Source organism: Natrix helvetica (assembly GCF_964273705.1).
Source record: "Natrix helvetica genome assembly, chromosome: 2".
Taxonomy (NCBI): Eukaryota; Metazoa; Chordata; class Lepidosauria; order Squamata; family Natricidae; genus Natrix; species Natrix helvetica.
Window position 1 is genome coordinate 193,242,916 of NC_138552.1, and position 63,421 is coordinate 193,306,336.

At 39.3% G+C, this 63,421-nt stretch overlaps 2 protein-coding genes across 4 annotated transcripts; one reads left to right on the forward strand and one right to left on the reverse strand.

Annotated features, from left to right (window-relative positions):
- The first annotated feature begins 20,347 nt into the window (after positions 1 to 20,347).
- HSF2 (heat shock transcription factor 2) lies at positions 20,348 to 39,067 on the forward strand. 3 transcript variants are annotated; one of them, XM_081943415.1, is made up of 13 exons: positions 20,348 to 21,535; positions 27,265 to 27,373; positions 29,374 to 29,501; positions 29,700 to 29,824; positions 30,071 to 30,146; positions 31,362 to 31,423; positions 31,507 to 31,591; positions 33,738 to 33,898; positions 35,224 to 35,487; positions 36,071 to 36,176; positions 36,420 to 36,473; positions 38,318 to 38,402; positions 38,621 to 39,067. In XM_081943415.1, exons 1-13 carry the CDS (start codon positions 21,383 to 21,385, stop codon positions 38,899 to 38,901), a joined length of 1,689 nt encoding a protein of 562 aa, XP_081799541.1. In that variant the 5' UTR covers positions 20,348 to 21,382; the 3' UTR covers positions 38,902 to 39,067. The 3 variants fall into 3 exon arrangements, with proteins under 3 accessions (XP_081799541.1, XP_081799542.1, XP_081799543.1); XM_081943416.1 differs by having other exon boundaries at positions 31,507 to 31,588; XM_081943417.1 differs by lacking the exon at positions 20,348 to 21,535 and adding an exon at positions 21,683 to 21,705.
- Positions 39,068 to 41,241: 2,174 nt separating this feature from the next.
- Positions 41,242 to 52,809, reverse strand: SERINC1 (serine incorporator 1). Its single transcript, XM_081943418.1, has 10 exons — positions 52,620 to 52,809; positions 49,438 to 49,599; positions 48,747 to 48,907; positions 47,014 to 47,093; positions 46,458 to 46,595; positions 45,169 to 45,338; positions 44,974 to 45,064; positions 44,242 to 44,383; positions 43,917 to 44,147; positions 41,242 to 43,474 (listed from the first exon to the last, which is right to left on the reverse strand). Exons 1-10 carry the CDS (start codon positions 52,656 to 52,658, stop codon positions 43,336 to 43,338), a joined length of 1,353 nt encoding a protein of 450 aa, XP_081799544.1. The 5' UTR covers positions 52,659 to 52,809; the 3' UTR covers positions 41,242 to 43,335.
- Between the last annotated feature and the right edge of the window lie 10,612 nt (positions 52,810 to 63,421).

Genomic DNA, 63,421 nt, shown 5'->3' on the forward strand with positions numbered 1-63,421 from the left:
AAATCATACCAAAATAAATGACTGGATTTTTTTCCCTCAGAAATTGTTTCTTCAGCGCCTCCTTACAGTCTGATAGTATAACAACATTTGAGATTTATATAATGTATTCTGTGCAATATAAATCCCAAAATAGTTTCCAGGTAAGAATTGTTTCAGAACTGAGTGCTATCTGGTCAACATGGAGAAAAACAATAACCAACAATAAAAGCAATATTATAGGACTCTAAAGCAAAGAGATTGGTTGGAATCTAACATCTAACTACCTATGCTAAGAAAAAGAAATCTCCCTAACTTCATCCAATAGTGTGTGAAAATATCATGTTAAAACTTAAAACAAAGAAATATGGATTTTTGTTGTTGTTGAAATTACATATGGAGCTACCACAGTGATTTTGGGTGTTCTTATAGAGAGCCCATTTTTCATTTTTAAAATAAAACTGTCAATTTCCAGTAATCAAATGTAACACAAACTAAACAATGTTTTTGACTCTCTGTGTTTGACTAACTTTTCTTTTGTACAAAAATACACGTCACAGTGTTTTTCAGATTCAATTTCATGGTACACATGTTGTACATTGGCAATAAATGTTTGATTTGAGAAAAAATTGGGTTCCTAAAGATATGTAAAGATAACAAATTAATTGGTAATTCCAGCTAGTGCCAAAACAAATATATATATACAACAGGAAGGATATAAAAGTAGGATTTTGTCCTGACAAGGTCCAAGGTCTCATCCATTTGGAGCTGCAGCAGAAAGCATGAATCTATGTAGCTGGAAGATACCATATATAGCCACATTCTTGTTGATATTTACATACACATTAAGAAACAGCTTGGAATTCTAGAAGTCTAAAACATTTTGGGGTCAATGGGTTGCGCAGATTTTAGTTTTTGTTGGTATACAAACACAAAAGGCAATAGCAGAAACCATGGTGGTGGCATAAAGTGCATAGTTCATTGCCACTTTCAAATTTTATATTCTTTATATTACAGGCAAGTCTTAAGTTCAAATGGACTGAATTAAAAAATTAAAATACAGAAATATTGTGAGAAGACAGCAATGATTCATTACGCAATCTCTTTCATACTATAAATGAAGGCATTTGCAGAGAACGTAGAAATCCCTAATGCAGTGATGACGAACCTATGGCATGCGTGCCACAGGTGGCACGTGGAGCCATTTGTCAGGGCACACAAGGCGCTGCCCTGTCGGCTGACCAGCACACATGTGCGCGCTGGCCAGCTGAGTTCACCCTTTTTTAATGCCATTTTTCTCCCTCCCCAGGCTCCAGAGGCTTTATAGGAGCCTGGGGAGGGAGAAAAGAGCCTCCCCTCCCCCAGAGGCCCTCCGGAGGCTTCATGAGCTTCCCTGATACCTTCGGAGCACTCGAAACGACCTCCCGAGCAAACCGGAAGTCACTTCCTGTTTGCTCGGAGGATCGTTTTGAGCGCTCCGAAAGCTTCAGGGACCGTCCGGAGGCTTCCCTGAAGCCTTCGGAATGCTTAAAACGACCCTCTGAGCAAACCAGAAGTGACTCCGGTTTGCTCGGAGGGTCGTTTTGAGCGCTCCGAAGGCGTCAGGGAAGCCTCCGGATGGTCCCTGAAGCCTTCAGAGTGCTCGCCTCCAAAGGGCGTCCGGGGGGGGCGGAGGAGGCTGTTTTCTCCCTCCCCGGGCTCCTATAAAGCCTCTGGAACCTGGGGAGGGCGAAAAAAGCATGTAAAAATGGGGGGTTCGCACCTGTAGTGCGCGCATGCGCACTGGGGGGGTCGCACATTGCATTATGGGTGCGGCACGCCTGCACATGACCCCCCTGCGCTCCCTCCACTTATGGCACGGAGCCAAAAAAGGTTCGCCATCGCTGCCCTAATGGATGCAACTCATGGGAACAGTTTCTTTCCTCAGCAGGGCCAAAAATACTAAGAATACAAATACTAAAGCAAGCCGATCAACTACATTTCCCTTTATCCATTCCTTTATACAGGTAGTCCTCGACTTACAACCACAATTGAGCCCGAAATTTCTGTTGTTAAGTAAGACATTTGTTAAGTGAATTTTGCCCCATTTTATGACCTATCTTGCCACAATTGTTAAGTGAATCTCTGCAGTTGATAAGTTAGTTACCCAGTTGCTAAGTGAAACTGGTTTCCTCATTGACTTTGCTTGTCAGAAGGTCACAAAAGGTGATCCCATGACCTTGGAACACAACAATGGTCATAAATATGAACTGGTGGCCAAGCGTCTGAATTTTCATCACATGATCATGGGGAAGCTGCAGAGGTCATAACTGTGAAAAACTTTCATAAGTCACACTTTTCAGTGCTATTGTAACTTTGAAGGGTCACTAAATGAACCATTGTAAGTCGAGGACTACCTGTACTTTACACTTTTATTTATTATTGGAACCAAATGGATAATCGTTTTCTCCAAGTATCAAGCACTTTTATCACATGCTATTGCACTCATCCCTTTCTGGAAATAAAATAATTTGAATAGCATGGAATATCTCCTTAAGCTGAAAATGGAGCTCTACTCATGAGACTTCATAGTTATTTTATAACGTGCTAAAGTTTGGTCTTAAAATGATTGACATCTATGCCACAGCAAACAGCAATCCTTCATTGTATTCTAAATTAATCCAAGCACAAAATGCAGGCAGTGTCATTTCTCAATTTTGTTTATATTTATATTACATCTATAAATATAATAATGCCTTTTTTCTTTGAAGGCTAAGGGGGGGAAAACCCATTCCCATTAGTTGCATCCCTTAGGGATTTCTTTTCCACAAATGCCTTCATTTATAGATTGAAAGAGAGCAAAATCAAAGTTCTGCTATCTCGTGCATCCTACAGTTTGGGGTGGGGGGTGGGAGGTGTTGAAATTCCTTTTCCACAAATTGACAGCCAGACCTCTATGAGTAGAGATGTTTTCAAAAAGGCCTGTCTTGGATATTATAATATCCAGGCAGATTTGGAACAAGACAGAAAGTCTCCCCAACATCCAGGAAAGCCAGTAAGGCTTTAAATGGCTTAAGACCAACACCATGAATTCATCTGGAAAATAAGTGCAGAACTTTCAGTAGCTGAAATGATAGGATGCAAAGGTTAGTGGCCCTTTGCTTTCACTAAAGCTCCCAGGGCGCTTGACCTTTTCTGTGGGCTCTACAACATCTGATTTGTGTTTTTCCAAAACCATGATTTATGGTTTTCCAAACAGAGGAAACATGAAAACTATAATGCAAGCCTAGGATAGGTGTAACATAGTCAAACAATGTACAATTATGCCCAACATCTGTTCACCAGCTTTTCATTCCATTTCTTCGGTGTACAAGGCGGATATTATATTACTGTAATATTTTGAGAAAATGCTATAGGGAAGACCTGTTTTTTTCTATGCAGGTAGTTCTCAACTTACTACAGTTCACTTAGTGATGGCTGAAAGCAACAATGACACTGAACAAAGTGACTTATGATCATTTTTCAAAGTTACAACCTTTGCAGCATCCCCATGATCATGGGATCAAAAGTCAGATGCTTGGCAACTGGTTCATATTTATGACCATTTGCTGTGTCCTCAAAAACATGTGATCATCTTTTGCGATGTTCTGCCAAGCAAAGTCGATGGAGAAGCCAGTTTCACTTAACGACTGGGTTTCTAACTTATCAACTCCAGTAATTCACTTAACGACTGTGGCAAGAAAGGTTGTAAAATGGGGAGAAATTCACTTAACAAATGTCTCACTTAGTAACAGAAATTTTCGGCTCAATTGTAATCATAAGTCAAGTGTATAGTTAAACTTATTATAATTATATATACAACTATATAACTATAACTAAAAAATTATATACATACAGCATGCCAAACTGGGAAGGTAAACCTCACTTGCTAGGCCAAACCATATAATAAATACCTATTCAAACCTTATAAGTGGCAGATCATTGCTCATCTTTGAAATAATTTTTATTAGACATTTTTACCTTTAAAAACAGAAAAAAAAACCAAATGCAGAAAAAGCAAGACAAACATCACAATATAAAATAATTTTACAGCCTTCTGTATTGGCATACATGTTTAGCTTTTGTAGTTCTCTATTCTACATTGCCTTCTTATCAGTTTTAACATGTATAATAGTGTAATAACAGTTGTACTAACAATTGTAATAATATTAATTGTTCATATCATTATCATATTTACATTATGGTCAATACTTTGTTCAGATGGCAGCATTTTTGCTTGTGATAAGTACACTTAAAATATGGGTGTCTTTTTTTTGTGTGTGCCTTAAGGTAGTGCTGGCCCTCAGTGTCTGGCTAGACTAGTTCCTGTATTTTCTTTGGCAAGATTTTTCAAAGTGGCTTGCAATTGTCCACTTCTTCCTAGGGCTGAGAGTGAGTGACTGACCCAAGGTCACCCAACTAGCTTTGTGTCAAAGGGTAAGTGTTTGCATAGGTTTTTGTATTAAGTTTAGTGGATATTTGTTGATTTTAGAAGTCAATCAAAATATTCAAAATCTAAACAAAATGTGCATCCCTCTATGCAAGGTGGTTAGTTGTGGTCTTTAGCTTTGCAGCCATTCTAATTATGCAAAATCCTATTAACACATAAATACATTGTCACAAAAATACATTGAAAATTTGACTATTTCTAAAGATGAATTTGCAATAATGGATATATGCCTGCTGAAACGCATGGTTTACTGATGCAATCTGCATTAGTTGAAGAAAAAAATTCTCACTGAGTCTTTCCCTCGGCAAGGATTGGTATTTTTCAGACATAAAATCCCTACCAGGAACATTCCAAACTCAGAGAGGAAGGAGATGAATTAAAGTAGTTTCCATTTTATAGAGCCAGTGCTGAATATTTATAGGATGAGAATTTGGATAGAACAAATGATGATTAAGCTAAGAAGGCCAAAAAAAAAAAATCTTTACTTGCAATCGTGAAAAAAACAAAGGGGATCCATTGAAATGCCTTGGTAGCTTCAGCTTTTTTCAGATTCAAACAGTAGATTTCTGTGGAAATTTTTTAGCTCAAATCAAAATACAGTCAGCTCACTAGGCAATTTGTTTATTATTGCTTGGGGAATGCTGTATTTATTTTGCTTACAATTGTAATGCTTCATTATTGGTTCTTTGTTATAAAACTTTCTGTATAATCACACAGAGAATGATAGTTTGAAACAAATATTTATTACCTAGGAAGACAAATATTCATAGCTTGAATATTTTTTGGGTTTGAATTACTAGCAGTTAACTTGCTGTACATTAAGAGAATACTGTAAAGAAGTTAATCTTTAGAATTTAATAATCTTCAAAAACATATTTGCATCTCTTTTAAAGTTATATAATAACAACAAATTTCCATAGATTTTATGACATTTAAATAAAGTGACTCTGCTATTCTCTACCTTCCTTACCTTCCATCAAGTCATGTTTCCAGATCAGGAAAATATTTGGTGGTAGCAGTTATCAATTCCTTGGAGATGTCTCAGTGGTGGGTTGCAGGCAGAACGCCCCGGTACGGGCGTACCGGAGCCTGCCCAGAGCACCAGGTACCGTTCCGGTACGGTGCTCCGGAGGGCCCACCTGCCCGCCCGAGCTCCTTACCTGTCTTTTAAAGCCTTCAGTGCTTCTGCGCATGCGCATTGAGCATACAGCCCCTGTGCGACGCTCTGCCGAGCAGCTGGAGCTGGAGGCATGCAGCATTACAAAGTAATTTAGTACTGAATTGAAAATAACATTATTAGATGAAAATATTTTCTGCTGTGATCATGAAAAAAGTTTCAGGATGGGCCTTAACAAAAAGGAGCCACACAGATTTTGATAGGGCTATCTATATATTTGAAACAAAATTCTCTTTCAGTTCAGCAGACTATGTACCTTAATTTAATACAGATAAAAAGGAATCAGGGTTATTACACCACTGTGGATGCCATTTAAAAAAAAATCATATCCTGCAGACACTGCTGGAAAAAGATGATACGTAAAACAGATTATATTATATTAACTTATGGCAATGTCAAAAATAATTAGTCTCTACGATATTTACCATCTGTATATACAAGTTAGATTTCATTGCAAGATTAATTTATATTCAGCTTCACTTCACCCATATAAACCTGCACTGCCACTAGGTGGAGCTCATTTACAAATGACTTCCTCTCCCTGTTTTTCAAAGATGGAAATGAGAGAAATAGCAAAAAGAGAATGAAATCAAGGTTGCAATATATTTTGTTTCCCTTGTGCTAGGACTTATGGGGAAAGATTATGAGCATCATGTCTATCATTTTAAGCAAAGAAAATTTTCACACAGAGAAAAAAGAAAATGTAGTCAAGAAAAGATGAAAAATAGAATAAGCGAGAAAAGATGAGTGTGCAGTTTGTTCCATGAGCTAAAAACGATTCCAAATATCACTGATTAAGTCTGTATCCAACCCAATAAGAGTCTATGAAAATGTGAGGTAACTTCAAACGTTAAGGTTGTTATTTATGATCAACATCAAATAGCCCTCTGTAGCAGGGGTGATTCCAGCAGTCACTACTGCCAGTTTGTTCATGGGCGCTGCGCGTGCTGTGGGTGCTGCATATGCGCTGTGCAATAACAATTGTTCTGCGCATGCACAGAAGCAAAATACAAAATGGCGCTACCATAGGCACCGCCCAGAGAACCAGTGTGGGGGCGTGGCAGGCCTGAGTCGCTGCCAGTTCCAGTGACCCAGGCCGCCAAACGACTAGCAATTCAGCTGAACCGGTCCGAACCAGTAGGAACCATTACCGATCTGTAGCCTTAAATAATTCACTGGTAGCTGGTACACGATTTCTGGCTTGAGCAGGGGGTGTGACTAGAAGACCTCCAAAGTCCCCTCCAACTCTGAAGTTATTCTGAAGCACCTCCCAGAGTCCTTCAAATGCTCACTGTTTTACAGAGAGGAAAGATAAAGGATGCTAAATGCAGCAGCACAGAAACTGCATACAGTACTTAGTTTAAGAATGAGACAAATTGGATAAAACTGCTTGAATTGCTTCCTTCTTATATAAATGCATTTTTACAGGTTTTTCTAATATATGGCCTTTCATAGATCAATGTTTGAAAAAAAAATTCCCAAATGTATAGCTATCTCTATACAGTGATGGAAAACAGTGACTGAAAAGACATAATTTCATTCCAGATAAACTCATACATTTGTTTAGAATGTTTGGGAGCTGGGAGTAAAAGCTTCCTACCTCAGATAAGGTAAAAATGGTGAAAGAATAAAACTTTGAAGATGCTTGTTTTTTTTTTTTAAAGCAGTGTGTGGGGGACACAACTTATCCCAGAAAAATTCTAATTAAAAAGACAAACCAAAATAAATGTTTCAAACTAGATATGTGCAGATATTCACTGCCACACTGTTTTCTTAGTGCTGCTAAGGGCCAGTATAGAAGCCATTAAACTGCATGATAAGAACTGGCTCAGTTGAAGGGGCATTTTCTCCTCCACAACATAGTCAATAAATTTCAAGAAATTAGCCTGCAGCAAACTGAAGTGCTCCGGTCAAATAGACAGAAACACTTGAATCGACATAAAGAGAAAAATTGCATTTTTGGAGCAGAAAAACATATGTAGAAATTGCTTTGAGAGTGACTGGAAGGTCAAAAGAGAGCAAGATTGTTGTTTCCATCTAGTTCTGACAATGGGCAAAAAAAAAGTGTCTCAATTTGACCTCAGTAAATTAAGTATAAAAGAGTCAGGGATTGTAATGGAATGTGTGGATGACCCTGGGAGACAAGAGGAAGAGATGCTGCCTAGCAGTGGTAGGATCCGGATCACGTTGCAACCGGTACGCTGCAATGGGGTCCAGCATCCACCCCGTGAACGCACACAGCACATGTGCAGCACGTGCATGCGACTTATCACCTACAATGCTCCACCTGCTCGGCGGAGCGTCACGCAGGCACCATACGCGCATGCACGAAAGCCCCGATCAGCTATTAGCAGTAAGGAGAGCGAGTGGGCAGGTGGGTCCTCCAGAGCACCATACCAGAACAGTACCTGGTGCTCCCAGCAGGCACCGGTACTCCCTACCGGGGCGTACCTGTGGTATCCCACCACTGCTACCTAGGAAACAACCAGACAAGAGACAGGAGCCCCCAATGGATTAATGATCAGAGAAAGAAACTTAGGAAAGACCCATCCTAATTGGGCAATTAAAAGTAAAAAGGGGTGGGAAGAAATATCTAGTATTTTTTTTCCTTGCAGCATTGATTACAGAGAACAATACTTTGAGAAAATTAGAAAAAGATTTCAGCCCAAACCTTATGATTCATAGGATGGGAATATTTCTGATAAGAATACATGTATTTATCTCTGCATTCTTGCAAATCATGTTACTACCGTATTTTTTGGAGTATAAGACGCATCTTAATTTTGGGGGAGGAAATCAGGAAAAAAACCTTTCTGCCTCTTTCCTAGCAGCATCCATCAGTATTCATCTGGCTAACATCTTTGCTGCCTCGGTCAGAGCCTGATTCCCGAAGCTGCCCCAGGAACTGCGATTGAAAGCCTTTGCAATGAAAGCATTTTTGGGCTGTAGGGTCCCCTCCCTGATTCCAAAAAGGGTGAAAAGGCCAAACAAGTGCATCGTGTTTCAGGTGGCAGGTGTTTCCAGCACGTGCTGCCACCTGAAAATGCTTTCCTTCCCAGTTCCCCGGTGCACATCGTAGAGCCACACGCCCTCCTCCTCCTCTACAGACTTGCTGCCTGTTTTCTCCTGGCCAGCACCATCGGCTGGGGGAGGCAAGGAGAAAAGCAAGAGGGCAGCGCAGTCAGGTGAAGGTGCAGGAGCCGGGCGTGGACACAGGCTGCCGGCCGATTGGAAACCCATGTCATGGCTCTATTAATATGCACATTTCGTGGTGGGGCAAAATTTGGGGGTGGCAGGTGGGGCAGGGAATGGGGTGCCCTGGCAGCTGGTTCTTGGAGCCCACTGCCCACGCCCTTAAGTGTCGCTGCCAGTGACCACGGTTTCGTGCCCCCTCTCCTGGATAGCAGCTGAGAGGAGAGGCAGCGTGCCGGGTGAAGTTTCACCACCCACCCCAAAGGGGACGCGAGAGTCCAGCAGCACCCGGGGGTACTTCTTCGCCACTGGCAGGGATGCCGAGCACCCCATCCCCTGCCCCACCTGCCACCCCCAAATTGTGCCCCACCACGAAATGTGAGAACTTCATGAGAAGCTGACAGACTTGAATAAGATGCGTGCTCCACCTCGCTTCATCCCCTGCCCCACCTGCCACCCCCAAATTGTGCCTGAACATCTTTCTTGAGTCTGGCAGCTCCACCACTTCTTTCTCTTAGCTATTCTGTGCAGGAAAACATATGCTGCTGCTGCTCGGCCTCTTTGAGGCACATAGGCAGAAGGCAGCAGCGGCCACGATGTGCGTTTCCTTTGCTGCCTTCACACTCTGGGTGACCAACAGCCAAGTCAGCAAGCCGGCAATCGATCGGATGCCGGTAATCTGTCTACCCTGTGTCCATGCCCGGCTCCTGCGCCCTCGCCTGACTGCATTGCCCTCTCACTTTTCTCCCTGCCTCCCCCAGCCGATGGTGTAGGCCAGGAGAAAACAGGTGGCAGGTCTGTAGAGGAGGAGGAGGGCGCATGGCTCTGCGATGTGCACCGGGGAACTGGGAAGGAAAGCATTTTCAGGTAGCAGCGCATGCTGGAACTGCCTGCCACCTGAAACACGATGCACTTGTTTGGCCTCTTCACTCACCCTTTTTGGAATCAGAGAGGGGACCCTACAGCCCAAAAACACTTTCATTGAAAAGGCTTTCATCGCAGTTCCCTAGGCAGCTTCGGGAATCAGGCGCCATGTGAAAGTGAGAATCCCCGCCGCAGGGGACCCCCTGAACATGTGACACACGGAATGGGTATAAGAGTATAAGTTGCACCCAGACTTTCACCCTCTTTGGGGGGGTAAAAATGTGTGTCTTATACTCCGAAAAATATAGTATGTGTTAGAAAAATGGAACCTACCTTGCTTGGAACTTGCGTCCTAGTGACCACAAGTTCCCAGTGTTTTCATTGCAGCTTTACGGAAGTGATTTTTCATTGCCAACATCATACTTTTTAACACCTTCAAATCTAGGTTCCAAAATATTTACCCCTCACCCGTGCAAAAAAGTAAAATGGCTATCTATATAAATTGTGAGTGTGAGAGAGTACATTACTCAGCAAAGATGACTAATATGCAGTATTTATATCCACAAATCAGAATTATTAGCTATATAGTACATAATTTATTCCAAAAATGATATATTTCTGTCATGATTTTTAAGTGATATATATATATATTGGAATGGCACTGGTGCCATCTAGAGGTTACAATTAAGAGTACAGTAAGATTGTACATTTATTCCATTACTTTTCAAAATTATAAAATAATACTTTTCTCAGATTTGCTTTTCTTTGATACCCTCTGAATTACAGAATTTTAGCGCTCCCACTTGGACAGTTGTTTCTAGGCAAGATTTAATATTATAGTAGCATAACAGAAACACTTCAGACTTTAATTAAAACAATAATTGTGGGTATTAGAGGGGTAATCATGTAAAAACAGGATACAAGTCCAACTAAGAGAACAGAAAAGGTAAAACTATACGTTCCTCCGTTCACAAATACAGATTTTGCTCTATAGAGTAACTTTATGGTACAGATGGAATAAAACAAACTGGGATTATTACCCTTCCCGCCCCTCCCCTCCAAGATTCTGTCTTTCTCTGTTCCGGCATCCTCAATTTGTGTAGTGATTACAGCTCCCCAAATTTCCGAGCATTATTATCTCTATATACCTGGAGGGCATTTATAAGGAAATGCTGATGTTCTTTCAATCACACTGTCAGGGATGAGCCAGTGTGAACATCCTTTTTCTATACATGGCTATGTCAGAGGAAAGTCACGCCAAGCAACTTTGCCTTCTGAAACAATAGTCCTACTCTAATGCTTCAAAATAGGCTGCATCTACTGCAGTGCACTGTAATAATTACAGTCCTCTATTCAGTGGTGGGATTCCACTAATTTAACAACCGGTTTTTCCTAATGACCGGATGGGAGGGTCCTGTGACTGAGTGGGCGTGGCCAACTCAGTTTCACTCACAGTAAGGTGGGGCGGCGCAGGTGAGCCAAAGTGGCAGTGGCGATAGCTGGAGCTTTAGACTTACCTTTATGCAACAACAGCAATTGTGATTCTCTGACGCCTCCTATCTTACTAGGTCTCACTGCCGGACAGTCAGGGTTTTTCATGCATCTTTGCCAGCATGAACGGCCTTCAGCTGCTGCCTCTTTGCGGGCACAAAAGGTGTTGTGTTTGTGCCATGTCAGTACACAATGACAAAAAGGTTAGCTATTACTGGTAGAGGGGAATTCAAATGATATACAAGACAAACAAATATGAGCATAAAACTATGTATAAGGTAAGGAAAGTACCATTTATAATAACCAGTATAAGCAATTATCACAACTTTTGCATAAATCTATGGTATATGAAAGAGAGGGTTTCTCCAGCTTCATAAAGACCTTGCAGAAAGAAGCAATATTGATGTCTATAAGTAGCAATTTTAACATGAGAAAAGGCTGTATGTTTTAACTGAACTTTTGAGCTAAGCACAAAGGAACATAAATTGTGAAAATGATTGTCAAATAATAGAGCTTCTGGTACAAACACTTCAAAAGCTTAATATCAACAATTTGAAGATGTAACATCCCCAATGACGCAACCTTGATGAAAAAAGGAGATAAGGGTATTGAGAGAGAAATCCAGAATTGTTTTGATTCATCAATAAACCTTCAGTAGTTTTTATTAATCTAACCCTAATGCTAAACTACAAAAAAAAAAAAAACCAGAATGCCAAAGCCTAACCTTACCTTCAACCTACTGGTAGCAGAAATTTTCTACTGTACAGTTACATTTCATCATAAATGTTCATACTTCATATTAGATTAACCCTAACCAAACGGTATACTAATGTGAACAGAAAAAAGTACCCCACAGGTTATTCAAGCAAATAACCCTTACTTAACATTAAGTTTCAGCAGGAAAGTAGTGTTTTCCCAAGTATCATAACAGATTATCTCTCATAATGACATCCCATGTCACATGAAAGAGGAATCTTTGCAGGTTAGTGACCTGCTAGGTTACAATAGTCCTACTCTAGGACATACTCTTCCTTCCAGCTGCTGAGCATTGTGCCTCTATGACAGCAGTCCCCAACCTTTATGGCACCAGGGACCAGTTCTGTGAAAAACAATTTTTCCACAGACTGGGAATGGGGGTTGTTTTGCTCACTACCTAGATCTCACACATGTGCAGATGAAGCTTTGTTGGCTTGTACGGCCTGGTCCTTCTAGGACACAGGCCAGAACCAGTCCTCAGGCTGAGGGTCGGAAACCCCTATTCTTCAGATAAGTTTTGTTGTAGCTTCCAGAGGAACTGTATACTTCCCCGGAGAAACCTGTTTCATCTTTTTTGTTTTGGTCCTGGGAATATTGACATTAAAGAAGACCAAGTGCAAGTCTTCCATGAGGGTGCTATTCCCATAGGTCTACAAATAAGTTATGGGGATTGTGGTGAGATCATTGGTATCCTCCCATGCTCTTAATTGATCCTCGTTTCCCCCCTTTTTTCAAAACTTTGAAAAGAACAGGCTGGCCCAAGAATTTCAGGTGATCCCAATCTGTGCCATGGCATCCGTGGAGGGAGGAGCATCAGTAGGGAGGTGAGAGATTGGGACAGCATCAGCAGGGGGCAGAGTAGCGTCAGTGGCCCTCTATAACAGACCCATTTTCTCATGGGTCCTCTTGGGAAAATCAATTGACCACCCCTGTTCTAGGATGCTCACAATTCCCAGTTGAAAATGTGGTTGAGTCTGTACATATATTGTGAGATTATGAAGTTTTCACCATTATCTTTGACTGATAGTTGGTCTAGATTAACTGTGCCCCCACCCTGACCTTCATTTCCCCCTCCAAAACATTGGCCAGACTGCCAGAATTATTTTTACAATAATTATTTTCTGTCCCATAGATGTGACATGTGTGGCTGCAAAGGTTTGCTCATTAGTGACAACAGTTTACCTAGTGATGGCATTTTTAGGTTAGGGCTGAAATAAATTACAGTACACTAATTTAATTATACTTTTATTGATCCATTCACTTTTATTTATATCCTGGTCTATGATCTTAATAAGCCACTTGGCCATTTCTATAATTAAATAAGTACTAGAATGCCACATTCCTCCTCTGAGAGTTTCTTCAATGAAACAATTTAGAAAGTAACTTCTTTTTATCAAACTGAATGAAACATGATAAAAAAAACACATTGGGCAAAGTTCTATGCTATGCATTAAAAATAATTTTTGTTAAGCCATGGTGATTCTCATAAAACAGAATAACAGACTTGGAAGGGACCTTGGAGGTCATCTAGTCCAACTCTCTGCTCAAGCAGGAAAGTCTATACTGGATGTCGGCAACCTGGGGTTCCCGAGCCACATGTGGCCACTCTCCTGAGGCTCCGTCGCACTGCCAGTAATTACGTTTTTCAGAAATTCCAGCTGAGCTCACCACTGGCTGGCCCCGCTCATTGTACCTCCCCTCCCAGTCAGTACTCACTTGACTTGAGAAGAGACTCGCCCTGGGCCCGCCACGCTCATCTTATTGCTAGGAGCAAGTGGGGTAGGGTCGCATTGTGGCTCCGCATCGTAATGTGTCCTGGAAGGAGAGAACCTGTCTCCCCCATTGTGAAGCGTGATAAATGTTGCTATGCTGTGCAAGACACTGCGAGAACACCTCATGGCCTACCCGATGCCTCATGGCCTCCGCCTCATGGCCTTCCTGCTGCTCTCGCAGCGCCTTGTGCAGCAGTTAAATTTAATGCATTTCCCTGAGTGTCTAAATAGTGACTAGCACCAACAAAGGCTGGAAGTAGCCTCCCACCATTTCCTGCTTCAGTCTGTTGGGCAGTGAGACCCCTAGATGAGACACTGGAGAATCAGAATCAGAGAGGAAGAGGGAGGGAGAGAGGTGAGGTAGGGAGAGAGAAATACAGAGAGAGGGAGCAGGAACAGGAGATACAGAGAGAGGGGAGAGAGAGAGAGAGAGAGAAACAGAAAGAGGAGAGGAGAGGGGGGAGGAGGGGGAGAGAGATAAATGGAGAGAGGGAAGGAGAGAGGGGGATACAGAGATATGGAGAGATAGATAGAGGGAGATACATAGAGAGAGGGAGAGAGATACAGAGAGAGAGGGAAAAGGAGAGAGATACATAGAGAGAGGGGGAGAGAGATACAGAGAGAGGAAGAGAGAGACAGACAAAGAGAGAGATACAATGAGAGGGGAGAGAGAGATACGTGGAGAGAGGGGGACAGAAGGAGAAAGGAGAAGATACAGAAAGAGGAGGGAGAGAGTGGGAGACAACGATAGAGAGGGGAAGAGATACATGGAGAGGGGGAGGAAGAGAGAGAACGGGAGAGAGATACAGAGAGGGGGGAAAGACAGAGAGAGATACAGGGAGAGGGGAGATAGATATATAGAGAAAGGGAGGGAGAGATAGAGAGTAGAGAGAGTGGGGAAAGACAGACAGGCAGGGGCTGTCATTTTAGATGTCAAAAGGATTTTGTGGCTCCCGGTGTTTAAGAACTGGTTCTCTCCCCAATGACCAGCTGGGTAGGCATGGCTAGGGGGCAGTGGTGGGTTTCTGCTGGTTCACACCGGCTCGGGAGAACCGGTTGGTGAAATTTACCGATCCGGTGAGAGGAGGTTCACCCGGTGGACGCGGAAGTAACTTCCGGAACCCCTGCCCCAGCCCTGTAGCTCGCTCGCCCTGGACATCCCGTGATAGCTCGCTCACTCCCTGGCCCGTCTGCACTAAACTAGCCCAGCCCGCCGCTCACTGATTGGCCAGAGTCCAGCCAATCAGTTAGTGAGCTGGAGGCGATCCATTTAAAAGTGTGGTGCCAGAATCTTTCTTGTTCCCAAGGAGCTGTCGCATTGCGCTTGCTGATCAGACCTCCCTTCGCTTCGATTTGCCTTCCAGCAGTTTGCTGCTTCCCTCAGGTAAGCAACTAAGCCCAAGGGGGGGGGTGGGAGGCTAGCTTACGCCAGCTCACAGCTTTCATGAGGAAAGGCCTTCCAGGCCTTGCTTTGTGAAAACCACGAGCTGGCGTATGCTGCATGGCCAAAAGGCGCTGGTCGGTGATGGTGCTGCCGGCGGCTTTCACATGCGGCCGAAAGCGGGTGGCTTTCACACGCGGCCGAAAGCGGGTGGCTTTCGCACGCGGCCGAAAGCGGGTGGCTTTCGCACGCGGCCGAAAGCGGGTGGCTTTCACACGCGGCCGAAAGCGGGTGGGCAGCGGCGGCGGCGGGCTAGCATTCATGAGGGAAGGCCTTGCCTTACGAAATCCGCGAACTGGCGTATTCCACGTGGCCGAAAGGCGCTAGTTGGCGATGGTAGTGGCGGTGGCTTTCGCACGTGGCCGAAAGCGGGTGGGCGGCAGCAGCAGACTAGCTTTTGCAAAGGAAGGCCTTCAGGCCTTGCCTCGTGAAAGCTGCAAGCTGATATATGCCACGTGGCCGAAAGCGGGTGGGCTGCAGCGGCAGGCTAGCTTTCACGAGGGAAGACCTTCAGGCCTTGCCTCGCAAAAACCGCAAGCTGGTGTACGCCACATAGCCGAAAGCGGGTGGGTGGCGGCGGCAGTGGTGGTAAATGACCCATTTTTTTCTTTTATTCTTTTAATGTTTTTTAAAAGAATATTTTATTTATTGTGCATATATTTTTTTAATCATTTTACTTAAAAGTATTGAGTATAGAATATTTAAAATTGTTTACTTCAATTTACTGTGCGTGGATTCTTTTTTTAAATTGTCTTAAACTATTTAAAAAAGATTCTATCCAAAATAAATTAAAATAAACCATTTTAAAAAAATTCTATACTCAATACTTTAAAACGTATTGTGTATAGAATTTTTTAAAATCGTTTTACTTAAAAGTATTGAGTATAGAATATTTTAAAATGGTTTACTTCAATTTATTGTGTGTAGAATACCTTGAAATGGTTACAGTATAAATTATTGTGTGTAGAATACCTTGAAATGGTTACAGTATAAATTATTGTGTGCGGAATACTTAATAATGGTTTTTAATGATTTTTTTTATTTATAAAATATCTTTTTTTAATTATTTTTTTTTAATTTTTAGGGAATTTTTGTTTTTTTAATTGTTTATAAAATATATTTACTACAAGAAATGTTACTCCTTTTTGCAAATGTTTTCTTTGTGATGGAATATGTTGCTTTTAAGTGTTCAGACCAGGATTATGTGTCTCAAAGTGGCTGCTTTTCTATGAGCAGGCCAGGTTGGTGCAAGGCAGCTTTGCCAGATTTAATGTGTTTCACCCTGGTTGATTAGGTAATTCTGAGGTGGTTGCTGGTTCTGTGAGCTTCCTGGCACTGTCCTTTATAATTTCCCACAATGCCTTGATTGTTTTTATTCCAGTGGGTTTGTCTTTCCTGTCCTTAGGGTTAGGGGAAAAAACTGGTTTCATTTGCAGTCTTTTTTGGGGGGGGTTCTTATTTTTTGGTGTTTTCCTGGCACTGTCATAGTTTGTGTGGGTATGGGTGTGTAATGTCCCACAGTTATCTACACATTAATAATGATCAAGAAGTAATAATATTTCCTTATACATTTTAGTGACCTTTCCTTACATAATTGGTGTTTTCTTCCATACTTTTGGATTTCTAATTTCTGTTTCTGTTAGTTAGCAATTGCCATGTGAAAAAGTTAGTTTCTGTTAGTTAGCAATTTAGAAATTAGAAATTTAGAAGTTAGAAATTTCTGTTTCTGTTAGTTAGCAAATCCCATGTGAAAAAGTATTCAAAGCCTTCTTGATTTTAATTGTCAATTTATTTATTCCTGCACATTTTAATATTTATTCATTTTCATATCTCTGTTTTTCCACTGTTGTGCAAACACAATTCCAGCAGCTGCTAACATGTGTAAAATTAAATATATATTGTACTCCCTTTCAAATAGCCAACAAAATATTTCTGGTTTTAATTCCATATCTTGCTTTACCATTGCTTCTAACCACTAACTTCTGAATAGCTACTTGGACCGACCTAAGTACTGAACCTAATTCATATATTCCTGTTTTTTGGGACTGAGAACTAAATTTCAGAAAAAGGAAATCTGTATTGCTCTGGGAATCTACCTATGACATTCATTCTTGAACTAACTTCTTGGGTGAAAGACTATATCTTTCCTGTTTGTTTATATCTTTCCTGTTTCTCATCCTTCCTGAAAAGACTGTACATTGTTGGTTGAAAACAGAAGTCCCTTCTGTTACCTGTAGTCCTCAGCTTACAACCACAATTGAGTCCAATATTGTTTTATTTCTTTTGCAGTTAGTATTATTTATTTTTGTACTTATTTTAATCTTATTGTAGTTCATCCATTGGGGCAAATAATTCAGTGACATTGTCTTGGCCACTCCCAACAGTCACATGACTGCCAAGCCACTCCCACCTGGTCACATAGCCACTCCCACCCGATCACATGGCCAGCAAGCCACTCCCACCTAGTCACATAGCCACTCCCACCCGATCACATGGCTGGCAAGCCACTCCCACAAAGCAGGCCACACCCACAGACTAGGTGAGTGACATCAATATGGTCATGCCCACCCAGGTTTTGTGGCTCCCAATGGTTTCTTTTCTATGGGAAATGGGGCCAAATGGCTCGTTGAGTGTTTAAGGTTGCAGACCCGCAGTCTGTACCATTGCAGAAAAATGGCTATCCAGTCTCTTCTTGAAAGCCTACAGCCATAACATCTAAAGGCAAGCTACTCCACTGGTTGATTGTTGTCATAGTTAGGAAATTCATCCTTAGTTCTAGGTTGCTCCTTGATTAGCTTCCATCCATTGGTTCTTCTCTTGCCTTCTGGCGTTTTGGAAAATAGTTTGCTTCCCTCATCCTCAAATACTGGAATACTGCTATCATATCCCCCACTGGGGGGGGGGGTATACCCATCTCCTATTCATATTTTTAGACGATACTTCCAACTATTACCTAACTATGAAGGCTCACGGGATAAATTATTTGGTATCTAACCTAAGCTATTAATAAGCAATGTCCTTAACAAAAGAAGGCAGTTAGTCATAAATAAATTATCAGTTTTTAAAACAACGAATAGTCATTTGGACAAGAGGAAGCATGACTGAAAGGGACAAAGAGATAAAAATAGGATGATTAATTTATTAATCATATACTATCCATACACACATACACACAGACAGACACACACATATAATATTCATGATATAACATATAATATATATGTATATTTAAACTAAACTGTTGATTGAACTGACTTTTCAGCTAACAAGATGCAACTTTAGTAAAGATCTATGCTTAGTTTTTCTATTCACATTATATATTAACATCTTTTATTATTCTTTATCAGCTAGGAGAAGTTTGTTTTTGTCTCTAGAACTGCCTGCATAGCCACTTGAGAAAAATATATTGAAGAGTTTTGAAACATTATTTGGAAATAGAAAATGTAAGAAATTAAAGCATACTCACAGCTGATAACAAATTATTCTAGCATTCCCCCTAGTGATACATTTCTTATCGTAGAATTTAATCTTTGGAATAAATCAAACCTTGACTGAATACCTGATAAAAAGGAAGTTTGAGTTCTATACCTCTATCAAGCAAGTCATTGGACTTCTCATTCCAGTAAAGTACCCACAAGCACTTGATAGAAACAAAACACGTACAAGTCTTTTAGGGTAACCCCAGAAAAGAATGATGAAGATGACATTGCTTGAAAATGTCCCTGAGTTCCTAGTGTCACTCCCTTCCATTACAGTAATTGCTAGATCTACAAATCACAGACTAATATTTAAACATACCCTGAAGCTTAAGAACATCCACATAATAAACATGAAGGTTAAGAATCAACCTAACGTGCCTAGAAATATTTTCAGATTTAAATGCATCCCAAAGATCAACACCAAGGCATAGAAGCAAAGCTAACAAAAATCAAACAAAAACCAAAACAAAAGGAAAAATCTTTTGAAAAGGTTTTGTATGAGTTTGATTAGTTTTTTTAATGTTTTTTTTAGGGGAAAGGGGGAGAACATGCATATGCTGTAGTTGTAGCATCGTGCTGATATTAAGCTTCAGAGTGTATCTCTGCATTTTATATTTCTCATTATGGATATTAGTATATCTCACAAAATCCTGCACATATAAATTGAAGAAGATTATGACATATGAGATCTTATGTCATAATAAAATGTTGTTTAACATACTTCAAACTTGCTTTGGTTATAATAAATTAGGAAAAAATAACAGAAGCCAAGAAGTGTTTCTTCCTTTCACACAGGCACCAAGCATATGATAGTCAATTAAGATCATGATAGATTAAAAATACAATTCAAGAATGGCTTCCAAGTTGGTGGAATTCTGTTTGTTCTGCCTCAAGCGTTGTATGCTTGCTTGGGGCATGCAGTTAACTCCATGCTTAGGAATCTCTTTCAGATCAAGTTTATTATCAGGCATTCTTAATAGAAAAACTTACAGTTCAGTGTTAAGATACTTCTGACTTTCCATGATCTGTCCCATCACGTAGTGTAAAAAGATGATGATTTCATTCCCATGTTGAGCGGAGATACAGATAATACTACTCAGGTTCACAAAAGCATTTAAACTGCCCGGCTATAAACTTTGCATGTGGGCAGATGCCCGTGGCCAATCATAAACAGAGATGTGATCACATGTCATGGAACTACATTTCCCATAAGGCAGTCTCAGCCTACATTTCCCATAAGGCAGTCTCAGCCTACATTTCCCATGAGGTAGTTTCTTAAAGGAGACAGTTCTTAATTCCTACACTAGCTATATACTGCTGGGGCAGCACAGTGTTTCATGGTAAACTGAATGTTAGCAGCAGTGAACAGCTGTAATTTGATTGCTTGCCTTTTATCTTGTTAGGGTTAACTGTTAGGGCTCTCTCCAGCTTCTTAAGTTCCTAACCATAGGTATCATAGAAGTAACAAAACTTTCATTGTGACATTTGGAAGAAAGCTCCACCTGCCCACCCACATTGTATTCACATGCAATGTCATGACACAAGAAGTACAAGAGAGGAACTTGTACTACAACATCATGAGTCATACTTTGTCAGTTTGGCATCGAGGTTAAAAGCTCCGAGCAGCAATAAAAATGACTAAACATAAAAATAGAAGGCACGACAAAGAAAAAAATCAATGCATAATTTAAATCTTTTAATTAAGATTATTGACCAGCTCTTAATTGATTAATCATTCTTTCTGGCAGTGAATTCTTTCTAGTGGGATTACACAATGGCCCAGAATGCAATAAAAATCCAAGTTAAATAAATTGGATGAGTATTATTACAATTCCTACAGCAGGCCCTAGCAAACTGTAGCCACTGATCTAATATGAGCAACTTTTAGGTTCGTTTCCAAAACTTATCTGGAAACAATTAGTTGTGTGCCTGCCAGATCCAAATAACGTTCCATCCTAACTTCAGATCTGGGTATCTTATTTTTGTCGTCCTCAGTTCTTTTCTGCTGGTCTTCATAACAACGAATTAAGATTTATTCAGGAACATACTTCATAAAAGGTTCTGCAGCACGAATACAACTACTGTACCAGATAAGGAAACAGGTCTTATAATATACATTAGTTCCCTGGGAATAAACTTAAAATATTTCACTGCTGACATTTCATTCCTAATTGACTTTTACAGACAAAAGGCTGAGTCGCTCCAATTTAATTGCGAGGATTAGAGGAGTATAGCACTGGACGTGTAAACAGAGAAACAGCGGAGTGAAAGTTAATCTTCAGTTAAGCGCCGATGTGTTTATCCAAAGTTGTTGTGGTTGTGCCTCTGTTGCTATGGTAACTTTCCCATCGCAACTCCAGCATTAGTCGTCGTCGTCGTCGTCCCCGTTCTTTTCACCTGACGCGCGCGCGACTCCTTCATTCTTATTAGGCGAACGCTTCTCTCATTGGCTGCCTCGAGTCGCTCTTTTGCATTCCAGTCGGTGGAAATTTCCGTCTCCCGCCGCGCCAAGCCAATGGCGAGCCCGCGAGCCCCTCATCCAATGGTAGCCGAGGCTTCTGGCTGTTGTGGTTCGCGAGGGCCGCGCACGTGGTCCCGTTATGTAAAAGGTAGCGTGAAGAAGCGGCTCCCGGGCTCGCGCGTGTCGCGAGCCTGCGCAGGCGCGCCAGTTCAAGGAACGATCGGCGCCGCCGCCGCCGCGCTGTGAGGAAGAAGTGCAGCGGTCCGGATTGCCTCCCGCTCTCGCCCCCTCTTCTCCGAGCCGTCATGAAGCAGCAGCAGCAGCCGGTCATGTCGGCGGCCAGTACGGGCGCCGCTGCCTCCGCCGCCGCCGCCGCCACGGCAGTCCCGGCCTTTCTAAGTAAACTTTGGGCTCTGGTGGGCGACGCGCCCAGTAACCAGCTCATCACCTGGAGCCAGGTAGGCGTTCTTGAGAGAGGCCAGCCGCGAAGGGTGGGGTGGGGGACCGGCCTTTTCCTCCCGACTGCCGCCCTAGAGCCTTACTTTCGCGGTCTCGCCCGTACGGCTCCCTCGAGCGGGACAAAAGGCCCGGCAGGAGGCGGTGTACGAGGAAGGGGGCGTGATCCGGCGTGAGTCACGTTTTTTTCTCCTGGTGGAGGTTTGTCCCGAGATCACCGACGGGCCTCGTATCCTGTCACTTCCCGCCCCCGTATCGGTCGTTTCCTCCGGGCCCATGTCGCCCCCCCCCGTCCTTCCCGTGGACGAGGCCGTCGGGAGGCCTCAACTGTCACATGGCGGACTGCAAGACCGCCGAGGGATCCAGAAGGGCCTGGACCGAGACCGGCACCGCGGGAGGGGGAGGTCTCGGGGGTGTATGCAGAACTGGAGAGAGATCTCTTGGTGCCGCTAGTGGGAACCCTGAAACATGTCCGGTTAGCCCTGGGTGGAGAAGCAGATAGCTGTTAGCTAGTCTACCATCCTTCTTGACATCTCTGCTCGAAATCAAGCTGTTCCTGCGCCTAAGGAAACGTGCATGGAAGAGGCTTGACTTTGTGTACATAGTGCTTCCTGATAGTGTTAATTTTGTACACAAAAGAGCGTGTTGAAATGCACTCATCAATTAATGTTCATACTGATTCTATGCCCTGAACTACTTATTTAAATATATGGCTGCCTCACACTTGAGGTAAAATAATAACCTCAAAAATGACAGCCACACTACCAGCCTCCTTGCTCCTGCACCTCAGGAAATTGTCTTCTTCAGGATCTTTAGGCTAATCCCAGAATGCAGTAATTGGTCTGTCTCCTTATGGTTGGCCACTGGTAACTCGAAGAATTCACTTTTATATTGGGCTGTCACCGGTTCTTTCTCAAGTCGGATGTAAATCTGCATTTTCCATAAGTGTCTTCAGGCTGTCTCAGATTATTTTATTTTTCTTGTTCAGCAAGTCAAGTTTGGCATTTTATTTGAAAAGTTTTTCTGTATGTACTTGCCTCAATGTTTTTGCAAGAAAAGTGTTTGTATTGGAGGGTTTGTCCTTTTAATAAACAGGAAGTGGTGTTTGTGCCCCACATTCTTCTGTAATTTTTAAACTGGAGCCCATCATTGATTGCTTATAACTGTATTGACTGTAGTTCAATTCAGAAAGATCCACTAATTAAATATTTGCTGGAAGATAAAATTTTAAAATCTCTTCTTGGTAGCTAATTTTCTGTCAGGGGCTGTTAGAAGTAGGAAGCAATCTACTAAAGGAGTGTTGTTTAGAATAGGTACTTAGGACACTATTGTGATGTATTTGTGTGTTGTTTTCATGGTCTATCTGTTCTTTTTATTGTTAACTACCTTAGCTCTGGTCTGTTGACTATTAACATTTAAATAGGTTTAGAAATGATCAGGAATGTCAACAGAAGAGTCCTGACTTCCTATTTTGCTTTGCTCTAGCAAGAGTAAATTCATACATTTACTTACTCTAAATAAAAGATGGTCAAATATAGTAATCTCAATCCCATAAATGGTTGAGTTCAAATATAATGGAAAGGAAAACACAAGCAAATCCAATTAGGGTTTAATTATTAACTGATGGTAGGTAGTCAAACTGCTTTTCTGTTTGTCACAATTTGGGGTAATAATACTACCATTTACCTCTTAGTAACCAGATGACTTCATAAGCTCCACGTGGGGGAAAAAAGCTTTGTAATATCATTAGATTCAAATGTCATTAATATGGCTTGTTTCGGTGGACTTCCCTATAGATATTTGAGTATTTTCAACATATGAATGTCCTTGGTCTTGAGTCTGATTTAATACATGGAAATAGTGCAAATATAGCCTAATACAGTAGTAGGAGATATAGTTGCTCCATAGATCAGTATTTGGTTTCAAAATATTACACAGAATACACTGTAACAGTTAAGTTACTCTTTTATTCTGAGGAAACTGCTTACAAAAAATATTAGATGTGAAGGTGAAAGAATTTACTACCTCTGTTCTTGTTCCAAATACTTATATTTGGAGATGGAGATATGGTGTAACTGTTGTAAGAAATCTCTTTCCTTGTTACGATTTCAAAGTTGTTTTTTTCTCAGAGGAATATAATATTAGAAAAAAATATGAAATTATCTTATACCACTTTCTATTTTTGCTGGCATAGGGAATAGTATTTGTTTTATTACATTTAAGATTATTTTTTTATTCTGTACAGGTTGCAACAGAGGAATTGAAAACTAGGGTGATCAATTATCATACAAACTCTTTGGATGACTAAAGCAAACATTGAGCAGATCCTTGGAGACATTCATAGTTTACATTGTCTTTATGCAATGTCCACTTGCATGTGCCTTTTTATTTTTAGCATATGATAAGTTGGGTATTTAATTGTTCTTTATTCTAATGTTTAATTTTGGATCAATCAGTAGTAGGTAAAGTAGGCTACTAGGTCATCTTAATGATATAAAAATGCATCTATAAGTCCTGGTCTTCAAGAATATAATTGTTTCTAAATCCCATTTGCTGGCAGATCCCATGATACGCTGGTATATTAAATCTATATCAGTGTGATTTTATGTTAATGCTATTAGCAAGTAGCTACCATACTGGCAGGGCATCTCTGGTTTAAAAGTAAAATGATCATCTTGTCTCATATATGAAGGGGATAGAGTAATATTGTTATTCTTTTATAATGACAGAATGATAGGCAGGTTATCTCATTATTATGCTGACTCCTTTTGCAATCATTGTCATGTGTTTGATTTTGTTGCTGGGGCTATTAAGGATCACAACTATATTTAAGATTAATCTCCCCAAAATACATGACCAGAAAAATCTCAAGTTCAAATACTGACCTAATTTGAGAAAGCCATAATGTTTGGTTTATTTGAATTATATACATAATATTCAGTTATGTTATAAGCCTCTTACAAGAAATTAGTTAATATACAGGCAGTTCTTGACCTATGACCATTCATTTAATATTAGTACAGAATTATAACAGCTTATGCATTATAGCCAATAAAGCACTTCAGCTATCACAAAACATTGCACCACTATGCCTGCAGTCACAGGATCACAATCTGGTATTTGACAATCTATTCGCACTTACAAGGGGATAGCCAAGAATCCCATGATTATAGTGATAGCTGTTTGCAATCTTTGCCAACTTATCAAGAAAGTCAGAGGGGAAGCTGGCAGGGAAAGTTTCAAGATGCTGCTTCTTGCTGAGAGAACTGCTTCCTGTCTCTGGAGGGTGGCTGAAAAGCTGCCTGCCAAGAGGAGCTGAACTTCTTTGGTCAGGTGCAGAAACAGCTTGAATCCTAAAGATTTTGCTTCATTTATGCACCCTGCTGCACCTTTTCATTGATGGTAACTGATGTCCTTTGGCAGGGTGCAGGAACAGAGGTCAAATCTTCAATATTTGGGCTGTATTCCTGCATCTTACTGGACAATTTATTTCCCGCATACAGAAAGAAACGAACTCCAGGAGAGTGCCAAAATGGAACTCAAACCCTGAAGATTTGAGCTCCATTCCTGCACCCTCCTGAAGGAGTTTCCTTCTGTATAAAGAGGTAAGCCGAATTCTTTTCACTGTCAGATTTTTCAGCCACCTCCAAAGACGAGAGGAAGCTGAAATCTAAGGAGAGAATGGAGATGCAGTGTGGTAAGGAAAAAAGGGCAGGGGATCTCAGATGGTTGATGGTGGAGGTCCATCACAGAACGTGGATGAGTATCTGCTCAGGGTTGAAAATGCTTCTTTGATTTTGGCAGGGAGGATTTTCAGCTCCTGAGCGAAGCCTCCCCCAGGCAACTCATTCTCCTTACCTACAACTCTGTGTGATCTACAAGACTACTTAATCACAACCATGATTGCCAGGATTGTGGTTGTTGAGCAAAGTAGTTGCATGACATCTTGCTTAGTGCTTCATTCAGTGAGTGAGTGGCTGCTTCACTCAGTGACTGAGATTCTAGTCCTAATTTTGATAGTATATAAAACTATTTAAACATATACACACACTTTTGTGGGTGGAGGGGGGAGTGTCTTAAAGCTAGTGTTGACTCTGACAGCCTGAACATGTCCCTACAATGTACTTGGCAAGACCTTGGGATTGGTTTGCCATTGCCGCCTTCTTCCTTTAGCTGAGAGAGCCTGAGTAATCCAAGGTCACTGTACTAGCTTTGCGCATAAGGCAGGACTAGAACTCAGGATCCTCAACTTTCTAATCTAGTACTTTAACCACTACACAAAACTGGTTCACGTACACATAATAAAATCTATATAAAAATGATATCTGGTAATAATAGCACTTAGACTTATATACTGCTTTACAGTGCTTTACAGCCCTCTTTAAGTGGCTTTACAAAGTCAGCATATTGCCTCCCACAATTTGGGTACTTATGTCCCCACCTTGGAAGGCTGGAAGGCTGTGTCAACCTTGAGCCTGGTGAGATTCGAACTGCCACATTGCAGTCAGCCGGCAGTCAGAATAAATAGCCTATTGTACTGCACTCTAACCACTGCACCACTGTGGCTCAATATGCTAGAGATACTACAGCTACTATTTTAAATTGGTAGTTAAAATAATATGTTTATGTCACATATGCCAAGCTATGGCAGTATCTATCAAGGGCGCAGTCTGACTATATTGCTTAATCTACTTCTACCTCCTTTTTCTTTTTTCTTTTCTTCAGTCTTTTTACACCAAAAAAGTATGTCTGAGCCTTGCAATGATTTTGCTTCTTAACCTGCTGTTCTAGTGCATAATTTCCTATTACATCCTCTGAGTTCTTAATCAGTTTGCTGTTCTGTTAGTCTATTAATTAGATTGCATTTCTATATCTTTTATATTTTGGTTTTATTCTCCCATTTCAAAGTTAAATTTTCCTCATAATTTATTTACTTGAATATTCTCTTTTTTAATAGAATGTAAGAACCATATTCCCTGATAGTTTGTGTTATTTATCTCACTAGGCAATTAATATTTCCCCAAATGAATAAATAAATAAAAAGGAAGAACATCTTTTTTAGCTTATTGTCTTGTGATTACTGTGCCAAAACCATTATTCTTTACATTTTTTCCAAGGATACGTCATAGCAGCAAAACAATAGCAATAGCACTTAAGACCTATATACAGTTTCACAGTGCTTTTACAGCCCTCTCTAAGCAGTTTACAGAGTCAGCATATTGCCCCCAACAATCTGACTCCTAATTTCACCAATCTTGGAAGGATAGAAGGCTGAGTCAACCTTGAGCTGATGAGGATCAAACTCCTGGCAGCGAGCAATAAGTTAGCCTGCAGTACTGCATTCTAACCACTGCGCCACCATGGCTCTTAAAAATAGAAGTAATAAAAATTATGTGTTTTAGAACCAACCAAATAACCTGTAACCAAATTTCACTTATTAGACAGTTCTTATATGGTTAAGCATAATATTAAACTGTCCTGTAATTTGATCTGAGTTACTGTCATTAATGCATTCATGATTTGCCTCTTAAAGATTCTGTGTTAATCTTTTTCATAAACATTACTATATTCAGTGAAAGCTCTTATAATTTTGTTATTAACTATATATTTTTAAATTAGAGGTTATATTTGCATTAAAGAATGCTTCAGTGAGAAGTTAATTTCAAATACATATCAAAACGTTTTCATTTTATGTGGATTCTAATCATTTTATGTGACTTTTTAATTTCAGAATGGCCAAAGTTTCCTTGTATTGGATGAACAAAGGTTTGCCAAAGAGATTCTTCCAAAGTACTTCAAGCACAACAACATGGCAAGCTTTGTGAGGCAGCTAAATATGTGTGAGGATTTTTTTTAGTAATATGCACTATTATATATTTAGATCTACACTTAACATATAGAACGTTTTATACCATTAATCTTGAAGTAGTTTCATTTTTTTTTGTTTACACTAGCACGTTCTGTCAGTCATTCAGATTCAATTTTGATCATGAACATAAACGATTTTCTAAGGAATATAGTTGCTATATTTTAGGAATCTCATTTGCTGAAATGTTCAATGCCCAGTGACTGGGTCCTCTGAAACACTAAAACCCATGAAGGATAGTTAATGCTTTTTTCATGCTGTGTATCATTATTGAATACTATATCAATTTATTTCCCAATTTTGGGAAGGAAATCTTGTTTATACATTATGGCTTGAATTCATTGTAGTCTTCCTGCAATTTGGAAGAACACTTTCCAACAAGTGGAAATGTTTGATACAGCAGAACATTCCCATTAGTTGACTTGGAAAGGAGGCAGTTTCTGCTGATTTCCCTCTATCCTTGCAATCTTTTGTACCCCAAAGTCTACAAAATCTATTCTAGAAAGTTATGGCATTCTTTGGCGTGTAGAGAAAGGTGATGAGAGAATGGAATAGATTAAAATTATTTCTGTTTGCTTTTCATGGGTATTAGTTTGCTGAGAGAAATTCTTTGGGGAGAAAGTTCTGGTTGGCTAAAATTTCAAATGAAATTTGAAATGAAAATCATAGTAGTGAAGATATCAGTGCAGTTTTCTTAGAAAAATATAGTATTTATTTGTTAAACGTATTTAGAACATATATTCCTGTAGCCTAGCACTAGTTAAGTGTTTTTCTTAGTTTTGCTTCCAGATTTCAACTATCTGGCTCAGATCCAGAAGAAGTGGTGAATTGTAATTTTATACTATGTTTCCCCAAAATAAGACAGGGTTTTATTGATCCCCAAAATATGGCTATGGAAGACTCTTGGCAGTTTGGCCACAACCATAGAGTGAACTCCCAGAGCGGCTGCTGCCGGAAGACTCAGCAGCCGATCTCCAGAGTTTGGAAGCCGGAGAAGCCATGCCGGGAGAGTGGCGGTGGTGGTGGTGCCCTGACCCTGCAAGGAGAGCTGGGCCAGGGCATGGTGAGGCTGGGAGGCACGCGAGCTGAGGGCGGAACAGGTGCTCGTGCAACTCCCCTCTCCAGCTGTTCAGAGCACCATTCACTGACTTAGGAGTATTCCGAAGGCGCCAAGCCGTGGGAGCTGGGGGGCGGGCTTGGCGCCTTTGGGATATCTGTAGGTCAGTGAATGGCGCTGTGCCTGGCTGGAAAGGGGGTTTACCGTGCGGCTGCTCGTGAGCGTGGTCACCTCATGGCTGCTGTGTTGCGCTGCTGCAACAGTGCAACATAGCCGTTTGCCACTGAGGCTTTGCCCGGCTCTTTGGGAGCCTGTTCGCAAGAAAGCAGCCACCCAGCAACACCTTTTCCCTCCTGCCAGGTGGAACACCATTCACCAACCTAGCGGTATCCCAAAGGTGCCAAGCAACGCGAGCGCCTCCCCCCCGTGGCTTGGTGCCTTTGGGATACTGCTAGGTTGGTGAGTGCTACTCTGCCTGGCTGAAGGGGAAGGGGTTATCCAGGGAGCTTATTTTCGGTGGAGAGCTTATATTTTTGCCCACCCGAAAAATACGGCATGGCCTTATTTTCAGGGAAACGTGGTAGTATTTTTTATACATATCAAGCAGTATAGTAATAAAACTGTTGCATATGCAATTGCCCTGTACTTCGCAGAAATACAGCAATATCTGTGAAGCTAGAAGGGGAACTAAGTGATCAGGCACTGTTTCCTATGTTGATTTTTTGTTTTATATATATGGCTTCTGTAGAAATTAACAGAATGGATTTTGGTGATAGTAAAAGACAGTTGTGCATTAGTGAAACTGTTTACATAAGAATTGCAGTTTTGATAATGGTATAAATATGGAAATCTTCACTTTGTTGAATGAAGCCTTTGAATATTCCTGTTGATTTTTGCATTGTGGATATAATTTTTAGATGGTTTCCGTAAAGTGGTCCATGTGGATTCTGGTATTGTTAAATTGGAAAGAGATGGTCCTGTTGAGTTCCAACATCCCTATTTCAAACAAGGACGGGAAGACTTACTGGAACATATTAAAAGAAAGGTTAGTGAAAAATTATATAGATCTTTGATCACCTTTTGCTGAAATTCACCTATATTATGCATATAGCATGGACATCATAATATTTTGGGATTCATTTCCAAAACAAATTTCATTTTCTCTTATCATAGAACACCTATTTCAAGCTATTATCAACTTGTATATTATTACTCATTTATATCTGGAATGATTTTTTTACAGGTTTCTTCCACAAAGCCTGAAGAAAATAAAATTCGCCAAGAAGATCTGTCTAAAATTATAAGCAGTGCTCAGAAGGTTCAAATTAAACAAGAATCCATTGAATCCAGGTTTTCTGCACTTAAGAGGTAAAATACACGTTAGTCAATGTGATGTAACTTTATTGTTTATCAAAATTTGAAAAACTGGCCTTTTAATATCAAACATTTTAACATGAAAATTTCTACTTTAACCTTAAAAATTATATGTCTCATACCAATAGAAGAGATTATCTGTGTCATATTATTGATTATTAATAGTTTTTCAGACTATATTTCTAATGTTCACATGCAAACATTTTAATCTTTGCATTAACTATGAATGTCTTGAAACAGAGAAAATGAATCTCTTTGGCGAGAGGTAGCAGAATTGAGAGCAAAACACCTACAGCAGCAACAAGTTATTCGAAAGGTAATTTTTCTGAGATTCGTTTTCATACATAATCTATGTGAAGGAAAAGAAAATGGCTTTAGTGAATATAATACAAATTGGTAGATTAAATATTTTTTCCTGATAGCAATTGGAGAGTAAAAATTTCTCCAAAATCAGAATCTCTAAAATAAATCAGGGCAGATATGGAATATATGTGGGAAAGTCTTATTACTTCTGCAGAAATCCTTTTATATAATACTTGATGCTTTAGGCTACATTGTAATGTAGGAATTATTTCAAATACTTTTGTATTGGCTATCCATCAGTTGTCCTCATTGCAGAAACCCTAGCTCAAGTTACTAACGTAAGTGCTTTATTTGTGAATATTGATGTTACTAAGAAAATATATTATACTAATACAGATAACTTTTTAAAAACTATAATGAATGTGGAAAAGAACGTTCCTTGTTTGCTCCAAGGAGCAAAATATACCTCACCCAGACTATCTGGAGATCTTTCCCAGCAGCCTCATGTACATGTCAAACAACAGGAGCAAGATATTCAATCCCTGTAGAAGCTGACAAGGGAACATCCATGGAACCAGCCTTTTCTGCCCCCCATTGCCATTGACTGGAACTGTTTGTTTTGGAAGGAGTGGAACCACTGTATAACAGTGTCTTGAATTCCCAACCATAGTAGGCAGTCTAGAAAGTTGTCTAGAAATAATCTGTTAAATCTAGAGCATCTGCCTCTGGAGCCACATTATTTTCTCAACAACTTTCCTCAAAGGGCAAGATTAGAAGCAGGACAATAGTTGCCTAATATTGGTTATTTTAGGGAACATTTCTTCAGAAGGGAGTGCATCAATATCTCTTAGAGGTATCAAGGAATCACAGAGGTGTTGATAGTTTCCTGAACCTGCTCTTCTCACATGCCCAAGTCATCTGAAGCATTTAGGAATGACACGATCCCAAAGTGATAGTGCTCGTGCACTCTATGTTATTTCAGTTGGAAAGTTGGAATAAATCTTGAAATATAGGCTTTTATGTTTGAGAATTTGCTGAAGAGATCCAAATAAATTATTAACTTCTTTTGTTTTTGTGCAACTTGGCTAACAATTTGTTCTCTTAGGAACAAAAAACTTAATTTCCAATATAAATTAACACATTCTGTTAAGTTCAGACTTATTTCAACAGAGGTATATAATTTAGTTTGAGATTGAAATGCAACAAAACATTCTGTTTTTTTCTGCAGATTGTGCAGTTCATTGTTACTCTCGTTCAGAATAATCAGCTTGTGAGTTTGAAACGCAAACGGTAAACTTATTTTTCAGAGTTCTGGGGTGGGGGGTGTTAATTTAGTCTTTATAACTGAATTAACATATTTTTTTCTGATTTAGCCCACTGCTTCTGAATACTAATGGGGCTTCAAAGTCTAACTTATTTCAGCAGATAGTCAAAGACTCATCAGAAAACAAACATCATGTGAGTTAATTTTAAAACATATTTAACAGTAAAAAGTTATCTACCTTCAGAGAACTATCTTAATATGGATGCTAGAAATACAGGTGAAAAACAGTGTAAATGAAGTTTTGTTTAATATGAGATTAATGATTGCAGTTCTAAGCAGAGACTTCCAACAATTTTCACTGTGGCTGTAGACCTACAGATTTCAGGTAATCCTCAAGCTATAACAGTTCATTTAGTGATCATTCGAAGTTACAATGGCAATGAAAAAAATCACTTATGAACATTTTTTACACTTGGATCGTTGGAGCATCCTCATGGTCATGTGATAAAAATTCAGACACTTGTTAACTGACTGGGGCCATGGGATCATATTTGTGACCTCCTGACAAGCAAAGTCAACAGGGAAACTGCATTCACTCAATAACTGTGTATCCTAACAACTGCAGTGATTCACTTAACAAATGTGGCAGAAAAGGTTGTAAGATGGGGCAAAACTCACTTAACAAATGACTCACTTAGCAACAGAAATTTTGGGCTCAGTTGTAGTCGTAAGTCGAGGACTACCTGTATTGCAGAATCAAAATTGTGCAACCGCAAGTCACTCTGCACAAATGTATTTTTCTACCCTTATAGAAAATTGTTCCACATTCTCCCTTAAGTCAGCTCTTAAACTTTGAGCTCTCTTTCTTGAGTGTTTTTCAAGGTGCAGGAAATAAAGGGCATCACCCTCCCATAGTTTGATCAGTAAAAATGGTTTCCAATGGAATAAACTTGCCTGTTATTCTACCCATTGCATTTCTTTTCTGTAACCATTCCATTTTTTAGTAAGCATGGCTGGTCCATGTTGGTGCCCATTTTTTGTTTTTAAGAGAATAACATTTATTTCCTCTGTTGAATATAACAACTCTCCTTCAGCTATAATGTCTTCAAATACAAAGACATTAAATAATGGTTTACATTAAACCAAACTTTACAATGCAGTGCAAATGTCTGTGTTCCAGTAAAAAGAAAATTACAAAGTTTGTCCAGTTAATTATTCTTGTGTTTGTGGCATATTTCCAATTCCCTAACTAAGATTTTTATTTTTTTTTGTGGGTTGCATTATTCCCTTAAATTCTTTGGTTAAAAATTATTTTTTGTAGTTTAAAAGACAAAAAGGCAGTTTTATATCTAGTAAAATGTTAAATTCCAGTAATCAAAACTGCACCATCTTTACAAAATGGAGTTATAGACTAATTAATTTTGATGGTTGCACCATCAGGTCAAAAGGCAGAAAACTCAGAAGAGCCTCTTAAATTAATGGCTTAGAATATTAACAGACTGAAGCCTTGTTTTAAACCTGAACTGGCATCCCATTCCTTAAGAGTTTCGTAATTAATGTCACTCAGATGTGACGAAAGAGTCAACACTGCTCTTTGTATAGCGAGTTGTAAATAGGATTGTAGCTGGATGATGGAAGAGATAAAGAGATAAAAGACAGAATCATCCCATGAAGGCTTAAATTAATGTCTCTAGGAGAGAAGTGAGAACTACTAATAAACACCATTTGTATAATGAAATATTCTTCATTGATGGCCGAGATTAGGTTCAAGTGTTTTCATTTCTTTCTCTTAAATTGAGTAAGAACCTCTGTGTTACAATCCTCAGTTTACAATTGAGCCCAAACAAGCAAGTTTTATGACCTTTCTTGCCACTTAACAGTTTAGTGAATCACTGCAGTTGTTAAGTTAGTGACACAGTTGTTAAGTGAATCTGGTTTCCCCATTGACTTTATCAAAAGGTGATCATATCACCCCAAGACACTGTAACTGTGATAAATATGAGTCATTTGCTAAGAGTCTGAATTTTGATCATGTGGCCATGGGGTCCTAAGTGTGAAAACTGGTCATAAGTCCCTTTTTTCAGTCATTGTAACTTTGAGCAATCGTTATTGTAAGTTGAGGATTGCCTCTACTACTTTTAGTCAAGATATTACTCTTGCATCATTTAAGAATGATTATCCTGTTAGAAATTATATTTTAATTCCATAGCTATGGAATTAAATGATTTGTAAATCCATTTCAAATGCATTCTGAATGTAGCACTTTGTTTCTCATTCACTTTGAAGACATTTCTATCCTTATTCCTGTTTTATCTTTACTATGCAATTATGTTATTGCAGCTTGTAAATGGACAGGTTTCACATAACAGGAGTGATGGTTTAAAGCAAAAAGACCAACTGTCAGATGACATTATTATTTATGACATCACTGATGAAAGTGGGGATGAAGAAAAGGCACCTATTACTCCAGAAACCAGTGAAGATACGGTTTCAGATTCAAAGTAAGAAACATTATGTGTAATAAACATAAAAGCAATTTTGGGCAATCTTGCATTGATACCTGCAGTTTTAATTCTATAGATAAGTTAGCAGAATCCAAATATTTTCATTAAGATAGTAGTGCTTAGATCTGGCAAGACCTGGTTCAGATTGTATCACCATAAGGCAGTGATGGCGAACCTATGGCACGCATGCCACAGGTGGCACGCGGAGCCATTTGTCAGGGCACGCGAGGCGCTGCCGTTAGCTGGCCAGTGCGCATGTGCGCGCTGGCCAGCTGAGTTCACCCTTTTTTAAAGCCATTTTTCGCCCTCCCCAGGCCCCAGAGGCTGGGGAGGGCGAAAAGAGCCTCCCCCCCCCCCGAGGCCCTCTGGAGGCTTCATGAGCTTCCGTGAAGCCTCTGGAGCGTAAAAAACTGGCCCTATGGGCAAACCGGAAGTTCGGGAACAGACTTCCGGTTTGCTCGGAGGGTCATTTTGAGCGCTCCAAAGGCTTCAGAAACCATCCGGAGGCTTCCCTGACGCCTTCGGAGCGCTCAAACGACCCTCCAAGCAAACTGGAAGTCAGTTCCGGTTTGCTCAGAGGGTTGTTTTGACTGCTCCGAAGGCTTCAGGGAAGCCTCCTGAAGGTCCCTGAAGCCTCCGAAGGGCATCCGGTGGGGGCGGGGGAGGCTGTTTTCGCCCTCCCCAGGCTCCTATAAAGCCTCTGGAGCCTGGGGAGGGCGAAAAAAGCATGTAAAAATGGGGTCGTGCCTGTAGTGCGCGCATGCGCACTGGGGGGTCGCACATTGCATTATGGGTGCAGCATGCCCACACACGCCCCCCCTGCGCTCCCCCCATATGGCACGCGAGCCAAAAAAGGTTCACCATCACTGCCATAAGGACTCATAGCAAATAACTATAGTAAAAGTATTAATAATCCTGGCTTGCTTTGCAAAGCTAATTTAGAGCAGCTGTTTGGGGGAAGGGGTTAAAAGCAAAAGTTCTAAATGCCTAATAAATGTAGCGTTGCGAATACTTTGTGGATTTAGGGAAATGGATTGTGATTTGTTTTTTTAAAAAGCCTATGCAAATATACACTAGTTAAATTTTAAAATACATTATTCAACCTAAGAACATGTGGAATGTGAGGGATTCTGTTGTGTAAATCTCTAGTCCCCCTTCTGTTACCTCCCCAAAAAGTTGTTGAACTTCTAATTATTCAAAGGGAAATACAGAAACAGAAATGCTGTCTGAGCAAAGCTGAAGAAAATGGTTTCAGAGTTTTACTTCCAATCAAATTATAAAAGAAAGGCTTTCTTTTCATTAATCTTACATTTGCATTGCAGCTATAGTCCTGACATTGTAATAGTAGAAGACGATAATGAGGATGAATATACACCTATAATTCAAGAAAATACAAACACTGAACCAGTTGGTATTTCCTGTGATGAATCGATGAGTCCTTCCTCTGATGGTGGAAACCCATTAATGTCTAGTGCTGTTCAGTTAAACAACCAATCGACTTTAACAGCAGAAGATCCAGTGTCAATGATGGATTCTATTCTTAGTGAAAATGGAGTGATCTCACAAAATATCAACCTTCTGGGAAAGTGAGTCGTGCATTACTTTCTCATGTTATTTTTAACTTTAAAATTTATGTACCATCTTATTCTCTTCCTCTTTTAACTGCACATGTATTTTACATGGCACACATGTTTTAAATGTGCTGATTATCTATTTTCCTAGTAGGAACAGGAGATTCCAATATGCTTACTGTAGAATATTGAATTTTGAATTCAGTGGTTTTAGAGTAATTGGGTGCTTATTTGAATCCACAATAACACATGTACTCTAAGTCTTTAAATTCCTAAATAAGTAGGTTTTTCTGTCAAATCAATTTCCATGGGCAATGTGTGTCTCAATTCTTGATAAATATTAAGGATCACTTACAGATGAATTTCAGATAGCCTGTGTGGTTGCATTCAGGACTTTATGTAATTATATTCTATGTTGCTGTCCTTGGATTTCATACTTTGTACCAGCTGACACCTTTATAGAGAAAAATAGTCAAATATTTTTACATTACATGAAAAAGAAGAGTGTATTTTTCTTGATTTTATTTTAGAAGTCCAAAGTGACAAGCAGGGAACAGGTTACTGCTCAAAAAACTAGAGGGTATTCTTTTTCCCTTAGGGTGGAACTCCTGGATTACCTTGAGAGCATTGATTGCAGTTTAGAGGACTTTCAGGCCATGCTGTCAGGACGGCAGTTCAGCATAGATCCAGATCTTCTGGTGGATGTAAATATTTGCTTTAATTTTATAAACTTGTTTTCTCTTTTAAAATATTTCATCAAGGTGCTATATTAATGCCAATTGCAAACTTTAACGTTTCAGAAGAAAACAAAAAAATTGTCCAGAGTATTTTTCTGAAGAATATTTTTAATGTTGATATGTTCATAAACAAAACATTGGTGCAGTTTTAAAATAGCCAACTTTATTTTTTATAATCTTTTAAAAATGTGACATTTTGGTTTTTTTCAGCTTTTTTCAAGTTCCGTACAGATGAACCCTACAAATCATATCAGTAGTACAAAAGTAAGTTTTATATTGGCATATCTATGAAATGTGTTAAAACATCACATGTTCATATTTTTAAAACTGAATTTTAGCAAGGTCATAATTTAAGACTAGTTCTATTTGTTTGAATTGTTTATGCTTTCTAGTACTGAACTCAATCTCTTTACACAGCTTACAAGTTTCCATGTTTTGTTTCTGATCTAGTACATCCTTACAGGAATGTACTACAATTTCATAGTAGTGCTTTTAGAACTATCAAAATATGGATGTTTGTAAAATGGGGAAATTATTTTGGTTTGAACCTGTAACAAGATGTTGTATTCCAGAAGGTTTGCTAAACAATTTCAGGGGGGGCAGTTTAGCAATACTGAAACCTTGAATATGGTTGAGGTTTCAAGCTTCAGATGAAACAAAATCTGGATAGGAAAATTGGGCAAAGTTCCTTTCCCTGCACCTTTCCTTAACTGTTCCCAAGTGTGCAAATCCCACCAGCCTTCTTTCTCCCCATTTTTTCAGGATCTTTTTTTTCTTTTCCCTCCTTCAAGCCACAGCATATTCCACTGACTGATTCATATCTCCTAACCTTCCAATAATTTTCCTTTTCTCCTTGCCTCTCCTTATCTGCTGACATCTTGGCTTTTTCCATCCTCAATCCTTTCAACCATTTCTGCCAATATCAAAACAGCTCCATTTTGTTCCATGGGTGTATCGAAATATACCAAATATGTATGTTTTGGTTCAGGACCAAACCTTCCAAAAGAAGCTGATCTGGGCACCAAATGCTTTCCACATACTATTGTAAAGTATTTATGTGGTAGGAATATTACAATTTTTATATTATAGTATTAATGTCCCCCGTCTCATTTTCATATATATATAGAGAGAGAAATACAAATGAAGGTTTGTAAAGTTCAAAAAAATTACTTCGTGGTACATGGCAAAATATTAGTTTGTCATTGTGTTTCTCTGAATACTATTATTGTTTGTTCTGGTGATAGCATCTCACATGTTTTTAAATACTGCTGCAGAATACAGCTAGTCCTCTGTTAATTACAGTAACCGGGACTGAAATTTCCATCGCTAAGCAATGCAGTCATAAAACACAATGTCATATGACATTGCTTAGCTATGGTGGTTCTGGTAATCCCCTTGCCTTTATTAAGTGAGAATCCTGGGCTTTTAAGCAAGAACCTCCTTGCAACTTTCTCCTGGCTTCCCACCAACAAGTCAATAGCTTTCAAGTAGAGCAGTGTGCAACTAAGTAACTGCTATGACCAAACACAAATACAGCTTGGCCGAGAAGAGGGGGCTGCCACCAGGGGCCGAAGAGCCCACATGCATCCTTATACTGCATTGCCCTTGCCATCCCCAATTCACTTTTGCTGTCTTCTTCCTCTCCTCACAAGGCAGATGCTGGCTATATGTGACTTCAGGAAGGCTGCATGTGGCCTTAGGAAAAAGCATCACGTGGCCAGCAGCTGCCTCACAAAGAGCCAGACTGGCACACCTCATCAGCAGTGAAGGAAATGGCAAAGGTCAGCTGGGAACAGCAGAGCACAGGGAGGCAGGGACAGTGAAATGCAGGGCAGGTATAAGGGTAGAAATGGGAGTGGGGAGATAGGTGGGCTTGGGGAAATTTAAGTGCACCCTGCAGTTATAAATGCAGGTAGGTTACCAAGCACCTAGATTATGATCATGTTATCACAGAGCCCTTACATCATAACTTCAAGGTCCAGTTGAAAGTACCATTTGTCCAGTGACATTGTAACTTTGATCATAGAACAAATGATTATTACTTGTATTTTATTATGATAGGCTCTGTTCCGTAGTATAACATTTTCTTCATCTCATCTTTTACACAGATGGAAGCAAAGGGGATTGAAACAATGAAAAGTAATAGTCCACAAGAAGACTCACAAAATGTGCCTAATTCAAACCCTGAAACAGGTGAATTTTTCATACTGTAAAATTGTTTGCTACTCCAGTATTCACAATTTATGGAAATTATTTTTTAGATATGAATAAGATGCAATAAATGCATATCTGTAATCTTTTACAGTATATTGAACAAGTTTTATTTTTTTTTCACTTTAATTTTGTAAAAATACATAAATTGTCTTTGTGTAAAATAATGCCTTTGTTTGACTTTTTTTCTTCTACTATAGATAAACAGCTCATTCAATATACTGCTTTCCCTCTCCTTGCATTGTTTGATGGAAACCCAAGCACAGCAACAGAGAGTACACAAGAAACCACATCTTCTGTAGATAAAGCAATAGAAGTGGATGAACTCCTCGAAAGTAGTTTGGATCCTCAACCAACCCAAAGTAAACTTGTTCGTCTGGAACCTCTAACAGAAGCAGAAGCCAGTGAAGCTACATTATTTTATTTGTGTGAACTTGCTCCTGTGCCAATGGACACTGATATGCCATTGTTAGACAACTAACCCAATATGTTACAATAAGACAAACTATTTATTTAGATTGTATTGGCGTGGGGGGGGGGGGAGTGTCTATCTTTTGTAAACATTTTTTGTGAAAACCGCTAATGGGGACTTGAAAAGATTCTATTGCTTCTACAAAATCAGAGCAGTTTATAAATATTTACACAAACCATCAACAGTTCACTCACACTAATTCATTATATTCTAGTGCCGTTGTACTTTGAAGTACCAACTATCTTCTGAATACGTATAATCAGATGCTCTGTATTAACCACGATGGTATCTCTTGTTCATCTTTGGTCCTAATGTATGACTGATGCATTTTTTTTAACTTTTTGATGGAGGTCATAGATTTCCAAGTTCTATTCATTACTTTTTTATTTTTACAACCTTGTTTAAATAAAACTGTTAGGAGGACCAGAACTTAAAATAATATGTCATTTAACTTCATGTCTTTTATTTAAGCGTTATATATATTTTAGGGACGTTAGAATACAAAGGAAAGATTGGAGAAGGAGCATGACTGATTCTCAGAGTGAGTTAACCTTTTCAACAGAAAGGAGTTCTGCATGAAGATACTTCTGGTTGTGGGATAGAGGGATTATTATATTCTAGTGCCATTGTACTTTGAAGTACCAACTATCTTCTGAATACGTATATAGAGGGATCAACCTAGTCTAAAAAAATAGATTTTAACCTCTGCTATACAAATATCTGTGTCATAAGTGAAAGCCATTTCATAGTGGATCATCTTCCCATTTCATTAAAGCCCTCCTACTGGAAAGTTTGAAAAAAGTTTCCAGGTATGTCGCCAAAACCAATGTTTATCTGAACATCTATTTGCAAATGCCAGACTATATAGGCAGTAGCTTCAGTTTGTGTGTGTTTAAATAACTTTTAAAAAGTGGAGAGACATAGCTATGAAATATATTTACATAAAGGACAATTGAGTGAATGTCAAAATGTATTTCCCCAAGAATAAGCCCTAACCCACCCACCCCAAAGTAAGTCCTAGTTAAATACCTGCGCAGCTGGTCGGCTTCCCATTCCATCTGATTGCTTATGCCACGAGGTGGGGGGTGGAGCTGCCACACATGGCCCACACTGGCTTATCTCAGGGCCCTGCAGCTAGGTCATCCACGCGGCAAAACCTGCCTTGCCTTGCAGTGGCTCCAGCAACTCCATCCAGCAGGGTCTCACGTGGCCTCCGGCCCACTTCTGCTTGCTCACACAGCTGTAACAGAGCAGGAGGCCGAGCAACGTGCTGATGAGGCAGGTGTCAGGGCATGGATTGCCTAGCTGCTGGGCACCTGAAGTAAGCTGGTGCATGGCATGTGGGACAGCTACACACACACTGCCTGCAGCACCACCACCACATCACTCTGCCTCCTGCTCTGTTGTGGCCACATAAGCAAGCAGAAGTGGGCTGGCAGCTACCCAAGACCATGCTGGATGGGGCTGCTGGAGCCGCCATCCTGAGGCAGGTGTCGGGGCGTGAGTGGCCTGACTGCAGGGGCCCTAAGATAAGCCAGTGCGTGGGGCATCTCCGATGCCCCTGCCTTGCGGCAATGGCACTAGCACGCCATGTGGCCGCCTGCACCACCATGAGCAAGCAGAAGTGGGCCTCCCATGTACTGGTATTATTAAACTACATGGGGGTGTGTGGAAATAAGACACCCCCAGAAAATAAGCCCCAGTGCTTATTTTAGGACACAAAATAAGCCCCAGTGCTTATTTTAGGGAAAACATGGTAGCTAGGTACTTAGCACACACTCCATTAAATAAACTATGATTGCAGTGAATTCCTTATGTAGGCAGTGAGGACAGTTGTGCTTGTTATGCAGAATGAGCAATCAATGCAATTTAGTTTTTATGCCCCTTTTTCCAATGAGAATGAATTTCCACCTTTTAATAAAAGTTCAAGTTACATTGTTAAACTGTTTAGGAAGATTGTGAATAGAGCTATTATAGCATTGCACCTGCAAAGTATCTTAAAAACTAAAATATATGTTAATAATGCACACTTAAGTTTTCATTTCTGAGACTTTGTAGTATAAAAAATAAGTATGGGGTATTATATCATTTAAAAGTATCCTATCCAACATACTAGGTGCAATTCAAGGTGCTGATGGATACCTTTAAAGCCTTTCTGTTGCTTGGGGCCATCTCTCCCCAGTAGTGTCTACCTGTCCTGTGAGATCCAGCAGAAGCAAAATGATCCTGATCCCAACTATGAGAGAGTGCCATTTGGCAAGGCCCAGGGAGAGTCTTTTGTACCACGGTGCTTACAGTTACATTGAAGTAATCCGAAAAGTTCACATTAAAAGCGATATCGAGATTAAATAGCCGGTATTAATGTTTTATTTATAGTTACAGCATATACACTCAAAATGACTAAGCAGTAATTGCATTTATGTTCAACTTCATCAGCCTGTGTATTACAGTGGATAAATTTAAACAATTACAAATGCTCAGGAATTTCGAGAAGATATCTGCAGTTGAACCTGAACTGGAGAAATCTGACACTGGGAGCAATGGGTAATGTATTTACACTTCAAACAAAAACCAGAAGCTGAGTATTTCAAAGTACCTTGCAAAGCAGGACCAATAGCTTCTAAGTATATAGCCCTAAGATTTTGCACTTGTAAAGACTGCCTGCACTGCACCCAACGGGACTAGTAGCAAGAGATGACATAAAAATACTTAAAAGTTCTTCAATGTCCTATGCAAAAAAATACAAATGGCATCACTGTGAATCTCAGCTGCTTAATGCAAATGTTTTTAAGGATAATATCCACCAATACATCCAGGGAACTGCTATTAAAAGGAGTTTCATTTACTTGCAATCTAATGTTCACTAAGCCAAAGAGTAGTGTTCTTACCTGTTTTGTCCTATTTTTAATATTTTATCAGCATTTCCTACATTATTCATTACTAAGAAAGAAAGACTTGAGAGTCTTAGATATTGGTTTGAATTGCTTTCCAGCGCCTAATAATACCTTTAAATATAGTGTTTTTTAAACTCAGTGGATTTAAAAATAACTTCAGTGACATGCAGTTGAACTAATACAATTGATGCAGCACCCACTTCAAAGACAATGTGTACAAAAATGCAACGACTTTTCATGGCTAGAAAATTCAAGTTTTTCTATCCATTTTAAGTAAAACTATGAATATTATAGATTCTTTTAAAATAAATTCGGTAATTAAATTAAGCTTTGCAGAGAAACACACTCGGCAAGAAGCAAAAAATTAATTTCTTAGATACTTGTGTGACAACTGTATCAAGTCCTAAATAGAATGGCTATTGGTGCAGAAAGTTTAAAAGGAAATAACTTCAGTGAAAATAGCTTCTGAATTATAAATGCAATCAATCTTGGTTATCCTTGCTTTGTTCTTTTCCCTGTAAAAGTAAAGTTAATCCCTCTGCACAACAGTTTCAAAGGAGAGGCAAAAATAATCCAACAAATTAATGCCTTTAAACTTTAAATACCTTCAGATAACAAATGTAAACTGATTACTAACTTCCAATCCTCATTCATTCAATCAAGAGGACAAAGACTACACTAAATATCCTAGCAATATTGTAGATGACTAAACCGCTCTGATCCCTCTTATTTCTTTTCTACTCCTAATTTAGCAGAGTCCTCATATAGATCATAAAATTGCCAATACAGATGAAACTTACCCCTCACCATGTTTAAAAATAAATCATGTGGAATCAGTCTGCATTCCCATTTTAAAAACAAACACAAAGATGAGGAAATTAAATGCTTCTGCTACAAATCTCTTAGATCCCCCCCCCCTTCTGCCTCTTAGACATATTCAAATATCACAACTGCTCTAGAACGAAAGGTTCCAAAGGAGAAATAAATGGTAAGCAGGGAATCCCCACACATCCATTTTGCTTTTAAAAGGCCAGGTACTTCACTTCTCAAACATTTTTTTAATTAAAACACTACAGCTGCTACTTGCTGAACTTCTACCTCTTGCAAGTAACAAGTCAAATACTTCGATTTTGCATGTGCTTGCTGTAGCACTTTGGCAACTCGTTACACCTTAATTACTCTAAATAAGTGCAAGTTGCTTCATAAACACCTTAACTACTGCTAACAGAATATACAACAATATGCTGGAGGAATGCAGCAATCTTCCTATTTTGTTTCTCACTTGTATTTTGTGGAATAAAACCTGTGGAACTGCTGCTGACATTTCTAGTTTGGCCCTGAATCTAGCAGCAATCATAATCAAGCTCAAGTAGGAAAAGTCATGGTAATGATAACCTGATTTAAAATTGGCCATGCATAATAAAGACAGGATAACCTATACTAGTAATAGGTACACAAACACATATTTACAATTACTTCTTAGTACAGAATAGCATTAGCATCAAATAAGCAACTAAATAATAAAAGCCTTGGGGGGAAAAAACTAAGCTTAGTCAAATTCACGATTTGTTAAAACAAGTGGAGCCACCAGAGTCCACACATACAGAATGATACCAATCCAGCTGGAAGAAATCTTCACCCAGACAGAAGGCCATTTACTGGTCATTTGTGCAGAGGCAGGGTCAGGACTGAAAAAAAATAAATGCAGAAAGGGTTTTTTAGATTCTCTTGTGCAAAGAAGGAAATCAGTTTTCTTAACAGAATTTACACAGATTACAGCTATTCCCCTCCATCTCTTGTCAGGGGTCAATCCATTTCCACTTTATTGATCCCCCCCAACCAAACTACACAAGGTTCTCTGATTTTCCAGAGAGAGAGATTGGGGTGAGGCTGGGCAGCAGAGAAAATGGATGGAGGCTAGGCTAGAATAGGAAGCACAAAACAGAATCTCTGCTTATTCTACATGCATAGTTCTGGATCCAATTCTGGAGTCTAATATGTGATCTGCCTCATTTCAAGCTTCATAAATGAAAATCACTTTCAAAACCAAGAGTAGTGGGGATATGTAAAATAAAATGTGTATGGCACAAAAAATGTTATCTTTCTGCAATTTTCCATAAACCGACTTACCTGTACCAATTAGTTAATGTCATCATGATATAAAGGGAAGCAAGAAAAAGCATGAAGTGAAAGAAAGAATAGCTGTAAGTAACTCCATCTTTCTCATTGTCAACAGCATGGCGTAAATCATCTCCATCATCTAGGGAGCCTTCACTCCGAGGAAGTCCATCTTCTATCAGTGTTGTCTCATCACTAGTCAGAGTAAGTTTGTTTACTTGACTGTTATTAGATGTTCGGATACTGCAAATGAAAAAATGGGCAGTTATTAAATACTCAGCTAATGCAGAGTTTAATAGTTAGCTTTGTGGAAGAGTTTTCTTAAAGTTCCACTAACCTTGAATACAGAACACACAGTAAGAACAGGATGAGCCCCACAATTCCTTGGGCATCCCACCAATGTACCAGCTGACCCTTGCTTGGAGGGCTTGTGGTATTATATCCAATTATGTTCAGCAAACTTGGATTGCACTGTCTGTCTAGATGAATATAAGAAATGGACATTCTAAACTATTAATCCAATATGAATTTCTCGTTCAATTTGAATCAGTGTTTAAAACAGTCATAATACTTCATGTGAATAATGCACAAACAATATAGAGTCATGCTTATGAACTCCTTCTAAAGATGCACAATATGTAGATTTACATTATATATAAAGGAGGAGAATAAGGCAATGAAGAGCTGTGGTGGCGCAGTGTTTAGAATGCAATATTGTAGGCTAATTCTGCCCACAACCAGGAATTCAATCCTGACCAACTCAATGTTAACTCAGCCTTCCATCCTTCCTAGTTGGTAAAATGAGGTAACATAGTTGGGAGCAATGTGCTGACATTTGTAAACCACTCAGAGAAAGCACTGTAAAGCACTATATAAGTCGTAAGTGCTATTGCTATGAGGTACAAATTAAATTAATCTCTATTATGAAATCTGTCTAAAGCCAACTGCTCATAAACATGTATAATACCTCAAGTATCTTTAAAAGCAATAAACAAAAAGGCCCTGCTAGAATCATTTTATTCCAAAACCGTATCGAGAATATGTTTACCAAATTGTTTAGTCTTCTTACCTGGCTCATTGGTCATTGCTGCCCAAGTAAGGTACATTGTATAAACTGTGATCACAGATGATTGCAACAAGCCAGATCTTGGTTGTGATTCCTATGTACAGAGAGAAAGAGACCAATTAGGACTTCGGGGAAAAGATTGCTTTAAAAAAATCAAACATTCGCCAAGTATTTATTAAAAAAAACCTAAATCCATACCTGTATTTTGGGTAAAATTGACATTACAGATGCTCCAATACACAGCATCATGTTGACACTGATGAAGGCCTTATTTTCAGAACAGCCATCTGAATGTGTATAGTAGATATAAAATAAGACAACTGCCACCAGAGACAGGAGATAGTTTAGGGCTGTGGCAGACAGCAATGCTGTTTAAAACAAAAAAGAACAAAAGGGGATTCAGATTGTATTAGCATCTCTAAGAAATGTATGGCTGGGCTGCTTTAAAAAGAAAAGTGAAACTACAGTACTATTATAACTGATGAATTCCCAAGAAAATCTGGCGCCTTCACATTTTTCCCATAATGATTGGGAATTTTAAGCATAATACAGCTTAGAAGACACCAGGCTGAAGAATGCTAGTCTGAAAGGGTTAGCAAAATGATATCTGATCCTCATGAGTAGTGATGTATATATTCAGCACATGGCCTTTTGTAAAATTTGCAGGAGAAAATTCATACATGGCAACTGGTACGTGGGAGGAAATCTTTTATACTATTTGGGGCTAAAATGCATTCCTACCATTTTCCTGTATCAGGTATCTTTAGGCATGTGAAAAATGCAAAATCCTTATTTTGGATTGGTGATGGGTGGATGTTATTATTTTGCAGGTAACTAGGATACGAAAGGAGAGTCAGTTTGGGGCAGGGAGCGAAGGCTAGAAACCAGGAGACCATGAGTTCTGATTTAACTTAGACACAAATCTAGCTGGGTAACCTTGGGCCAGTTAACTCTTTCATCCCTAGGAAGCAGAAAAGGGCAAAGCACTTCTGACATTTTGCCAAGAAAACTGCAGAGACGTGTCCAGACCCAAACGAACAAACCAAAACAACAGTATGAAAACCAAGAGCACACTTTTCTGACCAATAAAGGAGAATATTTGTAGCTCAGACCAACAATCAAGTAAGCAATACCCCAATCAAGAAACTGCCAAAGAGCCATCAGTAAACAGCCCAACCAAAGAATCTCTAAACCATCCCAACTCACCCAGACAGGCAAGATACCAAAATATAAACTGACAGCAAACAGCACTCCTTACTAGCACTGATGGTGTTAACTACTTAGGGTTGTGAATTATCAAATTAGGGTTGTACCAAGTTAGAGAAACGAAACGTCTACAAGAAAACAAGCAAGCTCAGAGAGCACCAAGGACCCTTCACACTTTATTGAGCTCATAACTCCTAAAACTAAGATTATGGCATCTTACATTTCAGTTTTGAGACCAAAGCAACCAATCCTGCCATATTTAACAACAAACTGTGCCATACCTGCATACCAGCATCTTGAGTTTCCTTCCTCCATTTTCTCAACCCACGATTCATTCCAAGAGTGGGCAAAATCAATAAGTAAAACCAGCTGAATAAGAATGAAGCAGAAGGCTCCGGCCATACCTACATAAAACCATACTAAAAATAATAATAAAGAATATTAATTTTACATTAGGATTATGTTTAGTATCAAAACATTATTATTGTCTAATTCAGAGCAATTACTGTCTAATTCAGAGCAATCAATGTACCTTAAGTCTGTAGACTTAAGAAGCTAAGAAATAGTTAAGTATACCCTTCATGGACCTTAGGGAAAACACAAACTGAAACAGGAGGGAGAGGGGAAAGAGAGAGACCAAGATAGTAGGAGACATACTGGAAAAAACAGTTACACATGTTTTTAAGTAGCTTAATTAGGAATGAGAAACAGGGTTCAGCCAAATGGTCCATTCATCAACAAAACAGTTCAGAATAGAAAAATGATTAAATAAGGTTTCTATATCTAAGAAAGCCTCAGGAAACACTTTTGCAGAAAAGATTAAAGATGTAACCTTACCAGTTGTAAAAGGTCCTTCTGGAATAAAAAATGCTCCCACAGTAATTGCAACAGCTATGATAAACTTGAAAAACCAGAATCTGAAAGAATCATCATATCCAATATAAGTGACAGTAGTACTTAATATTTTTAAATGCATAATGTCCAAGAAATATTTTAGGTTATCAATTCTATTATATTTGATACAACAGCAATAACATTACTTATACAGGGCAGAAAATGCTATAAGACTATAACCAACCACATGTAAATTCAGTAGCCAGCAGTATAGTGGATAAAGTCTAACTTTTATAATGTAGTCCTCCAAGGAGTTGAGCTCCAGAACAGAATTTCCCAAATAAAAAGACATTATACACTATTCCCTGTCTTATCCATGGTTTCAAAGTTACAGAGTCATGGTAAAGAAAAATCACAACTGTGGTTTTTCTATAAAAGAAACTTATCTACACAATCATAGCCCTAGAGAAAATGCTTACATCAACAAGGTACAGGATATATAATGTAAAATCTACTCTTTTATTAGATTTATCCTGACTTTTATAAAACGTATCAAGGTGATATATACATTGCCTTCCCTCCTCCAATTTGTCCTGCAACCGGCATCCAGCCACTCTGTGTTTTGGGTTAGACTTGAAAGAAACTGTGACTGATCCAATGTGTACAACGAAGGGTGAGTTACATTGAATGCTACAGTTAAACTATGCCCAGCACTAAAGATTTGGCTGGTTATTGGAAACAAGCATTCAATGCTGTGAAAATACAAGAATTACCACTCAAGTTCAGATTAAGTGACTTGGTCTTACTGTCCCCATGATGAATAGATGCATGCAAACAATCATGGTGTAGAGCAGGATAAGCAATCCTTTTTGGATAGCAGATGTATCTTCCCACGGACCAGAGAAAGCATAGCAATAGCCTACTGAAATTACTTGCTTATTCTCAGCTGGGGGGAGACAGGGAAAGATATACGAGAAGGTTCTTTTCTGTCATATCCATTTTTTACTTTGTTCCTTTAATCTGAGATGTGTACTAGCAAATTTAAATGTTATGATTTTGTTCTGTTTTCAAAGATTTTGAAATTGGGAATTGAATGATTCCCATTGCTATTTCTCATGCACTCCCCTCATCTTCTTTTTTGTTCTTTGTTCTTTTTGCTTTAGGTTCCAGGAGCTGCCTGGGCTAGAACATTGCTTATCCTGGTATAGACTGATAGCAATTCCTTTCCTTTGTCTCAAGAGTTTAAATTTACAGAAACACTCAATGATCCCTGCATTCCTGCAGTCATAATACATAATAATAATTCAGTAAGTGAAAACATAGGTTTTCTGTATTTTTAAAATTACATAATTGTTGAGTTCTAGTTTTTTAGACAGATTTTAAAAATGAATCAATTACAGAGCAATAATATTATTAAGTAATTTCACCTGACCATTTTATGCACTGAATTCACAGAGCAAAACGATTAACACTGTTGGAAGTGTTTTGCTTCTACCACATTTATGTTGGATCATTATTGTAGGAACATGTTATAACCTCTAATTGTTTTAAATATGTGACTATATGTGTCAAGTTGTGACATGGCAGCTTTGTCCAACGTCATACAATCCATTTGTGTTGGGATTGTAATTCTCAAAATTTCCAACCAGCATGATTCTGGAATGTACAGTACTTGGAAAGTACCAAGTGAAACATAGATAGAGTACAAATTAGACAATCAATTATTTCTTTCTTACCCATTGTGGACTGATGCCCTTGGATCACTGCTGCTCTTTACCTTGATCATCAACAGGGAAAACAAGAGGAAGAACATGGCCAAACCAAAGCATACACGATACACTGCTTTATACCCTACCAGAACATCACAATTCACCTGGCCATCACAGAACCCAGGTATCTGCAACGAAGAAGCATAAAAAATATTAAAATGAATACAAATGTCTGCTTTGTAATAAGGAAGTCTCAATGACTGTTTTCTGTGTTTCCTCTAAAGAAACTGGAGATCTTCCAACATGAATAGATTCATTCCACAAATTTTATAATATTAAAACTGCACATCAAATAAATCACTGTTCTGTTTTCTAAAGCCATAAGCACACATTTGCAATCAGGCTTTGAAAATCACAACATTTTCAGGAATTGAGTGCTTTCTTCAGCAGGGCTGATACCAGCTCTTTCCCATTTTAAGATTTCCTGTTCAGCTTGAGCTTCCTGGACTGCCTCCTTATCACTCTAAACATAAGCTTTCTTCTCCTAAACATAACACAAGCATTATGGCCTTTATTATACTACTACAGATAATGGCTCAGGTTTGATCAATAACATACCATACTACTTAGAGCATGAATTCTTCACAAGAGATAGACCCAAGAAACCAGGGTTTATACCAAAATAATTTTAACAGACTTGTTTCTGTAATGAACTGACCTTTTTCAGTTGTTCTTCCATTCCTGGCATTAACATCACACAGGCAACACTGACTCCAAGAAGCAAGAAGAATGCATATATCAACCTTGTTATAGTGGAGTTATTTCCACTGGGACAACATCCACACAGGAGGCAGGGGGCACTACCACACAAACATGGTATCTGATAAAAGAAAAAAAGGAAGAAGACTTTGCTGATTTCACAATATTTAAAAATAATTAACTATAATTTGTGGCCAGAAATCTTAAATCAGTCTTTCCCATCTACAACTATCTGAATGTGCTTCACAATATGGTAGCTGAGAGTTATGGGAGTTGTGATCCAATATATCTGATAGGCACCTTATTGTGCAGTTATCCTAAGATATTTCAGTTTGTTCCTAGAAGAACTATGTTTATGTACTAGAAATATGAAATTTGAGCAGGTGTTTATTGGGCTCTTTGAGCATTAAGTCACAAGCAAGAAATAGCAGAGTTGATGTTGAAATATTAGTTCTTATGTGTTTCTGTGCCTGCCAATTCACAGGGAAGGGAGTACCCACAAAAAGCTCTTAAAAGTTCTCCTCACCAAAAGTACCCACCAGAGTCAACAAAAAGCAGAATCTCAAGTAGAGAACAAGTACCATTTTCATGCAATGAATGTTGGATTGCTTCAACATGGAAATTATAGATTGCTCAGAGTGGATTGTAAAATAAATATTAACGATATGTATATATTATTCTGGGTTTGAAAGAAATAATCGGAATTAAAAAATTTACATGTTGAAAAAGAGCTCTTTAGAGAGAAAGCCCTTAGGAAGCCTTGATAATATATATATTTTTGTCTTAAATCTAACTCAACTCAACTAATCCTGTTTGCATGCCGGGTATAACCTGTTTTCTACCTTTTACTCCATGAAACTATTACCGGTAGTCCTCAAGTTACAACAGATCATTTAGTGACCGTTCAAAGTTACAACTGCATTGACAAAAAGTGACAGGATCATTTTTCACATTTACAATCATTGCAGTATTTATTTTATTTATTACATTTATAAACCGTTCCCTCTCCCCGAAGGGATTCTATTAGTATCCCCATGGTCACATGATAAAAATTTAAATGCTTGACAACTGACTTATATTTTTGATGCTTGCAGTGTCCCAGGATCATGTGATCATTTTTGTGGGCCTTTTAACAAGCAAAGTCAAAGGGGAAACCACATTCATTTAACAACCATATTACTAATTTAACTGCAGTGTTTCTCTTAACAACTGCAGAAAGAAAGGTCGTAAAATGGGGCAACATTCACTTAATAAATGTTTTGCTTAGCAACATACATTTTGGGCTCAATAGTGGTCGTAAGTCGAGGATTACCTGTACTTCAATATTTGAATACAAGTAGATACTATGTCTATAGTAAACATATTTGAGAGAATTTTCTGTCTAAGAAAAGCCCTCATCCTAACACAAGCAATTTTCCAGATGTGAACAAAAACGGAAGGAACATTCTATTATATTTCCTAATCTGATCTTTTTACCTTAACTTCAGAAAATAAGAATATATTATAACACAGTTTAGGCAAACAATTACTGTCCTAGGTTATGTTCCCTCCCTCAATATCACAAATTGTCTATATTTAACTTTAAGATATAAATGGATGACTCTATACTTAGTCTTTGTCAAAAGTTATTGATTTAACTTCTCATCCCAACCTTCGTGCACATACAGTATTAGGGTCTGATCATGATGGGATATTTAAACTACTATAGAGTTGGGATTGAGCTGGATGTCCACTTCAGAGTCATTCCACATCTGACATCCAAATGTCAATCAACAAAGAGTAGGAAATGGCCAGAGATTATTCTGAGAACAGGCAAGTCCTTTTTTCCCCTTTTTCCTAAAGCCTGCCTACAATAATCCTATCACATCTGACAATAGAGTATGTTGCCAAACTATATCTGGGACCACAAAAAATAATTCAACTGTTAATAGACCACAAGCCTTTTCATACATAGTCTCCACATCAATTGAAAAACAATTCTAGATCTCTTTGAGCCAAAGTACTGCAGTGATTTATTCCATCGCTTAACTGTGATATCTTCAAAGCAGTACAACTCCTTTGCTGCTCCCTATAGAGCCAGTGTGTAATCTGTTCTCTGCAGGAACACAGGGGTCGTCCCACCTCCCAGCCTTCAAGCTTCAGATCTTCCAAGAGAATCTGACATAATTTCTTGTTCGCTTCCCCTCCAAGAAACTGTTGGATTTTTATTTATTTTTGTAAATAAAATCAATATACATCTTTGTGTGTATAACCAGGCAAATGCATACAGTACAATGGCATGCAGTAAGAAATAAATTAGTGGCTGGAAAAATCTAACAATTTCTCTTTAGTGAAGCGTAGGGATAAGAGGATTCTTGTGATGGAAAGATCTAAGGAAGTCAAGGATTATAGTGATTTTTACTCCTTGTTCTTTGCATTCTGATGAGAGTAGATTAAAAGAGGAATATGTTAACTGCTTTTATATTCTTCTAAAGGATATGAGAATGGCACAGGAAATGGAAGCAGCTTGAAGATCCCGACTACAGCATTTTCTTAAAAATCTCATACTAGGATGTGCAAATTGTGTATATCTGTCAGGAATGATTTCAACCGACCAGTAAATTTGTACAGTGAATTTTTAAAGCGTTTTTTAAAGGTCTTTTAGGATTTTTCTCCCTTCACTCTAGCCACACCATCAGGAAAGTAAAAAATAATAATAATAATCGGTATTTCGGACGGACGGGCAAACGGGAACAAAAAAAAAAAAAAACCCACAGCGTGTCTCTTTAGCAACAAAGCCCGGCAGAAAGAAATTCCAAGGTACCGCAGAGGCGGAAGAAGCGGACTGCGCCCACCTTTTCCATTACTAGACTTTTATTATGACATTAGCCAGGCATGAAGAACGCTGTTAAGTTCTAACTCGACAAGAGATGAAATGCCCCCAAAACGAGACAACCCAATAACGAAGAAACGCCAAAAGAGCTTGTTTTATTTTAACAAAGAAGGGAGGGTGCCCGAGAGTGAAGGGGGAGAGGGGCAGAGAGAACCCAGCCCCGCAGCGCGCCTGCGCCTCCAGAGAGCCCGCGCCCCGAGATCTACCGACCCCGGGAAAGAGAGAGGAGGGGGGGAGAAAGGGGGGGGTATAACCCAACACTTCCTTACCCAACTGGACAAGGAACACAAGCCCAGAACCGCCCCCATCTTGCTCCTCGCAGTGCGACGGCCCTTCAAAGATGGAGACGGCGAGACGGATCAGCTGGGGCTTGTTTACTCTCCAGCCCGTCTTTCTAGCAGCAGCGATCGCGGCTGAGCGTCATTTCCAGGTCGACGGAGAAAGAAACGCCCTGTCGCCGCCTCCTTGGGCTCGGAGTCAATGTCTGAACTGACAGAGAGAGGACAGAGAGAGAGGAGTTGATCTTCCGGGTTCTTGTTAACCGGGTCCCAACCCCTCCACCCCGTCCGTTTCCGCACCATCACTCCTTCCCGGAAGAAGTGGGAGCTGTTTGTCTCTAGGAAAACGATACAGAAATGCAGCAGTAACAGCAGCCTGTCTCGGATAAAAGCAAAAAGCGATAATCCCCAGGGCCGCGAAGAGGATTATTAAGTGCTGGAACAAGACTAGTATGGGGGCCCCTCACCTACACATAGAGACATAAATCAATAATGTCATAATTGTACGTTTACCATGTTCAGCGTTTTTGAGCTCCGGTTTTTGAGATGACCTTTCATAACCATTCATCAACTGAAGTGCAATATAATATATATTCATAAACGAAATGAAACAAAACTTAAATAAGTAATGAAATTAAAATGCAATAAATTACACAAATAACTTCATAGAGTTTCAGATGAATAAAGTTTGATGTCAAACAAGGCTGCAAGGCGGTTTTGCTATACACACAAAGTATAGAGTTCGAAGTATATATCCAATATTGTTTTTCTTTCTAAAAATTTGGTTTTCTAAAAAAAAAAAAGTTTAAATCCCCTTCATGGGCCCCTTTGAGTTCCATGGGGCCCAGAACAATGTATTGGCTGCACACACACACACCTTTCCTCAGGCCTGATAATCCTCTTAAGGCAACGCAAAGCATGAAAGACAAACGCAATTGAAACCCCGCATTGGGAATATGAGGCATTTGATAGAAATGTCTGGACGTTCATCCATTGCTGCAAATCGAAGGAGCTTTGTGCGATGTACTTTTGGCTAGTGATCTATTCTCTAACCCGAGGATGATCTGTAGTACTCTACTGTAGTAGCTTGCCTGACAGGATAAAGGCAGGCTGTTCTGACCCCCCCCTCTTGTATACCAAGTCACTCCGACACAAAGTCTCTTCAAGATGTTTATTTACATAAAGGTACCACCTTGGCAGCAATCCAGCCTGCCAAGGTCAAGATAGCACTTTGGGCAGCAATCCAGCTACAGCGAACCCTTTGGCAGCAATCCAGCTACCAAGATCCAGATAACCACATTGGCAGCACTCCAGCCTGCCGAGGTCCAGGGAACAGATTGGCAGCAATCCAGGTAAACACTTTGGCAGCAATCCAGTCTGCCAAGCTATGACACAGATCTGAGAGCGTCTCCAACTCTAATGATAAGTTGATTCCTGCAAAGGGCGTGTCCACAAGCAGCCCCTTTATAGTCTGGAGAGGAGTCTAATTATCAACCTCCTGTAACTGCTCAATTGCTCCTTACGCAGGGTAGTACACCGGTAACGAGCATCTAATAACTCACTGCTGATGTCTGACTCACTGTCCCATGACTCCTCCCCACTGCTCCAAGGCATGACATCAGGAGCCCCCTTCCTTTGGCTTTCACCACTGCTCCATGCCTCAGGCGCCTCCTGGTGGCCAACCAGCCTCTCTGCACCCTGCTCAGAGTCAGAACCCTGTCCAGGGTCCTCCACATCCTCCTGAGCCGACTCATAGGGACCCTCGCTGTCTGAGTCTGGTGGCAACTCCAACAGCTCCTGCTGGGCCACAACAGCAGGCTATCCAGTTACTTCCCAAATCGCATATGGATAAGAACTACATTGTCATCGGAAAGCGGTAATGCCTGTTTCATTTTACACTTTAAAGAGTTTCCCCAAGAACATCTGATTAAAAATAAAACTTCTATTACTCACTCTTTCCTAGTATAGGTTGTTGCTTACTGGAAAGAGGAAGTGTGAAAAAGAACTATAAATTCATTGCAATGGCAGTGAAATATATATATGGTTAAAAACAGTACTCAAAATGGTTTACAAAGCACTCTTTGCGCATCGACCGCAACTTATAGATTGACAAACAGATTTAAACTCTTGATCTTTTAATGTGCATCTTGGTTATGTTCATATAACAATTCTTTTAGGTTTAATTCTTCCTACTAGTTCTGCCTGTCGTTTAGAAGGCAATCGCAAAATTCCTTAAGAGTACCAAGCATCAGGACTTTGTAGCACTTTTTCTGATTAACTAATTTTATTAAGCAGTATAAAATGTAATGGTCTATGGCTCACTACTTAAGAAAATGCAATTCTGCCCTTCTACCCAAAGGTCAGTATAGGACAAGAAATAAACTTTCCTTTCAATGACTGAAACACTTTTTTTTCATTCAAAGTATCAATTTCAAAAGACATTTGACCTCAGTATTTCTGCTAATAACTAGGGTTCAGTTGTGTGGGCATAGTTCCCTATTGATATAAATACTACTCACGTTAAAACCACTTTTCTAACAGAGTAAAGGTGATTGTCAGCATTATCAACACTAGAATCGCTTCCATGACAACAAATGTACCTTGCTTTGTTCCTTTTGTAAAATGAAGATAAGGATTCTAAGGCAACAGCCTGGATACCCTTATCTGGGAATAAACTAAATCTGATTAAATCAGAGTTTAATGATAATTAACAGATGCATAGGATTACACTATCAAACTAGATTTTCCTGTTAAATGTATAAATGAAGCCATACAATTATTGTTTGAAAACTACATGAGTTCATATACTGTATATTCTATAGGAAACAATCTGAACAGTGAAATAGCTTTAAGAAAGGGATTGGCTTATTTATTTTAATGCTTTAAAATAGTCTCTTTTATTCTTTAAAATATGAGCTATTGATTCTTCTTCTGTGTCAAGATTAAATTTTAAACTCAGAATGAAGCCACATTCTTGACTTTGTCACTGGCCAAAAATAAGTACGTTTCTGATAGTCGTTGACATATCAGCAGATACCAGCTCTGCATCTCTCCAGAGTCATGCAGCATGTTGTTTTCTGCCTTCACTTGAGCATATTGGTTTTCTCACTCAAGCACTCCAACTCTCAACCTATTCAAGGTCCTCCAAGTAATATAAGGGAGGTCGGATCCTTCAGCTATATCCTCCTTTAATGTTATTCCTTGTTCAATGGTCTCTTTCGTCCATCTTTTAATTTGATTTGTTCCTCGAGAATGTTTGTTCTTGCCATAAAGCTGTTCCTAGATCTGAGTTGTCGAGCTTGGGCCATATGTCCCTACAGAGGATGTCAAGGATCATTCTCTTGCTTAGTTCTCTCAGCGTCTGCTGCTCTCTCTCTCCTAATCTTAGGTGGGGCAATGCCAAGTGAGAGGATAACTTTTCTCAATTGGTGTGGGTTTGAGACATCCTGTCACTTAGCATACTATTTCATTGATGGTGATATCAACTTGTTTTGCATGTGCAGATGAGCCCCACATTGGAGTAGCATACTCAGCTCAGAGATGTTCAAGGCCAAAGCTAATATGTGCAATGCAGATGGTTGAACTCCCCGTGTGTAATTTATCAATTTCCTGATTATATTGTTCCTTGATATGACTTTAGCCTTAGTGTTCAGGCTGTAAGGGACTCCAGAAAACGTTTAATAGCCAAGACAGTTAAGATGAGACTTTCCACAGTATATACAGACAGAGCCAAGATCCCACAATTAAATTATTGTGAGGTTTAGCCTTTTTTCTTGCTTGCTTCTAACTGCAGTACAAACAATTCAATCATATTTTCAGGAATTGTACTTGCAGGCAGAATAGGAATCATCATCAATACTGATATTCTTTTATCATTAATCATGCTATCTAGGATGCGGACAAGTATAATGCAGTTGAAAACATTTAAACTGGAACATATTTTATATGGTTGAATAATTTGATTTTAGCAATGATAGCTTTAAGAATGCTTTAGAGCAGTGCTTCTCAAATAGTGGGGCGGGCCCCCTAGGGGGGGCGCGAGGCTCCATAAAGGGGGGCTCAGCTCAAATTATTTTATATATTTTTGTTTTGCAGGTTAAAGTTTTTTTTAATATTGTGTTCCTTTAAATCCTGTGCTCCTTTAAATCTTTTCTGCTACAGTTAATAAAGCTATTCTTTGTTGTAAATTGATCCATATTTCTTTCTTTTTTTATTCTCTTATACGTTAATAAGGATACAGTGTTATGCAGAGGTGTACTTATGACAATTTTATAGACAAATGATACTATTTACAGTCGCGCGGGGGGCGCGAAATGTTTTCTTCTTCCTAAGGGGGGCATGACAGAAAATAATTGAGAAGCACTGCTTTAGAGAAAGCACAAGTTCAGTTTGAAAAGGCATAGGGTTGTATTTAGTATTATCTTGCAAGATTTATAAATTCAAAATCCTCAGTTGTCTCAAACGATCTAATAGAAAACAATTCCTCATAATGAGGCCAAAGGGTATAATTCAATTTGTGTTATTCTGATTGAGATAGGTGCTTATTTTGATATTAGATTCTGCTTTCAGAAGCTACCTAACAACTTCATATGAGGGTATCCAGGCAAGTAGCTTTTAATGCTGTAAAGCAATAAATAAGTGTAGGAAGCAATCCATCTTTAACACATTGGGGGTGAAATGGAAAAAATGAAATTAATGGGAGAACAGATGATAGCTAGGCTGCAGGAAGATATTTCTGCTATTATTGTTTTGGATGATGGCTTAATAGATCAGGCTATAGGCAATACCATTTAATTTTAATATCATTCCCATTTTGCAATAGATCATCCAAGTTGGGCATGCAAAATAATTACACCGAAAAGATAAATTCCACTTGGTCTTAACAGTGGATTGTGATTATATTGTTTATCAGTGCTTAAATAGGCCTTTCTGGCAAATTGGCAAAGGACTTTAGAACAGTTCAATAATTCTTGTGCCTATAATACACAATCCCAGGATTTCTTTCTTTAAAAAAAAACCCCAGATAACAAGCTTTTTAATTATTAAAACATGTTCTTCCAATACTTGATAATTAGATAATAATTACAGATGTGAAGGTACAGTGGTTAGAATGCAATATTGCAGGCTAACTCACTGCTCACTGCAATGAATTTGATCCTGACTGGCTCAAGATTGACTCAGCCTGGACGACTTCCGGTCCCCAAAGGCGACGGACCTGTGCGTCCGCCGCTCATCTCTTCGGTGGGCTCCTTTTAGGAGCACAGGGGACCTTGGAGGGGCTCCCTGCCGTAGGGCGGCTCGTTGGGAACCCCTGGATCGGCGGCAGCCACAGGGGGGTCTCCAACCTCGCCCCCGGAGCCAGGGAGCGTGCGGGGTGCATGGCGGCACTAACTGTCGCTGTGCGCCTTCGCCAAACGGAGCCTGGAAGGAAACAATTAATCAGATGCTACAGCTGAAGTGCAGTGAGGTGGGAAGTTTTCCCTCAATCTCTTTTAAATCTACCTAATTGATGAGCAGCAGCCTTTTTAAATTGTGGATTCAATCCTTTGAAGTGTTAAGATTGGAGGGTGAGATTTTCCACCACCCCTCGGAAAAGCGGCACTCGGAATATCTCTCTCTCTCGGAGGAGAGAGAGAGAGTTAAAAGTTAACTTTCACTTCCACTAAGCAATGGGAGAATGACTTTTGCAACAATTGCAAGAGATGACTGCTGAGTTGATTCTTTTAAACTACCTTTTGGAATCTTTGGATATGTTGCTTTCTGATCCCCTGTGAAGGCGGAGCCAAGATGGCCAACTTCCTCCTTCTTTGCTTTTATAAATGAAGTTTCCCCTTTGAAAGGATCTCTGGCTTTATATTACCCTACGCCCCAGAGATCTCCTGGAGCCTCTCCTCTTATGTGGTCCCCTTGGATTTGGAACATTTGATTCTTATTTTTTGGCTTGGAGCTGTATAGGAAGACTAACTTTCACTTCTGGGCTTGTTTGCCTCATGATCTCTCCCAGCTGTGCATTCCACAGACGCCATTTCTTCTGTATAAGACTTACAGCTATCTCTGAACTTAATATGGGTCCTAAAAAGCCACCGCCTGGTAAGGCATCCTCGGACCCGACATCTTTTATGTCTAGCCCGATTACTCAACAAACACAAATGGCCTCATTTCTACAATCTAAAACAACTGAAGAGAGTTCAAAGGACTTATCTGTTGCCCAAATGTTTCAAACTATTATGAAGGGACAAGACGAACTGAAAAAACAACTGGCAGACTTAAATGATCAGCTCAGAGAAACGCAACAAGCCACACAAAATAAACAGAGAATAGGTGTTCTGGAGGAAGACACGACTGGGCGGAGGGAGGAGGTTAAGATTGTCCAGAAGGGGAATAGAGAATTTGAAAATCATATGATAAAAATGGAATTTGAAAGAATGTCTTTTTTCTTAGATTTCAAAACTTACCAGAGACAGAAAATGAAGACCTTAAGGAGATCATGACCACAATTTTAGCAGAATATATTAAAAGAGATAAACAACAGCTATGGTGGGATATTGATTTGATTTATAGGATCAACTCAGCATATGCTAGAACACACAATGTTCCAAGGGAAATACATGTTAAATTTCTTAGAAAGACTACTAGAGATGAGGTCTTAGGAGCTCAAAGGGTGGGACCACTAAAATATAAAGACAAAGAAATAACCATCCTTAAACAAATTCCGAAGAAAGTAAGAGATAAGAGGAAGAAATATTCCTCTTTATCAAAGAAATTATATAATAAAGGAGTTTGGTTCAGATGGTTATTGCCAGAAGGAATGGTGATTTTCTGGGAGGGCACTAGAATTAGAATTAATACAGTTGTGGAGGCAGAGGCTTTCATTGAAAAATACAGTGCCTTTCTAGATGGAACAGGGGACAGTACACAAGATATAGGGGGGGAGGGGCCATGGCTCTGCCAGAAGACAGTGGGGAGGAAGCAATAGTGAAAAGACTCAGGTCACAAAAATGAGTTTGAAACATTATTGCAATTGTTGTTATAATGTAATTGTTGGAAGTGACATAAAAGATGATTGAACATATTGTTGATATAATGCAAAACAAAAAGCTGCCAATGTTTATTTCTTAATTTTTGATTCTTTTTTTTTCTGTAAAAGTTGTGAGATTCGGGGGGATTTCTACCTTTTGCACGATGTAGCTGTCAAAATTTTCTTGTACCTATTTACCCTTTCCTATAAATATTTGTAAAAACCAATAAAATTCTTTTTTTAAAAAAAAGGTTGACTCGGCCTTCCATCCTTCTGAGGTCAGTAAAATGAGGACCCAGATTGTTAGGGGCAATATGCTGACCACTTAAAGAGGGCTGTAAAGCACTATGAAATGGTATATAAGTCCAAGTGCTATTGCTTTTTGGGTAGCACTGAATATGACATTTATATTTATTGCCATTTGTTTTCTTTTGTGAGCCAATTAAATTAAAACCAAATGAAACTAAACTAAGAATAGTAAAAATAGCTTTTCCACTTCACTGCTATGGTGGAATCCTCCAGAATTTGCTGATAGCATTAGAGCACTTTTTTCTTTACACTTCAGTAAATGTGATGGTGACAGATTGTATGATCCCCTGATTGATAGTCATTGAGTGAATGAATGAATGGAATGGAATGAATGATAATGGTATACTACCATTATCACCAAACTATCTGTTGCTGCAGTGTAGATTCTGATGGTAGTAACAAATTATGCCTATACACCACTCTTTTGTTCTTTCAGAAAAAGACTTTGAGAAGTCAATTGATCTCTACAAACCTGTTGCTGGAGCCTTTAATCAGTTCCCTGGCCAAAAACGAATTATGAGGGTGTCATTGATGTCACTTCTCAGAAGTTCCTCCTGAAAAAAGCTACATATTGGAGACCAAAAGAAGCTTGAAATAGCTGTCCTCTAAAGAAGAATGCTTCCAATCAAGCATTCAGCTGATGTATTGGGACCACCTTACATGGACTAAGTACCATTAAAGAGCATATCAGGAGTCACATGTAGTCTATGAAAAAAACTGGATGGGAATGTTGCCATTTGCTCCTCCATGGCATTGGGATCCAACGATACAGACTGAAGGTGTTACAATTTTGGGATCAATTGGCAGCATGACAACAGAGGACCCTGTATATAACTATTTATCAAAAGAAAAGCAATGATTTAGTAGAGAGGGAAGATATATGAGAGCAAACAGAAAGCAAGAGAGAGAGGTGATGAAAGTCTGGAAGGAAAGGGAGCTACAGTAAGTGTTAAATTGCTTAAAATACATTATATTAATCATGCTCTTTCATAGTAACACAAAATATTGTATCACACATTATAATAGAGGCTTGGTTGGTTGGTTCTAGAAAAGTTTTGGAATGTTCTGGCTTTTCAGACAGAATCTTGGTTGGTAACATTTAAAGAAGGACAGACGCTCGATCTTGGACTGGAAAAAACAAAATGTCCTGAAAGTGAAATAAGTTTATTTTCCTACTTGTTGAAAGGATTAACAAAGCTTCTTTTGCATGAATAAATTATTGTTAGAACATAGATATTCTGTTTAGTTAATATTATTTCTTTCTTAATTTTTTTTATTGAAACAAGCATTATGCATCATGAGGAGTCTGATGTTTCTGAAGAAAAAGGAAAAGCAGTCGAAGTGCAGCTTATATCTCTGTACTTTCCGATAACTCATAAAAGGCAGACTTGTAGCTGAGGGAATTTATTGGATCAAATGCATAAAAGCAAAAGTTTTTTGTGTGTTCTTACAACTGTAGCTCATTTGCAAATTAGATTTTTGAAAGCAAACCCAGAGCTACATACATATGTGCAATGAAATACATATAATAAAAACTATAAATAAGAATATCAAGAAATGTAGCAACTCTCCAACAATCTACTTCACAACATGTACCTGGGGTAACATTAAGGGAGGTTTTCCTCCCCACCCCCATCCGGAGTTTCTGGAGGAAAAGTAAGATATAAATGATATAACAATCATAACAACATACGGTGGGACTTATTACATTGTTTGATTGTTGTTTAAAATAATTATTTATGGTGGGATATAGCGGGGTGGATTCAATGCAAGGCTGTAGTGAACGCCTCTTTATTGAATGGGTGAGTAGCAATGGTGGGTTCCGGATCCCGGTGCAACCGGTACAGTGCAACGGGGCCAGGCGTCCACCACATGAACGTGCGCAGTGCGCACATGCATACTTACCGCACGCTCTGCGATGCCTCCACAACGCACCAGCTGCTCAATTGAGCATCGCACAGGCGCCGTACACTCCGTGCGCGTAAGCACTGAAAACTTCAAATACCGGTAAGGAGCGTGGCCGGGTGGGTGGGCCCTCCGGAGCATCGTACCGGAATGGTACCTGGTGCTCCCAGCAGGCACTGGTACGCCCATACCGGGGTGTACTGGTCGTTACCCACCACTAGTGAGTAGCAAGCGATCTCATGGCCTCTGATTCAATTACTCACTTGCTATTTGCCACCTATTTTCCAGCTGGATGGAGAGAGTAGGTTTCCCTCTGATGGTAAATCAATCTTGCAATGGAATGATGACCAAAACTGAAAGTATAAACTTTTATGGTCTACCGTACTTTGTTATGTAATAAAATCTAAAAAGCTCATAAGAGATATTTTGAATCCTAAGTGATGGATCACGAGATCCACAAAGTCCTGTGATATTTGTCTTTGAAAGCTGATTTAAAAAGACTCCTGTTTGGACCCTTTGGCTAGCAACGTTTTGGCATGTTATTCATGGAATCAGTTTGAGCTTCTCTGTATTGTTTGAACCATATTCAGACCCTCCTTGGATTTGTGCTTACTTGCATTTTGTCTGGTTCCAGATCTCTGCTTCCTTGAATTTTGCCCAATTGGTTGGAAAGAAGAATCATGCTTGATTCGGGGATGACAGAAAGGATATTTAGTTGAAGTTCACAATATCAAATGGAGAATTAGGAAAGAGACACTTATACTGTAAAGGGAAAAGAACATTCATAATCAAGGAAATTGCAGGATGAACTGGCATACTTTAAAAGAGAGGAATTTTAATTATAATTCAGTGCCTGAACATTTAGAAGTAATTTTGATTGACTTCAGTTAGATTAACTCTCACTAGGATTTTTAACATATAATACATTTGACCATTCTTGAATGTTGAAACCACATTTATGATCAAGCTACTACGCACAGTTAGTCAGATACTCTGTATTCCAGCTGTAATTGTTCTGATTAGATCATTAATCTTGGGTCAATATATTTCTACCTGCAGGCACATACATAGTGGAATGGGGTATTTCATATCTTAGGGAAAAGTGCCAGCATTACTGAGGAGCCTATTAAATCAATACAAAGATGTTAAAATCATAAATGCCCTAACATTGAAATTGTGATTATTTTTTCCACGCTGCGAGCAAGGGCCTCCTATACCTGTTTGCAAAAAGACCAAATCTCACATGAGGAAGGTAATAAAAGAAATCCATAACAATGTCTTATGTCTTTCTTCCAGATCTAAACCCAGATCTTTAAAAAAATTCAATATTTGTACAATTGTTTCTGAGGAAGCACATCCTAAATGAGTAAAGCATGCATTTTATTGTATTCTTATTTTAGAAATCTCATAATTTAAAACTGACATTTTTGTTCTATTATTAGATCAGAAATTTATATTTCTTCTGCATTTTGATTATTGGCCATTCAACAATCTGAATTTTTTTAAAAAATCACTCCTTTATCAGATCTTGTACAAAATGAAAGGTATTCTGATAATTTTA

What these genes read in the sequence shown, in the direction of transcription:
- SERINC1 (XM_081943418.1), bottom strand. Translation starts at nt 52,658, where the DNA reads ATGGGGGCGGTTCTGGGCTTGTGTTCCTTGTCCAGTTGG. An exon ending in AGCAATGACCAATGAGCCAG is followed by an intron (nt 44,384 to 44,973) that starts GTAAGAAGACTA and finishes ATATTCATCTAG; the next exon opens with ACAGACAGTGCAATCCAAGT. An exon ending in CTGTGTGTTCTGTATTCAAG is followed by an intron (nt 44,148 to 44,241) that starts GTTAGTGGAACT and finishes TTTCATTTGCAG; the next exon opens with TATCCGAACATCTAATAACA.
- HSF2 (XM_081943415.1), top strand. Translation starts at nt 21,383, where the DNA reads ATGAAGCAGCAGCAGCAGCCGGTCATGTCGGCGGCCAGTACGGGCGCC. An exon ending in TGTGAGGCAGCTAAATATGT is followed by an intron (nt 27,374 to 29,373) that starts GTGAGGATTTTT and finishes TATAATTTTTAG; the next exon opens with ATGGTTTCCGTAAAGTGGTC. An exon ending in TAATTCAAACCCTGAAACAG is followed by an intron (nt 38,403 to 38,620) that starts GTGAATTTTTCA and finishes CTTCTACTATAG; the next exon opens with ATAAACAGCTCATTCAATAT.